This window comes from Convolutriloba macropyga, chromosome 2 (genome assembly GCF_964194025.1).
Source record: "Convolutriloba macropyga chromosome 2, txConMacr16.3, whole genome shotgun sequence".
Taxonomy (NCBI): domain Eukaryota; kingdom Metazoa; phylum Xenacoelomorpha; order Acoela; family Convolutidae; genus Convolutriloba; species Convolutriloba macropyga.
The window spans coordinates 70,908,118-70,980,206 of NC_134469.1; the positions used below are offsets into that span (position 1 = coordinate 70,908,118).

The window sequence follows — 72,089 nt, forward strand, 5'->3', positions numbered from 1 at the left end:
TACAAATGAAACAAAAACTCATTAGAGGGCCGATGATACCTGTCTTTAAAAGACAAGACAAACAACAAAATCGAATAAAAAAACCAAATATTATTTCTTATGATCTAAGCTCAATGTATGTCTTTTTTTCTTAAAAAACTTCATGAAAAAGTCAAAATAGCATCAAATGAAAAGTAAACTCAACCATATGACTTTCAGTCCACCAGCAAAAACATGGGTCCTGCCTTTATTGAGAATGATAACAAAGACAGAAAACAAATGACAAAATTAGGAGATACGCTCACAAATTGTGAAAACAAATTAAATTCAAAGTAATGAAAGCAATTAGCTATTAACTCAAACCATTCATTGGCTTCGTTAAAATTCTTCATACAAAAAAATCCAGCCCTATCATTTTTCAGCAGGTCATACTTCTACAAAAAAATGGAAAAAAAGGCAAAAATCAAAAATTCATTTCAATTTTACGAGAAATGTATCGAACTATGAAAAATAATTTAAAACTCAAACTATGAAAAGTAGTTTAAAAAATTGAATATAATCAATTGCGCTTTGTTGAGAGCCACAAATGTGATATACGACTCGTTTTTAATGTGCAATTACCGTGATGATCGGACAAGAGATCAAAAAAACATCAAAAAATGGAAAATGTCAAAAGAATAATAAAAATTTCACGAAAACTTGTGGTGTCATCGCCAAAAAACCATTGTTTATTTACAAAAGCATCGAAGACTACAATATGATAGTTATTCAATTTAAAAAAGCGACCTCTTTTTGCTAAGACTACGCTGAAAAGTTGCTGAGATAAGATTGATATTGGCAAATCTCAAATTAATCAATCTAACTTATTAGGTTTTTTTGTAGCTCAAGTAATAACGAATCAGGTATTTGATAATTTCGGCTCAACTCAATATTAAGATCACAAACAGAACATCAAACGCTGACAAAACTCAAGAATAATGTAAAAAATTACGAATCGTTCGTCAGAGCCAAAAACTGTAAGCTTTATTTATAAATTACAATACCGTTTGGCTGGACATTATTGGAACGTAAAATGACCTCTTATTAATTGAACGTCACAAAAGAAAAAAAACTTCTTTTGATTGGGATGGAAAAAAACAAAAAAAAAATCAAAATAGGCAGTCCCAATATACAATCAGAATCTTTTTTCATTGCACTAAACAACGATGAGACCAAAACCGGCCCTTCTATCGCTGCGCGGCCTTTAAATACCTCATTTAGTCTTAAAAAAAACGGGTGACGCTTTCTTTGGCAACGAAAATCTTAACATGTCAAACGAAAATCATTTTCCAGCAGGTATTACTTCTATAAGAAGTAGAAATACAGGCAAAAATCAAAAATTCAATTCAAATTTGCGAGAAAAGGGTATCGAACAATGGAAAATAAGTCTCAAGAACTATGAAATTTTTTAAAAAACTGAATATATTCAATTGCACTTTTTCAGAGCAAACAAAAATCCAGTGAGTTGGGCGAACTGCTCCTAAATGGTCAACACTAGAGCAGACAATTTAATTTGATTTTTACTTACTTTTGTTATGCGGAAAGTGAAGTAAAAAGAAACGAGAAAATTTTTCTTGAAGTTTCAAGGACAAAATAGAAAACTTAACCGAATAAGGTCGGGTGAATTGTTCCAACGAACGGCGAGTGGTTGGCTCCGTCAGTAGCTAGCCATGGTTCAATTTTTAATAACTGCCCTCCAAAACATAAGTATATGTCTCCAAAACAGTTTCTATGAATCGCATACTTAGAGACTAGTGAGCTGAAAGGCTATAAGAGAACTTAATGTCCACTGGGCGCTACCACTTTTTTTCCTGTTCTGAAGACGAAAGTCAAGTGGATCAGACGAAAGATCGATCTAGCGAAAAACTGCATAAAAAAGACAAACACGATTAATATATTTGCTACAAATTGCTTTTGAGAGCAATAAACAATGATTTACCAAAAATGCCTGCTAAGTCAATTATAAAAAAACTTTCTACTATAATTATCGCTAATTCAATGTTTATGAGGATAAAGATGATGACACAACGCCACATAACAGCAGCTGAAGTGCGGCATCAACAAAGATATATATATATATATATATATATATATATCTTTGTTGATGCCGCACTTCAGCTGCTGTTATGTGGCGTTGTGTCATCATCTTTATCCTCATAAACATTGAATTAGCGATAATTATAGAAAGTTTTTTTATAATTGACTTAGCAGGCATTTTTGGTAAATCATTGTTTATTGCTCTCAAAAGCAATTTGTAGCAAATATATTAATCGTGTTTGTCTTTTTTATGCAATTTTTCGCTAGATCGATCTTTCGTCTGATCCACTTGACTTTCGTCTTCAGAACAGGAAAAAAAGTGGTAGCGCCCAGTGGACATTAAGTTCTCTTATAGCCTTTCAGCTCACTAGTCTCTAAGTATGCGATTCATAGAAAATGTTTTGGAGACATATACTTATGTTTTGGATGGCAGTTATTAAAAATTGAACCATGGCTAGCTACTGACGGAGCCAACCACTCGCCGTTCGTTAGAACAATTCAACCGACATTATTCGGTTAAGTTTTCTATTTTGTCCTTGAAACTTCAAGAAAAATTTTCTCGTTTCTTTTTACTTCACTTTCCGCATAACAAAAATAAGTAAAAATCAAATTAAATTGTCTGCTCTAGTGTTGACCATTTAGGAGCAGTTCGCCCAACTCACTGGATTTTTGTTTGCTCTGAAAAAGTGCAATTGAATATATTCAGTTTTTAAAAAATTTTCATAGTTCTTGAGACTTATTTTCCATTGTTCGATACCCTTTTCTCGCAAATTTGAATTGAATTTTGAAATACATGCGCTTAGAATATGACAAATTTTCCGAAAATTTGAAAATAATTTAAATTTCGTCCAAAGCCATTAAAAATATTGATCACACTGCCATTAACTCTAGAAATTGTGCAAATGCTCATTAACAAACCTTGGAGGAGAACCCAAGGCCCCTGGTGCCGGAAAAAAACCAAAACCATAAAATTGCTTGAATTTGTGATATTGAATTTTTGAAAAACATTCCATTACATCTCTAAACTATGCAGTAACATATTATCAAACACTAAAGGTCGTTCCATGACTCTTGAGACTGGAGAAACCTATTAAACAACAAAAAATGCACAACTTAAAAAAATTTGCAAGTTTCATTCAAAGAGGCTGAAAATGTTGAGGCTGAAAATACCTCAAAAACGACAAAAACTTTCAAAAAAACTTGAAAAAAGCAAGTTTTATCAAAAAATTGCTAATATTTTTCTATTAAAATTTTGAAAAACTAATCAATGGCCAAAACATAATTGTCAGTATTTTATTATCAAACCCCCAAGGAGATTTTCTGGCCCCTGGCTTCGGAAAGACCAGAATCAGGAAAAAATGTCAAAATTGCACGGTTTTGTCAAAAAAGCTAAATCTTGTGATGTTAAACTCTTGAAAAAATCCCTTACTCCTACAAAAAATACAGTAACGTATTGTCAAACCCTATAGGAGATTCCTGGGCTCTTGAGACTGGAGAGGCCTAAAAATGGCAAAAATTTTCAGAAAATTGAAAAAATGCAAGTTTTACACAAAAATTGCGATATTTGTGATAATTTGCGATATTTGTGATCTTAAAAGATTTGTGATATTAAAAAATTTAAACTTATTCTATGGCCGTCAATTTTTTTCAGTAACTTATTATCAAACCCTTAAGGAGGTGTTCTGGCCCCTGGGTCAGGAAAAACCTGAATAATGAAAATGTCAAAAACTGAAATTGCACGTTTTGTCAGAAAAAGCTAAAACTCGTGATGTTAAAATGTTGAAACAATCCATTACCAGTAGAAACTATGCAGTAACCTATTATTAAAACCTATAGGAGGTTCCTTGATACCTCGGGCTGATGGAATTCAAAAAATGTCAAAAATATTCAATATGCAATAAAAATTGTGCCAAATAGTATAAATTTGCCTATTTTTAGCGAACGGTTGTTCGTCAGTAGCCAGGGACAGGGGGGCACCGAGTGCTGATGGGGGCAACAGTTGTGTGGGGGTAACAGCGCGGGGGGTAGGGGGCAATAGTTGAGGGAGTGGCAACAGTGGACGGGTCTTCAACCCTCAAGACCGGCCTTCAGACCATAAGTATAAGTCTTCCAAAACAGTTTGAGCTGCAACAGAGCTGAATGGCTCTAAGAGCACCTAATGCCTGCGAGCGCTACCTGTTTATCCCGTTTTTGAGGACGAAAAGTCAAAAAGACAAAAAATCGGTCAAGCGAGAAATCGCATTAAAAAAAGACCGACAGGACTAATATAATTGCTACAAACTTCGTTTGAGAGCAATTAAACAATTAAAATATTTAAACTTTGATTACATTGCGTTCAGTGAAATCCAATTAAAGAACAGCTCAATAAAGACAAATACTTTTTGATATTTCAAGTTTAGGCAAAAAATTGAAAAGGAAACTCTGAACAGTATTGAGAACGCTAATAATCAAATAGTGCCGAAAATGTTCCTTTTTGTCCTTAAGTATTTCTTTTTGAAAACGTTTGACAAAGTATCAAAGGTTCACGACAAATTGACTTCAAAATTTCTCTCAAAAAAAAACTTTTTGCGAGTACTTAGTGACCTATTTAGAACCCAACTCAGCTACGAGAGATCTCAAGGCAACTCAGATAGCCAAGAGAAATGCGATCCTTTTCCTGTTTACAGAGCACAGGACAATAAGCCCTGGATATGTGCAATTCCAGTTGATTCATTGAAACTCAAAACCAGATATTCTTTCAACAAACTTGTGTTCAAACACCACATGTCCTAAACTTCGATCTTCGTCGTTATTAGTAGCAAGTATCAAAGCATTTGTCGCAAAGATTAAATTACACTGCTGCTCAAAAAGATCTTTGCAGTAGATCTCACCTTTTAACAAACGAGACAAGTAACATTCCACAAAACCCAGAGCTACCGTCACCTGATATTCGATCTACATTTTAGATTCTATAAGCGGAAATTCTTCATTTGCTTGAAAATAATGTTTCAATTCTTAAATTTTATTTCAAGAACGAAGCTGATAACTTTCCTTCTTTGAAAAAAAGTGTGACTGAATTTGTATTCCCTATTTTAGTATGAATGAGCGTTGTTGGTACAAATTTGAATTCGGATACTGTCAAGTAGGATTGTGCTGACAGTGAAAATAGTTATCACTGAAACAATTGAAAGTTCGAAAATCTGGTAATGTTTTTCAACTTAAAAATTTGGGTCAAAAAATGAAAAGAGAGTTCAAGAAGAAATCTATTCTATTGCAATTAATAATGAATGCTCTAATAGTATAAAATTAGGTTAATTACAAGAAATGAGAAATTGCAAATAGATATTTACAGTTAAAGCACAATGTGAGATGACAATTAACAAATGGTGGTTATCAATAGGAACACCAATAAAAGATAATCTACACATTAAGTCATGTGTTGCTGTCTAGCTAGTTCAGTTACTGCAGTTGTATCAGGTATTTGATCATCATTGTATCTTATTCATGAGAGGCACAATTCTGGCAAACGTTGGTCTCTGTGTGGGGTCTTCATTCTGCATCATACGCATCAGTTTACACAGGTACTTCAGGGCATTCTCATCGAAAGCGTCAGGTTTCGGAAGATCAAGCCTCAATCGAGAGTACACAATCTAAATTTCACAATTCACATCACAACACAAATAGCCGTGACTGTTGTCATCTTTGTCAAGATAATATGGGACCTTTTGCGTTTAGCCCCCCCCCCATTGCAGAGCACTTGTCATTAAATAGTAAATCTTTATGTAAAAACATTGCATGTGCGTCTGGGGGTCGCAAATAATATGGGGGGGATCGTGGCACACGGAAAATGTCTTAAAATATAAACATATCCGACTAATGTCGTGCGAATTGCTCTCAAACAACTGGCGAGTGGTTAAATTGAAAGGGCGAGGGGTCACAATTTATGTCTCTCAAACTACTTCGGTGAATCACATACCAAAATACATAGATACTAGCGAGCCGTAAAGGTCTAAGAGAAATTAGGACCCTCCGTGCTTACCCATTTATCCAATTTTAAGGACGAAAAGTCAAGTGTCAGACGAAAAATTATTCAAGCGAAAAATTGCATAAAAACAAGACCACATGACTAATGTAATTGCTTCAACAAACTTCGTTTGAGAGCAGTTAATAAATGCCAACTTGTAGCACAGAATGCTTGTACCACTAAGCAGGCTTACTGAAAACTCAGTACACGCACTGTCGTTTCATTACAATAATTGAGAAAGGATCTCGAGGAAATCAAAATTTAGGACAGCAATTTTGGCTGGATAAATAAGAGCCACTCAAACATTCGTTTTCACAATTCTGAGAGAATACGCGGGGGCGGGCTCAAGCTCTGAAGAACTCCCATCACACTCCAAAAGAGTTTCGGTAAACCGCAAAGTTGGGGTATTGTAGGCCGAAAGGTTCTAAGAACCCTTAATGCCCTCCGGGCGATACGTTTATCCAGTTTGGGAGGAAACTTGAGAGTGAGTGGGCTCTAAACTGACATCCCAAACATGATCTTGTCTTCTCAGTAGCTTCAGTGATTTGTACACCGAGAATAGAAAAGCTCAAAAAAACAGCTCAGTAACTTGGGAGTCCTCCGGGCTTTACCTGTTAAACCTATTTTTGAGTAGAAAAGGTCAAGTGTTGCGGCAACAAAGCGATCAGCCAATAAGTAGTTCAAAAAATTACATAAAGAGACCAGCACGTTTCAGAATAATTAATGAGTCAGAACAGTTCGCAAAGTCACCGCACAGCTTTGAAAAAACTGACTAACGTCGGATGAATAGCTCTTGAGCTTTTTTTAAGTGATGCCGGGGTCAAGCTGGACCTTTTTGAGGGGTCAAAACTTCTGAAAATTATCTTTTCATATTGAATAACACCAGCAAATTCCAATTCCTATACAATATGAGTTAGGTGATCCTTTAATATAAAAGCTTCATGTTCGAAGAAAAAGCTATGCAAAGCTGAAGGTCAGTCGCTTCTTTCTCTCTCTCTCTCTCGCTCTCTCTCTCTCTCTCTCTCTCGTTAAAACATCTGTGTTACGAAGTCAAAATGAACAACTTTATAACTTCGACTGCTCTTTTAAAGGATAAACTATTGAGTTCTAACTTTGACCCAGAAAAGAGTTTCTCGCCACGATATGTGAAAATTTAAAAACCAAGGACGCGCAATTAATTCGACTGCAAAATGAGATTGAATACCTCCGTGAAAAAGTGAATGACGTCGAAAGATTTACTTCGAAAGATGCAATCATTTTTCGAAATTTACCTTTGTCAAACACGGACGTTACCACGGATGTCATCGAGCTCATAAGAAATCTGCTAAATGTGGAAATTACATCAGGGGACCTAGTGGACTGTTATGAACTAGGACGGATAGTGCACATCAACGAGACGCCCTAATCATAGCTAAGTTTCTTTCTGTCAAAAAAAATCAAATTTGGGGACGAAAAAAATTTGCTGGCTTTGTAAATCCTTTGAACGGGAAAAATGCGCAGATGGAGGAGAGGCTTACGAAAGCTGAAAAAGTTTTATTAGATTGCGCTTTTGAAAAAAGTCTCAGAACGCAGACAAATAACAGTCAACCACAAGCTTTGATAAAAACGGTGAGAAATTACTACCAATTAAACTAAATTATAAGCAAGATGTTGATGATCACTTGAAAAAAGGAAAGTGTATACTCAGGACTGAGAAAACACCAATTCAACGCAAACATTTTATCCCAAAAAAGCTATTTAGGTTTCCTGGGAACTATAAATCATTGGACGACCACCGCCTACACCAGCACGAAAACGAACACCATTAAGTCCTGTATCAGATAAGGATATTATTCAACAATTTCGCCTGATGTCAGATGACCGTGACAAAGTAATGGATTACGTTAAAGGGCTTTTGAGTTCATCGAAAGACAACAGCAAAACAATTCAGCGAAATGAATTTCAATACGATTTCTGATACTCATGTTGATGGCGAGGGATGAGAGATGCCCTTTTTGAGACAAACCCTTTTTGCCCCAAAATTTTTTGTTCTAGCTTTGATAGTAAAGATGAAAACCTATAACGGGGTATATATGGAGGAGAACGAGCTTGAAAAAGTAAAAGACGCTTCTTTATTTTTTTTGAATATAAGATCGTTGCGATGTCATCATGACCAGTTGAACGCTTTCATAGAAGGTTTCTCAACCAAACCATTAGTAATTGCACTCTGAGACATGGTTAACAGATAACGACCCAACTTCATTTTATAAAATCAATGGTTTTTCTAAAATAGTAACAAATAATAGAAGCGGCCAAAGGTGGGGGATGGGCATTTTTTGTTAATGAAAATGTTGACTTTACTGTTAAACATCTCGGTGATCAAATTGAAGGCTTAACAATTACATTTAATTTAAAACATGAGCTACAAAATGTAACGGTTATTTACCGCTCACCAAGATTTGCAATCTCGAGTTTTTTAGATCTTTGTGAACATTATATGACTACTATTCATCATCTCAAAGGAGATCACATTGTCTGCGGAGATTTCAACATTGACTTTTTCGGCTCACACAAAAGCAGATTTTTTAATCTGCTAAAGTCTTTCAATTTAAATCTTCAGAACCATTTTGCAACTCGCGTATCCAAAAACAGTGAAAAATGTATTGATTATATTTTCAGTGATAAGTTTTTTTACTCGCAACACGGTCAGAACTGATATCTCAAACCATTATGTTCTTTTGATCAGAGCTAATAACAGTACTGAGAAGAATTGTGTAGCGGAAATTTTGTACAGAAAACTTAATAAATTGGCGGAAATTGAAAAAGGTTTTAGCTATTTGTTTCCTTTAAATCATGAAAAAAATGGAAATAAAACAATGTAGATGGACAGATCAAAGAATTAACAGAAATTATTCGTGTTTGTATTGAAAAATTTGCACCTTTAAGAACCTTAAGAATTAACGGTAAATCTCAATGGATGACCAATCAAGTGAAAAACATGATCAAAAAGAAAAACAATGGTTTCAAAAATTGGTTGGAAAATCCCTCAGAAGAATACCATAAAAAGTATTGGCAACAACGCAACCCTGCAACCAAAGCTATCAAAAATACACGTCTGTGCTATTATGATATTCTTCCTAAGAAGAAAGACAAAACGAACAAAAGCCTTTTTTCTGCGTTCAGTGAATTTTGCACTGACAAAAAATCAGTCGAATCGAACTCAATCCCGAGATTTTCAATGATTATTTTGCTGGCATAGGCAAAAACCTGGCTTCGAGTGTCGATGAAACTGATATTTGTTTTGGTAGGGAAATTGTCGATAGCTCTGTTAAGTCACCTTTTACTGAAGAAGTCTCAGCTTCTATTAGATCACTGAAAAACAAAGCATCGTCTGGTCATCATGGCATTAGTAACAAAATTGTGAAAACTTCCATCTCAGTCTTTACAAATACACTAACAAAATTGTTTAATCAACGTATTAACCATGGTTACTTTACTTCCGATTGGAAATTGGCGAAAATAAAACCGTTGTTCAAAAATGGTTCAACGATTGACCAGAGCTGCTACCCGACCCATGAGTCTCTTGAGCTCGTTATCGAAAGTAATTGAAAAAAATTTATTCAATAGGATGTTGCATTTCATTAAAAAGTTTTAAATAATCAATGAAAATCTATTTGGATTTCAACAAGGAAAATCGAGCTAAAAAGCTTTGATTACTACTGAATTTTTAAGGAATTCGGTAGACCAAAGTTTAAAAGGGTTCGCATGTTTCATTGATCTAAAAAAAGCAATCTATACCATATGCCATAAAACAATGATAAAAACTCAAAAAATACGTTTTCCGAGGGAATTTTTTAAACTTAAGAGTTTTCATTGGTCTACCGAATTCCGAAATTTATACAAACTATGACAAGAACGTCGAACAGGTTATCATTTACTTGGATTTTGCGAAAGCTTTTGACAATGTAGAACATGCAATCTAGCTTAAAAAGCTATCGTTGTACGGTCTTGACAAAGATTTCTTGCAGCTTGTGTTCTCTTACTTAACCGGAAAAACAGCGTGTTAACATCAATGGAATATTGTCAGATGAAGTTACGATTACCAGTGGCGTTCCTCAAGGTAGTGTTCTTGGACCTCTGCTATTTTTAATTTACATCGATGATATGTCATCACTACCGGAAAGTTCCAGCTGTTTTTGTTTTGCAGATGATACCAAATTGTCATGTGCCACCTCTGACTTTTTTACTGACTGTCAGAGAGACCTCAATAAACTTGTAGACTGGTCTTCAGAAAATTCTTTGAAATTTAACGCAGAGAAATGTGTTTATAATCATATCTCAGCAGCACACAAATGGGATTTCAAGATAGACCAGATTTCTTTACAGAAAGTGCACAATACAACCGATTTAGGTGTTGAAATTTGTAGAAATTTAAAGTGGAGTAGGCATATACGTAATAAGCTAACGAAAGCTCAAAGAAGTTTCAATTGTCTCAGACACAATGTGCCATATAGCCTACCAAACAAAGTCAAGCAAAATTTGTACACATCATGCGTTTTATCTATTCTCATATACGCCTCTGTAGCGTGGTTTCCCGATATTGGTCACTTGAGATTATTAGAAAAATTCTACTGGAAAGGATTGTGCTGGTGTTATGGAAAACGCAATTACATTTCAGCCCTACAGTTCAGACAACATACCCATCTGTTATCAGCTTATTGAGCGAGATCTTCGATTTTTTATTTGCATTATATTAGGGAGAATTTGTATTAGGTTTGAGGATTTTTTCACGCTCAAGATCAATTCCAGGATTTTAAGAAGCGAACACTCTAATCACCTTGTCATCAACCCAACAATAAAGCAACTACCATCGAAGTCCTATTTCAAAAGGGTACAGGTTTATGTAAATGATTTTAACGAGACGGGACCTTTCAATATTTTGAAACCACCAGCGGACCACAAACACCTCCAGAGAGAGTTCTTCGTAAACCTTCGGGACTCTCAGTTTAATTTAATTTACACATGCACTTGGTCCATTAGATGCCGATGTACTTTCTGCCGATCTTAATTTTGTAAAATATAATTTTTTTGTATCAATACCATATTCATAGAAATTCAACAAACGATATGTTGAATCCCCTTATATTGGTAAATTGAAGTCTTTCACTACTACGACTACTTTCTCGAGAATCGCCACCAGTGCGTTGAATACAATAACTCTGTCTCACAAAAAGTGAAGTTAAACTATGGCGTTCCGCAAGGGTCAGTAATGGGTCCACTATTTTTCCTGTTAAACGTTAATGATCTCCCGAAAGTTTGTTATAAACAAAAACAGTCTGTTTGCAAATGATACTACAATTTACTCTGCTGCAAAGCAGAACGCTAGTTTTTTTCTATAATGAAGTTAAGGAAGCAAAGATGGTTTGAAGAGCATAAAATGACAAGTAATGGCAAAACAAGCAGCTTCACTAATTTCGAAAACGCGAAAAACACAGATTTTGTAGGTAAAAATGTACAAAATGTAAACGAAGTTACGTACTTAGGCATCATGATAGACCACAAACTGAATTACAAATCTCATGTCGAAAAAATACCCAAACAGATTAGCAAGTTTTGTGGAGTTTTGTACAAAGCAAGATACCAATTTACAAAAAATCAGTTACTACTTTTCTATGAAATCTAGGCCCAGTCTGTAATAACTTATGGACTTATTGTATATGGTTGTACAACTAAAACAAACCTGAACGAAATTTTCAATCTGCAAGAAAGACATTTTCGAGCAACTTTTTTAAACGGAAATTTGATTCCGTTCAATCAATAATGAGCAAATTCAAATTGCTCAACATATTTGAACTGTATGTATCCAAAGTTTTTCGAGAACTTTTTTTGCAACTGGCAGACAAATCTGTTCATAAATTACTTAATAAAAAAGAACTTCTTGCTAGACGAGTAAATCTGAATACAACTAAGGGAATTTTACCAAGCAAACGATATCATAAAGTAAAAGGAAAAAAAATCTTTACAACGAAAGTTCAGATTGGCTCACAATTATGCCGCTGAAAACAGCCTAATCCCAAGAAATATTGGTAAAATGAACCGCCATCAATTAAATTTTTTTACAAAAAATTTTACTTTCCTTTACATTTTTGAAAATCAAACTTTAATTGATATGTTTTTTTGACATGCGTTAGATCTCCTTCAATATACTTCTGCGCTACCACTCGATGAGACATGAGTCTCTTTGTGATGCCCGCCAGGCAGTAACATTTATTATTTTACATATTTATGGCTGTTCTGGTTAAATTCAAACTCAATACCACTAAGCAGGCTTACTGAAGACTCACTACACGCACTGTCGTTTCATTGCAATAATTGAGAAAGGATCTCGAGGAAATCGAAATTTAGGACAGCAAGTTTTGGCTGGATAATTGAAAGGAACTTCACTCAAATATTTGTTTTAACAATTCTGAGAGTACGCGGGGGCGGGGTCAAGCTCTGAAGAACCCGCTTCACACTCCAAAAGAGCTTCTGTAAACCGCATACTTGGGGTATCGTAGGCCGAAAGGTTCTAAGAACCCTTAAAGCCCTCCGGTCGATACCCGTTTATCCCGTTTGGGAGGAGAGTTATGAGTGAGTGGGCTCTAAACTGACGTCCCAAACATGATCTTGTCTTCTCAGTAGCTTCAGTGATTAGTACACCGAGAATAGAAAAGCTCAAAAATACAGTTCAGTAACTTGGGAGTCCTCCGGGCTTTACCTGTTAAACCTATTTTTGAGTACGAAAGGCTTCATGTTCGAAGTCAATTGTCAAAAGCAGAAAGAAATCTCGTTTGAAAACAACGAAGTAGAAGTTAAGTCGTGAATGCAGATCATTTGTTGTAAAAAATCTGTAGAAAAGAAGCAATACTCCTCTTCGAGTAATAAAAAGCCCGCGAGGACCACAACAATTGCTGGAAACTTTGCCTACCAGAAATAAAATAAGCATCACATTTGGATTCAGCTTTGGAAAAATTAGATGGTCATACATATCCGTAGTTGACTGCCATGGAGCGGGGCCCTTACGGCCTGAACGGTGTGCAGCGGAAGGGATGGGGGGGTGGGGAGGGCTGATTGGGGGTCAACTTTTAAGAACCGCTCTTCACACCGTAAGTATGTCTCCAAAAACAGTTTCTGTGAATCGCATACTTGGAGACTAGTGAGCTGAAATGTTCTAAGAGAACTTAATGCCCACTGGGCGCTACCTGTTTATCCCGTTTTTGAAGTCAAATGGGTCAGACAAAAAATCGGTCAAGCGAAAACTCGCATAAAAAAGACCAACAGGAGTAATATAATTGCTGCAAACTTCGTTTGAGAGCAATTAATCAGACTCTAGACATGATCAGCATACCCCTCCAAGAGATTGATGGTACGAAAACCAATGCGATATAACTCAAAGCCTGAAAAAAACTCGGAAGCTTCAAAGGTTTTTACTGGCTTCTGAAAGCCTGCATTCAAAGCCTTTCGAGAACAAGGAGAGTGTTCAAGGAAATTATTTTGTAAGAGTTGAGCAAATAAGAGACGTAATTTAAGTGAATAAAAATTGAATCGTTCCGACTATATTATTGAATGAGCAGATTATTCAAACCTAAAATATTCTTCGAGTTGTTTTAAGTTTACCTTAATCACCTAAATGATTCCTCCAAAATGTAAAGACAAAAATATTGAAAACGAATTTCTTAACCTCTCCAAAAGGCAAGATTACAGAGGAGGTCAAACTGATTGAAATCTCTATTAAACTAAAGGATCAAAAGTCTAATTTCGATGTTAAATTTCCACTCACGATGCTTCCGCTCTTCTTAAAGAAGTTACTTTATCACAATAGATTCTTCATAATTTTTTATGAGCTTTGAATCGTATCGGACCATAAGCAATTCTATCCCCATCAAGTGAACTCGACGCCAACAAAGGGCTTTGATGAAAATTCCAGCTCTCTCTGATAGACACTATGAAATATGACTTGAGAGCAAAACTTTGTATTCATTCTAACTTATTGTAACATGGGCCGTCAGCGAATTGTTAAGATGAAAACATAGCTGGAAGATTGCCGGAAAATAGCAGCAATAGCGTTGTAGATCAGCAGTTTCAAAAAGATAGTAAAATAAACAGACCAAGCATAGCCGGCAGATTGCCAGATTAGCTGCGAAAGAATAGACTTGCGTGCCGTATAATAGAGATAGAAACAGATACAGATATAAGTTGAAAAAATTATAAAAAGCTATGTAAAAAACCTCCATCGCTAAATTAACAAAGCTTGTTACAATTGATTCTGCAGAAAATTTTTAATTAGGGACCTTTATTACACATATGGGTTCCGTTGACAGAAAACTAATTCAAATTAAAGTCAAGTTTTGAAGTGCATAAGTCATTTTACTGAGTGAGGTAAGTCACATATGATCAAAATCTAATCACGCAAAAACGTTGACCAAAGAGTGAAAAATGGAATCACGGGCGCAAATTTCAGCTTTCCTGTGTGAATAAATGTAAAACGAAGAGCGTCGGACGACGAAACAAAAAACATAGCAGGACAAGTCCTGACGTACAAATCAAAGAATTTTCATTGACTAAACAAAAAACCAGACCTAGAATGGACTATGAGTGAAATGGGAAACCATATTAAATAAATATTATGTCAACAAACGAAAAAAAAAACAGAAAATCAATATCCAAATGTCAAAAAACCGCTAGCGAGAAATGGAAATCTGGTTCAAACGAAAATTTAGGCCTATAATGAACTACTAATGGATTGGGACAACCATTCAGAAAAAAAAACCGATCCAGAAAATCGAAAAAAAAAACATTAAAAATCAAAGTGAAATTGCCACATGTGGACAAAAAATCACTAGTGAGACAGCAAATTTTTGTTCAAACACCGTTTTCTCGCTCTACTTTAAAATAAGCGCGGCAAAATTTAAAGCCGCAAAACCACTCGCTTTTTCTCTCCCTTTCCTGTTGCGGCGTGACCAGAATCACTGCAATTTGACTTCGAAAATCATGAAAATGCGCGAACAAATCTCAAAAACAAACAGCGCCCAACTAAAAAAAAACAAGAGCACCGCAAAACAGCTCCGCTCGGCTTACAGCTTCGCAGCTCTGAAAAAAAAACATCTTTGCTTAACAATCTGTTTAGCTTCTTGCTGCTTCTATTAGCTGCTCTCAAATACCCTTCAATTAGAAGAACACGCACCCATTTGACCTATCCCTTTGAATTAGAGTAAAGAAAAGTCAATTTCAGAGTGAGGAAGTCATTTTTGAGTGTCGTAGGTCATGAGTGACGAAAAATTTAATCACGCTAATGAACAAAAAAAAACACTCTCCACTAACAGCAAAAAAATGACGTTGACAAGATAAAAAGAACATAGCAGGACAAGGCCCGAATTACAATACAAAGAAATGAACAGAACTACTTTATCTGACCTCAATTGAATTAACTAATGTTCTAACAAAAATATCTTTGCAGCAACATCAACCTAAGAGAGTCAACAAAGCCCCTGACCCTATATGCACAAAAATGAAAAAAAAAACAATTAGGAAATTTCTTTTACAGATTTTCTGTTTTGAAAATCCGTCAAAAAACAATTTTTGAACCTATTGACTTTTGCATCCTTAGAATGAGTACATAAACTTGTGGGAATCAATCTCAGACAAAACAAAAAGACGCAAAACTGGAAAATGATAAAAAAATCAAAAACTGTGAAAACCAGATGCGCAAAAACAATCGAACCTCACAACTACAAGCCCAAAGTGTCACAGCATATCAAAAAAATAGAACTTATAAACATTTTATCAGTCCTAATGGCTGAAAAAAATAAAATAGAACTGCAAACGAAGGCAAGATTCGCAAATTCATCTTAACCTTTACAAAACAAATGGTATCTCATTGAACAACGTTAGCTAAACGCTGGAGCCAAAAATTGTACGAAACTAAACCGCACTAGAAAATGAATAGGAAATTATTGAGACTAAACAGAGACCAAGAAAAACAAAAAACTTATGACACAAAATTATGATCACTTATGATCACTTTTCGAAAAGCAGGCGTTTAAAATCATAAAAACGATTGCTGTGAGCTTCAGCGACAAATTAGAATAACCTATTGCTCATTAAAAAAAACTCTGCCATAAGATTAAGTGATGAAACAAATACTAAAAAACATAAAAATTCACTAAAAATTTTTGAAAACGAAAAGCATACAAGCAAAAAAACAGCTCAGAATAAACAATTAATTCGATTATTTTAAGCATTTGTAGCAACCAATGAGAACTGTCTGGACCTATGAGACCTGTACCTAATAAGTTAAATAATAAGATAACAGAAAGTACCACAAAAACTAATTCAAAAAATCATTAGAACAAATAGTGTCAAAGTCTTGAAAACTAGTAGCCATAAACTTAAACAATTTATCCGATTCGCAAATTGATTTTAACCTTTACAAAACAAATAGTATATCATTGAACAACGTTAGCTAAACTCTGGAGCCAAAAATTGTACGAAACTAAACCGCACTAGAAAATGAATAGGAAATTATTGAGACTAAACAGAGACCAAGAAAAACAAAAAACTATGACACAAAATTAATCACTTTTCGAAAAGCAGGCGTTTAAAATCATAAAAACGATTGCTGTGAGCTTGAGCGACAAATTAGAATAACCTATTGCTCATTAAAAAAAACTCTGCCATAAGCTTAAGTGATGAAACAAATACTAAAAAACATAAAAATTCACTAAAAATTTTTTGAAAACGAAAAGCATACATGCAAAAAAACAGCTCAGAATAAACAATTAATTCGATTATTTTAAGCATTCGTAGCAACCAATGAGAACTGCCTTTAAAACTCGGAGAACTTCAAAAATTCGATAAAATTTCTCGGAAAGAATGAAAATCGAAGTCATAGAAGAAAGAATTAGCTTTGAACAGAAAAAATCAAATCGAGTAAAATATTTCATATTAGGGACCTATGAGACCTGTACCTAATAAGTTAAATAATAAGATAACAGAAAGTACCACAAAAACTAATTCAAAAAATCATTAGAACAAATAGTGTCAAAGTCTTGAAAACTAGTAGCCATAAACTTAAACAATTTATCAGATTCGCAAATTGATTTTAACCTTTACAAAACAAATGGTATATCATTGAACAACGTTAGCTAAACGCTGGAGCCAAAAATTGTACGAAACTAAACCGCACTAGAAAATGAATAGGAAATTATTGAGACTAAACAGAGACCAAGAAAAACAAAAAATTTATGACACAAAATTAATCACTTTTCGAAAAGCAGGCGTTTAAAATCATAAAAACGATTGCTGTGAGCTTGAGCGACAACTTAGAATAACCTATATCTCATTTAAAAAAACTCTGCCATAGGATTAAGTGATGAAACAAATACTAAAAAACATAAAAATTCATTAAAAATTTTGAAAACGAAAAGCATACAAGCAAAAAAAAAGCAGCTCAGAATAAACAATTAATTCGATTACTTTAAGCATTCGTAGCAACCAATGAGAACTGTCTTTAAAACTCGGAAAACTTCGATAAAATTTCTCGGAAAGAACGAAAATCGAAGTCATAGAAGAAAGAATTAGCTTTGAACAGAAAAAATCAAATCGAGTAAAATAATTCATATTAGGGACCTATGAGACCTGTACCTAATAAGTTAAATAATAAGATAACAGAAAGTACCACAAAAACTAATCCAAAAAATCATTAGAACAAATAGTGTCAAAGTCTTGAAAACTAGTAGCCATAAACTCAAACACTTTATCAGGTTCATATATGCCTCATTAACTACCAATGATACTGCCATTAATGATGTTAGGTGATAAGAGAACAGAAATAATATTAAAAAATGGGGCAAAAATCAAGTTTTCAATAATATTTTATGAGAACAAATAGTGTCAAAGTAAAAAAGGTGCTGTCCGTCGATGAATTCAATCAACTGCTAGTAAGCGCCATTAGAAAATATGTATCATTTTAATAGGCTTCAAGAGAAGAAACACTGAAAATAGTAGTCAAATTGCCCCACGTAAAAATTCGCTTTCAAAAACTTAAATTTGTTTGAATACCAACTTCTCACTCCACTTTAAAGGCACTTGCAAACAAAATCGCGCTTCAAAGATACTCACCTTTTCACTGCCTTTACGCCAACGTGATTAAAAATACCACTCTAATTTGGCTTCTCACAGACGTCAAAAAGCCGAAAAAAGCGTGAAGAGATCTTTGAAAAAGACAGCACACCAATACAATCCAAATACTTTGGCTTGTAAAAAACCAAGAGAAGGCCAATAAGACCCTCAGGTATCGCTTCGCGGCTATTAATAATCTGACAAAATATTGCAACACAACCAATTCAAAAATACTCGCTGCATCTCGGCAAACATTCTGTGGCTCGCTAACCGCTACAAAATTATGTTTGTCATTATACTAACTTTGAATCCAATATGGAATCTGTTCATGTCTGCAAAGGGTATCTGCCCAGTGAGAAGCTCCCACAGGATTACTCCGAAACTCCACATCTGAGCAGCGTGGAAGCTGATAGGATTAGTATTGGTATTTGCTCCCCCGCTATTAGGTCCACCTGGTGAGGAGGCTGTAGCCGATTTGACCGGCTTGTGTAATGGATCCAACAATTCGGGTGAACACCACTCCGGATTGTACTCTCGGTTAGGGATCTCGAAGGACAACTTCGTCTCACTGATGTTCAGTTTGGCCACAAGTTCGTCAGTAATCTGAAACAGTGACTGCGACATCGAGAGGGTATTGAACGAACTTTCCTCGATATTGGTTACAACAACCCGTCTCTTCCACTCATAGGCGAACTTGCTCTTAATCTATGAATTATAACCGACTAATATCAGGCAAATTCTCAGACGACTGGCGAGCGGTTGCTCTTGTCAGTAGCTGCTGCGGTTTTGGGAGGATAGCTTCAGCTTAAATAAAGGGTCAAACTCTAAGAACCGCCACTCACGCCATGAAGTTATGTCTCCTAAACAGTTTCGTTGAATCGCATAATTAGAGACTAATAAGCTGTAATGCTCTGAGAGAACTTAATATCCTCCCGGCAGAATAACGGAAACCATTCAACGATTTATGAAAAATGACCTCTATATTTACCTCACCTAAATCAGAAATATAAAAAAGGACAAACAATAACACATAGCCGGCAAATTGCCGCAAAATACCCGCCGTTGACGCACATCATCAAGAAGATGAACTGGACAGAATTTTTTCCAAAGTTTCAAAAAGCGTTCCTATTCGGTGTGCAGTTTCAGTTAAATTCTAAAACTATACTTAGTTCAGCTTCTAAACTGAAAGCTATTAAGCTTAATACTAATGCCAGCTAGAAATGGCTCCAATGAACTTTGATAACCTAATGCACAATCACTTAATGACAGGGCTTTATCGGTTTATCCCGATTCTTTCAATTTTGCTCCTTTGACATTGACCGTTTCCACTACATTGCGCAATCCCATGCGTGAAAGAAATCCAATCAGTTGAAGCAATGAGTGAGGTAAGACACGTGAAAATCACGGCTCATGTAAAACGAAAAACGTGACCAAAAGGTAGAGCGCATTTATCCCGTCACATTTAATTTTGCTCTTTGGACATTGACCGTATTCACCACATTGCAAAATTCAATGCGTGAAAGAATTTACAGTCCATTCCATTGAAACAGTGAGTGAAGTACGTCAGAAGTCAAACGTGAATATCGGGACTTATGTAAAAACTACCTGACCAAAAGGTAAGGCGAAAAAAGGAGATTGCCTAAAAATAGCCGTTGAGAGGCTGACGGCGGGTATTAACAATAAGACAAAAGATAACATAAGAACGGCTAAAAACAAAATCTGCAAAAATATCTGCTTCAATCCCAAGTTGCGCCACCCAAACCACTATTGCCAAAACAACTCAAAATACAAATAGTCTCAATTCAATAACTGACCACCCTTTGCTATAAACAAATCAATGAATCGCAATATAGAGAGAAAACAGTGGAAGGAAAGAAAAATTTAAATTTAATTGTTCGATATATAAGTTCAAATGCTATCTCTCGATTGTTATTCTGAGAACTTTTAAATAAATGCTTCTGCTGATCAGTGCACTACGCAAATCTAGTCAGAGAAACGCTAAACAACAAACATACCCTGCAGATTGCCTGAAAATAGCAGCCATTGACTCCCATATCCCCGATTGGGATTGAAAGAACACAAAAAAGGAAAACTGATTGATGTAAACAAATCTATTAAAGTGCCAACTATTTTGACTTCATTTTGTTGACATTCGCCTGTTACTTAATCAGAGGGTACAGGGACTAGTCTCAATACCAATAATCATTAGAGATGGTAACTAAGAACAAACTTCAAGTAGCAGGTATCTAAAATTGGGCTTTAAGGATATACCCCTTTTTGTATTTTTCATTCCGTGTTCTAATCGAGATTCTGTTCATTTTACACTGCTTTGGCAACTACCGTTTAAATGCCCTTTGAGCAGATTGAGCGAACAATAAAACTAGCCTAGAGAAGTCAAAAAGATTTCACGCACAATGTCGCAAAAGCCGCAAAATCGAGTAAAAGAAAACAAAATGAATGTTCAACTAAGTTAAAAAAGGAGTGCAATAAGACCCTGCTCAGAAAATGGGGTTGATTTCTGATAAAAAAGGAAAAACAAAATTGGAAGGAAAATACAAAATTATATTCCTCCAGTGAAAATTGCGATGTATAAAACCTTGAACTGCCAAGTCTTAGTAGCAAAACCTATAGAATAGTTCTGCTTTCAAAAGTGAACCAGAAAAACTGTTGCCGAATGCTTAATTTAAAAGAAATAAGCAAAAACTTGAAACAAAGACGAGTAGGCAAAAACTTGATTAAAATTAACCCATTTTTTTTTCTAACAAACACAAGTCAAAATTAATGTTTGTACAAATGAACCACCTAAACAGCTTAAATAACTACGTTCAACAAAAAGCTCTTCAGATAACATTACAAAGACTACTAAAAATTATCCAACAGGGCAAAAAGACAAAAGCAGCTCAAAATCGCCTGAAAGTCTGATATTTTTATTAGATGATCAGAAAGGCCTCCAAACGCACTAATACCAGTTCAGTTGATTCAGAAAAACAGCGTTATCGGATGAAATCAGAGTTAAACCGCTTTGAAAAACAGCTAAAGCCAAACTACTTTTCAATAAAAGTAAAACGAAATTAAATCTCTGACGGTAAATTAAAAATTATTTTCTAGCGATCAAAAAAATGAAAACAGAGTTCCCAGGTTCGAGATATCAAGAAGTCTAAATATTTTTTAAATTGAACTCAAATTTAAATTTTTTTAGGAGTTTCAAAGACTTAGCTTCAAAAAAATAATCAAAAATTAATAAAAACGAAATTAATACCTCTGAATATGCAAAATAGACTTTTTCTAGTAATTGAAATCCAAGAACAAACTAAACAAACAGAGGAAAAATTGGACAAAAACTGCCAAAATAGGATTTTAATGAAGAGGATATCGTAAGACAAAAATACTTCGTTAAAACAAGGCATTCAATGTCTGAATTACCAAAAAGACGTTTCCCAATGCACTAACTTTTGCAAAAAAAGTCGGCTTCAAGGCCTAAAAAGGACCCAAAAATTATTTTAAAAAGCCAAAAAATAACTAAAAAAAAAAGAGAATTATGTGTCAATTTTGAACTTGAAACGCATTATTAGGCTCTCAAAACCACTGGTATGAATTTCAGAGTTTTGCATATTAATAAAGCATAGCATTGAACAAAAGTAATTTCAACAAAAAACATACCCGGCAGATTGCCGGAAAATAGCCGCCGTTGATTCCAATAAGCATGATTGGGATTGAAATAACAGAAGATATTGAAAAAAAAAGATTTTTGTACAAAAACATTTTTTAAGTCCGATTTATTTTTGATGGCATTTCGTAGTTGAATATACTTCTGTTTCTTAGAGAGAGGCTACAGGGGCTACTATCAATAACAATAAGCATTAGAGATGGTAAATAAGACTTATAGGAACGACGTTCAAATAGCGGGCATCTAAAATTGGGCTTTATGGGTTTATCCCGTTTCTATTTCTGACATCCATTTTTGTACTAACTCTATTCATTTTGAATTGCTTTGCTGAGCAACTGATGTTCAAAATCACTTTTAGCAGAATGAGAGAAGAGAGAAACTAGCCTAGAGAAGTCAAAAAGATTTCACGCAAAATGTTGAAAAGGCGGCAAAATGAGGTAAAGCGAAACATTTTTTATTCGACGAAGTAAAAAAAAATAGGAGCGCTATAATAGCCGGCTGAGAAGATGAGGGCGGCTATTAAAAACAAATTACAAGCAAAAAACTTGGCCGATTGGATGAAAACACGCCTAAAAACGGTTATGTATTTCCACTATTATGTCAAAAACACATTTCAAAGTCCAAAAGTCAATCAGTGAACGCAGCGCATGATAAAAATTTCTCTCGCTCAGAAGTAATTAATTCCCACGGCAAATTTACTCACTTTTGCTCTCAGGTCAAAACAGCGTCTGAACGAAGTACTTCCGGTAAAAAAACCTTAAGAAAACCAATCCTCCTCTTCGAGTCGTAAAAAACCAAGAGCACTGCAATATAGCACCGCTCAGTTTACAACTTTGCAGCTATAAAAAAGTTCAGTTCTCTTGAATAGCGACTAATTAATTCAGCGGAAGCCAGAATTATGGGCTGTCAAATCCTGTTAAAATTATAAGGCTGTCAAACCGCTTGATGTCTTGCTAACAACTAATCAACATCCATCAACTCGTCAAGTCTCGCAAAGATCCAAATAAGGTCACAAAAAAGTCCTTTTCAATTCACCAATTAGCTCAGCTCTTTTCCGGGACGTTTACACAAACCAAGTGAACGGTGGCAACTTGGACTTCACTGTGTCCTTTCCCTTTTCCCGCCACAAAAATAGCTTAAGCAGACGAATCGCAAAATGTGACTACCGCCTGCGTTAAAGGCTCTCATGCAGATACAGAAAGAGAACTGCGCGATACTTACGATAACACTCTTCGATGTGAGCTGGAATCCAATATGTTCTGTGCCATCGCCTCGACTGCAGAGAAATTCCATGCCACTGGCTATGTTAGCTGCCATTCTCGCCATCTGAGATGCCTCCAATTTAACATCGCTCATGCTATGCAGCACTTCATACAACGTGCCCAGCTGCGGCGTCAATTCAGAGAGCAGAAACATGTAGTCTGGAGTGTTGATCCAACTGAATACACCGTGGATGTTGGCATGTGAGAACACTCTAAAAACACAAAGTACATTGCACTGATTAACTCCAGATGTCATTGAAATAAAGATAACCAAATTTTTAGACCACAGAATGCACTAAGATGGCCACTAGTGTTAACACCGCTCGTTAATTGTCAAACACAATTGAGACTGATTCAAGGAACGAAATTAAACATAGCCGGCAGATTGCCGGAAAACAGCCGCGATAGACCCTTGCGGCCTTTGATGAATTAAAGAAAATAAGACAGACAGATCGACCACCAATATCCTTCAATAGACCACTAGACTCGAAATAACCTTTAAATAGAGTGATATACAATCACTTGATCTTATCTCTTTGAATTAAAGAAAAAAAGTCAATTTGAGAGGGAGGAAGTCATTTTTGAGAGTGAGGTAAGTCACGTGTGACCAAAAAAATTAATCACGTGAATGAACAAAAAAACTGGCTCCACTAAGAATGAAAAATGACGTCACCCAAGCATTTTAGTCAAAACCACGAGAACGAATGAAAAAAAAATTTTCAAAAATTTTACGTCATAGGATCATAACAAAAATCTTGACGAAATAAAAAAAACATAGCACGACAAGTCCTGCAGTCCTGACGTACAATTCAAAGAATTTTCATGGACTAAACAGAAAAATAGACCTAGAACGGACTATGAATGGATTAGGAAAACAATTTAGAAAAAAATCCGATCCAAAAAATTGAAAAAAAACAGTAGAAATCAAAGTGAAATTGCCGCATGTGAACAAAAAAACCACTAGCAAGAAATCCAATTTTTGTTCAAACACCGGTTTCTCACTCTACTTTAAATTTCAGCAAAAAAAAATTCACGCCACAAAACCACTCGCTTTTTCGCTCCACTTCCTGTTTCGGCGTGATCAAAAATCATGAAAATGTGTGAACAGATCTTAAAAAAAGACAGCACCCCAATACAATTCAAATTCTTTGAATTGTAAAAAAACCACTATGTCCCAATAATAGCCGCTATCGCTTCGCGGCTATTAACAAGATAAACTGACAGTTAATTTTTGCTAGAAAAAATTTTACAAAAACAATTGCATTCAACAGCAGATCTCAATCCTGATTCTTAAATTTTAGGCTTCACGAGCTCCCCACGTCAGATTGATATTAGAACTAATTAGGGAGTTTACCCGGAGTTAACCTGTCAATACGATCTCTAATTAAGAACACAATTTAGCAGTATTTACATGCCTCGCACGCACGCAAGCAAACACAGACATTTTACGATAAATTCGACGAGCATGAATAAGATTTAATTCATTTTGATGCTTTTCGTGCGCATTCGTTTCTTGCAGAACTTCATCGATCAGTTTAAAATATTAACTTCATAGAATCTTTCGAGTAATTTTGCCAGTTTTTTAAATTTTGTCCGGTTAGACATCCAACGGGTAATTTAAGAAACACTTCCAATTCCGGTAAAAAAAATTCTGGTTTTTCACTAGAATGAACTAAATTTGAACTGAAAAACACATTTCCCATTCATTTGCAGGAAGATATCGACAAAACGATAATTCAGACATTGAAGTTCTTAAGGAAACAAAGCTTTATGGTTATCCAGCTTGGTTCAACATTATCTATTTAGAGTTTGCTTTCTCAAATAGGATTTACTAAGTGCACTAAAAAGAGATAACAACGTGAACCGATAGTCTTATTTAAAATCGAGGAAGGCAACAGATAAGAAAGAGACACAAGTAAAGGATCACTAACCAATTCCAACGAAATAAGGAGTCTAATAAACTTCAGCTTTTGATAATAATCAAAACATATGCGGCAAAAATAAACGCGCAAAGAAACAGAAAAGAATGAGACAAAGGAAAACTCGTTTTTTTTCGGAATATAAAGATGTAAAATGTAGTACTTTCAGGATCAGAGTAAAAAATAATACAACAAAAAGAAAACACCTAGCTGTCAGATTGCCAGAAAATAGCCGCAATAGCTCTGTAGATCTGCAGTCTCAAAAAGAATATAAAAAGACCAAAAAAGATACATTCTCTTCATTAAGAGCTGAGATGTTATTTTCTATTAAGAAACTGCCGAAGTTATTGCTGTTTCTATCAGCTTCTCGAAATAACCTTCAAATAGAGTGATATACAATCACTTGATCTTATCTCTTTGAATTAAAGAAAAAAAAGTCAATTTGAGAGGGAGGAAGTCATTTTTGAGAGTGAGGTAAGTCACGTGTGACCAAAAAAATTAATCACGTGAATGAACAAAAAAACTGGCTCCACTAAGAATGAAAAATGACGTCACCCAAGCATTTTAGTCAAAACCACGAGAACGAATGAAAAAAAAATTTTCAAAAATTTTACGTCATAGGATCATAACAAAAATCTTGACGAAATAAAAAAAACATAGCACGACAAGTCCTGCAGTCCTGACGTACAATTCAAAGAATTTTCATGGACTAAACAGAAAAATAGACCTAGAACGGACTATGAATGGATTAGGAAAACAATTTAGAAAAAAATCCGATCCAAAAAATTGAAAAAAAAACAGTAGAAATCAAAGTGAAATTGCCGCATGTGAACAAAAAAACCACTAGCAAGAAATCCAATTTTTGTTCAAACACCGGTTTCTCACTCTACTTTAAATTTCAGCAAAAAAATTCACGCCACAAAACCACTCGCTTTTTCGCTCCACTTCCTGTTTCGGCGTGATCAAAAATCATGAAAATGTGTGAACAGATCTTAAAAAAAGACAGCACCCCAAAACAATTCAAATTCTTTGAATTGTAAAAAAACCACTATGTCCCAATAATAGCCGCTATCGCTTCGCGGCTATTAACAAGATAAACTGACAGTTAATTTTTGCTAGAAAAAATTTTACAAAAACAATTGCATTCAACAGCAGATCTCAATCCTGATTCTTAAATTTTAGGCTTCACGAGCTCCCCACGTCAGATTGATATTAGAACTAATTAGGGAGTTTACCCGGAGTTAACCTGTCAATACGATCTCTAATTAAGAACACAATTTAGCAGTATTTACATGCCCCGCACGCACGCAAGCAAACACAGACATTTTACGATAAATTCGACGAGCATGAATAAGATTTAATTCATTTTGATGCTTTTCGTGCGCATTCGTTTCTTGCAGAACTTCATCGATCAGTTTAAAATATTAACTTCATAGAATCTTTCGAGTAATTTTGCCAGTTTTTTAAATTTTGTCCGGTTAGACATCCAACGGGTAATTTAAGAAACACTTCCAATTCCGGTAAAAAAAATTCTGGTTTTTCACTAGAATGAACTAAATTTGAACTGAAAAACACATTTCCCATTCATTTGCAGGAAGATATCGACAAAACGATAATTCAGACATTGAAGTTCTTAAGGAAACAAAGCTTTATGGTTATCCAGCTTGGTTCAACATTATCTATTTAGAGTTTGCTTTCTCAAATAGGATTTACTAAGTGCACTAAAAAGAGATAACAACGTGAACCGATAGTCTTATTTAAAATCGAGGAAGGCAACAGATAAGAAAGAGACACAAGTAAAGGATCACTAACAAATTCCAACGAAATAAGGAGTCTAATAAACTTCAGCTTTTGATAATAATCAAAACATATGCGGCAAAAATAAACGCGCAAAGAAACAGAAAAGAATGAGACAAAGGAAAACTCGTTTTTTTTTTCGGAATATAAAGATGTAAAATGTAGTACTTTCAGGATCAGAGTAAAAAATAATACAACAAAAAGAAAACACCTAGCTGTCAGATTGCCAGAAAATAGCCGCAATAGCTCTGTAGATCTGCAGTCTCAAAAAGAATATAAAAAGACCAAAAAAGATACATTCTCTTCATTAAGAGCTGAGATGTTATTTTCTATTAAGAAACTGCCGAAGTTATTGCTGTTTCTATCAGCTTCTCGAAATAACCTTCAAATAGAGTGATATACAATCACTTGATCTTATCTCTTTGAATTAAAGAAAAGAAAAGTCAATTTCAGAGGGAGGAAGTCATTTTTGAGAGTGAAGTAAGTCACGTGTGACCAAAAAAAATTAATCACGTGAATGAACAAAAAAACTGGCTCCACTAAGAATGAAAAATGACGTCACCCAAGCATTTTAGTCAAAACCACGACAACGAATGAAAAAAAAAATTCAAAAATTTTACGTCATAGGATCATAACAAAAATCTTGACGAAAAAAAAAACCATAGCACGACAAGTCCTGAAGTCCTGACGTACAATTCAAAGAATTGTCATGGACTAAACAGAAAAATAGACTTAGAACGGACTATGAATGGATTAGGAAAACAATTTAAAAAAATCCGATCCAAAAAATTGAAAAAAACCAGTAGAAATCAAAGTGAAATTGCCGCATGTGAACAAAAAAACCACTAGCAAGAAATCGAATTTTTGTTAAAACACCGTTTTCTCACTCTACTTTAATTTTAAGCAAAAAAATTTCACGCCAAAAAACCACTCGCTTTTTCGCTCCACTTCCTGTATCGGCGTGATCAAAAATCATGAAAATGTGTGAACAGCACCCCAATACAATTCAAATTCTTTGAATTGTAAAAAAACCACTATGTCCCAATAATAGCCGCTATCGCTTCGCGGCTATTAACAAGATAAACTGACAGTTAATTTTTGCTAGAAAAAATTTTACCAAAAAAAAAACAATTGCATTCAACAGCAGATCTGAATCCTAATTCTTAAATTTTAGGCTTCACGAGCTCCCCATTCCAGATTGATATTAGAACTAATTAGGGAGTTTACCGGGAGTTAACCCGTCAATTAGATCTCTAATTAAGAACACAATTTAGCAGTATTTACATACCCCGCACTCACGCAAGCAAACACAGACATTTTACGATAAATTCGACGAGCATGACTAAGATTTAATTCATTTTGATGCTATTTGTGCGCATTCGTTTCTTGCAGAACCTCATCGATCAGTTTTAAATATTAACTTCATAGAATCTTTTGAGTAATTTTGCCAGTTCTTTAAATTTTGTCCGGTTAGACATCCAACGGGTAATTTAAGAAACACTTCCAATTCCGGTAAAAAAATTCTGGTTTTTCACTAGAATGAACTAAATTTGAACTGAGAAACACATTTCCCATTCATTTGCAGGAAGATATCAACAAAACGACAATTTCTTGAGAAAAAACAACGATTTCGTCAATTAAAAACCTAAATTTTCACAAACTAAAATGAAATTCTGAATTCAAATTTTATCCAATTCACAATCGATAATTCAGACATTGCAGTTCTTCAGGAAACAAAGCTTTATGATTATCCAGCTTGGTTCAACATTATCTATTTAGAGTTTGCTTTCTCAAATAGGATTTACTAAGTGCACTAAAAAAAAAGAGATAACAACGTGAACCGATAGTCTTATTTAAAATCGAGGAAGGCAACAGATAAGAAAAAGACACAAGTAAAGGATCACTAATAAATTCCAACGAAAACGAAATGAGGAGTCTAATAACTTCAGTTTTCGATAATAATCAAAACAAATGCGGCAAAAATAAACGCGCAAAGAAATAGAAAAGAATGAGACAAAGGAAAACTCCAATTTCTTCGGAATATAAAGATGTAAAATGTAGTACTTTCAGGATCAGAGTAAAAAATAATACAACAAAAGGAAAACACCTAGCTGTCAGATTGCCTAAAAATAGCCACAATAGCTCTGTAGATCTGCACTCTCAAAAAGAAAATAAAAAGACCAAAAAAATACATTCTTTTCAATAAGAGCTGAGATGCTATTTTTTTATTAAGAAACTGCCGAAGTTATTGCTGTTTCTATCAGCTTCTCGAAATAACCTTCAAATAGAGTGATATACAATCACTTGATCTAATCTCTTTGAATTAAAGAAAAGAAAAGTCAATTTCAGAGGGAGGAAGTCATTTTTGAGAGTGAGGTAAGTCACGTGTGACCAAAAAAATTAATCACGTGAATGAACAAAAAAACTGGCTCCACTAAGAATGAAAAATGACGTCACCCAAGCATTTTAGTCAAAACCACGAGAACGAATGAAAAAAAAATTTTCAAAAATTTTACGTCATGATCATAACAAAAATCTTGACGAAATAAAAAACATAGCACGACAAGTCCTGAAGTCCTGACGTTAAATTCAAAGGATTTTCATGGACTAAACAGAAAAATAAACCTAGAACGGACTATGAATGGATTAGGAAAACAATTTAGAAAAAAATCCGATCCAAAAATTTGAAAAAAACCAGTAGAAATCAAAGTGAAATTGCCGCATGTGAACAAAAAAACCACTAGCAAGAAATCGAATTTTTGTTAAAACACCGTTTTCTCACTCTACTTTAATTTTAAGCAAAAAAATTTCACGCCACAAAACCACTCGCTTTTTCGCTCCACTTCATGTATCGGCGTGATCAAAAATCATGAAAATGTGTGAACAGATCTTAAAAAAAGACAGCACCCCAATACAATTCAAATTCTTTGAATTGTAAAAAAAAACACTATGTCCCAATAATAGCCGCTATCGCTTCGCGGCTATTAACAAGCTAAACTGACAGTTAATTTTTGCTAGAAAAAATTTTACAAAAAAAACAATTGCTTTCAACAGCAGATCTGAATCCTAATTCTTAAATTTTAGGCTTCACGAGCTCCCCATTCCAGATTGATATTAGAACTAATTAGGGAGTTTACCGGGAGTTAAACCGTCAATACGATCTCTAATTAAGAACACAATTTAGCAGTATTTACATGCCCCGCACGCACGCAAGCAAACACAGACATTTTACGATAAATTCGACGAGCATGACTAAGATTTAATTCATTTTGATGCTATTTGTGCGCATTCGTTTCTTGCAGAACCTCATCGATCAGTTTTAAATATTAACTTCATAGAATCTTTTGAGTAATTTTGCCAGTTCTTTAAATTTTGTCCGGTTAGACATCCAACGGGTAATTTAAGAAACACTTCCAATTCCGGTAAAAAAATTCTGGTTTTTCACTAGAATGAACTAAATTTGAACTGAGAAACACATTTCCCATTCATTTGCAGGAAGATATCAACAAAACGACAATTTCTTGAGAAAAAACAACGATTTCGTCAATTAAAAACCTAAATTTTCACAAACAAAAATGAAATTCTGAATTCAAATTTTATCCAATTCACAATCGATAATTCAGACATTGCAGTTCTTCAGGAAATAAAGCTTTATGATTATCCAGCTTGGTTCAACATTATCTATTTAGAGTTTGCTTTCTCAAATAGGATTTACTAAGTGCACTAAAAAAAGAGATAACAACGTGAACCGATAGTCTTATTTAAAATCGAGGAAGGCAACAGATAAGAAAAAGACACAAGTAAAGGATCACTAATAAATTCCAACGAAATGAGGAGTCTAATAACTTCAGTTTTCGATAATAATCAAAACATATGCGGCAAAAATAAACGCGCAAAGAAATAGAAAAGAATGAGACAAAGGAAAACTCCAATTTCTTCGGAATATAAAAATGTAAAATGTAGTACTTTCAGGATCAGAGTAAAAAATAATACAACAAAAAGAAAACACCTAGCTGTCAGATTGCCAAAAAATAGCCGCAATAGCTCTGTAGATCTGCACTCTCAAAAAGAAAATAAAAAGACCAAAAAAATACATTCTTTTCATTAAGAGCTGAGATCCTATTTTTTTATTAGGAAACTGCCGAACTTATTGCTGTTTCTATCAGCTTCTCGAAATAACCTTCAAATAGAGTGATATACAATCACTTGATCTTATCTCTTTGAATTAAAGAAAAAAGTCAATTTGAGAGGGAGGAAGTCATTTTTGAGAGTGAGGTAAGTCACGTGTGACCAAAAAAATTAATCACGTGAATGAACAAAAAACTGGCTCCACTAAGAATGAAAAATGAGTCACCCAAGCATTTTAGTCAAAATCACGAGAACGAATGAACAAAAAACAGATTTTCAAAAATTTTACGTCATGATCATAACAAAAATCTTGACGAAATAAAAAACATAGCACGACAAGTCCTGACGTAAAATTCAAAGAATTTTCATGGACTAAACAGAAAAATAGACCTAGAACGGACTATGAATGGATTAGGAAAACAATTTAGAAAAAAATCCGATCCAAAAAATTGAAAAAAAAACAGTAGAAATCAAAGTGAAATTGCCGCATGTGAACAAAAAAACCACTAGCAAGACATCGAATTTTTGTTCAAACACCGTTTTCTCACTCTACTTTAAATTTAAGCAAAAAAAATTCACGCCACAAAACCACTCGCTTTTTCGCTCCACTTCCTGTTTCGGCGTGATCAAAAATCATAAAAATGTGTGAACAGATCTTAAAAAAAGACAGCACCCCAATACAATTCAAATTCTCTGAATTGTAAAAAAACCACTATTGCCAAATAATAGCCGCTATCGCTTCGCGGCTATTAACAAGATAAACTGACAGTTAATTTTTGCTAGAAAAAATTTTACAAAAAAAAACAATTGCATTCAACAGCAGATCTCAATCCTGATTCTTAAATTGTAGGCTTCACGAGCTCCCCACGTCAGATTGATATCAGAACAAATTAGGGAGTTTACCCGGAGTTAACCCGTCAATACGATCTCTAATTAAGAACACAATTTAGCAGTATTGACATGCCCCGCACGCACGCAAGCAAACACAGACATTTTACGATAAATTCGACGAGCATGACTAAGATTTAATTCATTTTGATGCTATTTGTGCAAATTCGTTTCTTGCAGAACCTCATCGATCAGTTTTAACTATTAACTTCATAGAATCTTTTGAGTAATTGCCAGTTCTTTAAATTTTGTCCGGTTAGACATCCAACGGGTAATTTAAGAAACACTTCCAATTCCGGTAAAAAAAATTCTGGTTTTTCACTAGAATGAACTAAATTTGAACTGAGAAACACATTTCCCATTCATTTGCAGGAAGATATCAACAAAACGACAATTTCTTGAGAAAAAACAACGATTTCGTCAATTAAAAACCTAAATTTTCACAAACAAAAATGAAATTCTGGATTCAAATTTTATCCAATTCACAATCGATAATTCAGACATTGCAGTTCTTCAGTAAACAAAGCTTTATGATTATCCAGCTTGGTTCAACATTATCTATTTAGAATTTGCTTTCTCAAATAGGATTTACTAAGTGCACTAAAAAAAAGAGATAACAACGTGAACCGATAGTCTTATTTAAAATCGAGGAAGGCAACAGATAAGAAAAAGACACAAGTAAAGGATCACTAATAAATTCCAACGAAATGAGGAGTCTAATAACTTCAGCTTTCGATAATAATCAAAACATATGCGGCAAAAATAAACGCGCAAAGAAATAGAAAAGAATGAGACAAAGGAAAACTCCGTTTTCTTCGGAATATAAGGATGTAAAATGTAGTACTTTCAGGATCAGAGTAAAAAATAATACAACAAAAAGAAAACACCTAGCTGTCAGATTGCCAAAAAATAGCCGCAATAGCTCTGTAGATCTGCAGTCTCAAAAAGAAAATAAAAAGACCAAAAAATACATTCTTTTCATTAAGAGCTGAGATGCTATTTTTTTATTAGGAAACTGCCGAACTTATTGCTCCGCTCTCGAAATAACCTTCAAATAGAGTGATATACAATCACTTGATCTTATCTCTTTGAATTAAAGAAAAAAAAGTCAATTTGAGAGGGAGGAAGTCATTTTTGAGAGTGAGGTAAGTCACGTGTGACCAAAAAAATTAATCACGTGAATGAACAAAAAACTGGCTCCACTAAGAATGAAAAATGACGTCACCCAAGCATTTTAGTCAAAATCACGAGAACGAATGAACAAAAAACAGATTTTCAAAAATTTTACGTCATGATCATAACAAAAATCTTGACGAAATAAAAAACAGAGCACGACAAGTCCTGACGTAAAATTCAAAGAATTTTCATGGACTAAACAGAAAAATAGACCTAGAACGGACTATGAATGGATTAGGAAAACAATTTAGAAAAAAATCCGATCCAAAAAATTGAAAAAAAAAAACAGTAGAAATCAAAGTGAAATTGCCGCATGTGAACAAAAAAACCACTAGCAAGAAATCCAATTTTTGTTCAAACACCGGTTTCTCACTCTACTTTAAATTTAAGCAAAAAAAATTCACGCCACAAAACCACTCGCTTTTTCGCTCCACTTCCTGTTTCGGCGTGATCAAAAATCATGAAAATGTGTGAACAGATCGTAAAAAAAGACAGCACCTCAATACAATTCAAATTCTTTGAATTGTAAAAAAACCACTATGTCCCAATAATAGCCGCTATCGCTTCGCGGCTATTAACAAGATAAACTGACAGTTAATTTTTGCTAGAAAAAATTTTTACAAAAACAATTGCATTCAACAGCAGATCTCAATCCTGATTCTTAAATTGTAGGCTTCACGAGCTCCCCACGTCATATTGATATCAGAACTAATTAGGGAGTTTACCCGGAGTTAACCCGTCAATACGATCTCTAATTAAGAACACAATTTAGCAGTATTTACATGCCCCGCACGCACGCAAGCAAACACAGACATTTTACGATAAATTAGACGAGCATGACTAAGATTTAATTCATTTTGATGCTATTTGTGCGCATTCGTTTCTTGCAGAACCTCATCGATCAGTTTTAAATAATAACTTCATAGAATCTTTTGAGTAATTTTGCCAGTTCTTTAAATTTTGTCCGGTTAGACATCCAACGGGTAATTTAAGAAACACTTCCAATTCCGGTAAAAAAAATTCTGGTTTTTCACTAGAATGAACTAAATTTGAACTGAGAAACACATTTCCCATTCATTTGCAGGAAGATATCAACAAAACGACAATTTCTTGAGAAAAAACAACGATTTCGTCAATTAAAAACCTAAATTTTCACAAACAAAAATGAAATTCTGAATTCAAATTTTATCCAATTCACAATCGATAATTCAGACATTGCAGTTCTTCAGGAAACAAAGCTTTATGATTATCCAGCTTGGTTCAACATTATCTATTTAGAGTTTGCTTTCTCAAATAGGATTTACTAAGTGCACTAAAAAAAGAGATAACAACGTGAACCGATAGTCTTATTTAAAATCGAGGAAGGCAACAGATAAGAAAAAGAGACAAGTAAAGGATCACTAATAAATTCCAACGAAATGAGGAGTCTAATAACTTCAGTTTTCGATAATAATCAAAACATATGCGGCAAAAATAAACGCGCAAAGAAATAGAAAAGAATGAGACAAAGGAAAACTCCAATTTCTTCGGAATATAAAGATGTAAAATGTAGTACTTTCAGGATCCGAGTAAACAATAATACAACAAAAAGAAAACACCTAGCTGTCAGATTGCCAAAAAATAGCCGCAATAGCTCTGTAGATCTGCACTCTCAAAAAGAAAATAAAAAGACCAAAAAAATACATTCTTTTCATTAAGAGCTGAGATCCTATTTTTTTATTAGGAAACTGCCGAACTTATTGCTGTTTCTATCAGCTTCTCGAAATAACCTTCAAATAGAGTGATATACAATCACTTGATCTTATCTCTTTGAATTAAAGAAAAAAGTCAATTTGAGAGGGAGGAAGTCATTTTTGAGAGTGAGGTAAGTCACGTGTGACCAAAAAAATTAATCACGTGAATGAACAAAAAACTGGCTCCACTAAGAATGAAAAATGACGTCACCCAAGCATTTTAGTCAAAATCACGAGAACGAATGAACAAAAAACAGATTTTCAAAAATTTTACGTCATGATCATAACAAAAATCTTGACGAAATAAAAAACAGAGCACAAGTCCTGACGTAAAATTCAAAGAATTTTCATGGACTAAACAGAAAAATAGACCTAGAACGGACTATGAATGGATTAGGAAAACAATTTAGAAAAAAATCCGATCCAAAAAATTGAAAAAAAAACAGTAGAAATCAAAGTGAAATTGCCGCATGTGAACAAAAAAACCACTAGCAAGAAATCCAATTTTTGTTCAAACACCGGTTTCTCACTCTACTTTAAATTTAAGCAAAAAAAATTCACGCCACAAAACCACTCGCTTTTTCGCTCCACTTCCTGTTTCGGCGTGATCAAAAATCATGAAAATGTGTGAACAGATCGTAAAAAAAGACAGCACCTCAATACAATTCAAATTCTTTGAATTGTATAAAAACCACTATGTCCCAATAATAGCCGCTATCGCTTCGCGGCTATTAACAAGATAAACTGACAGTTAATTTTTGCTAGAAAAAATTTTTACAAAAACAATTGCATTCAACAGCAGATCTCAATCCTGATTCTTAAATTGTAGGCTTCACGAGCTCCCCACGTCATATTGATATCAGAACTAATTAGGGAGTTTACCCGGAGTTAACCCGTCAATACGATCTCTAATTAAGAACACAATTTAGCAGTATTTACATGCCCCGCACGCACGCAAGCAAACACAGACATTTTACGATAAATTAGACGAGCATGACTAAGATTTAATTCATTTTGATGCTATTTGTGCGCATTCGTTTCTTGCAGAACCTCATCGATCAGTTTTAAATATTAACTTCATAGAATCTTTTGAGTAATTTTGCCAGTTCTTTAAATTTTGTCCGGTTAGACATCCAACGGGTAATTTAAGAAACACTTCCAATTCCGGTAAAAAAATTCTGGTTTTTCACTAGAATGAACTAAATTTGAACTGAGAAACACATTTCCCATTCATTTGCAGGAAGATATCAACAAAACGACAATTTCTTGAGAAAAAACAACGATTTCGTCAATTAAAAACCTAAATTTTCACAAACAAAAATGAAATTCTGAATTCAAATTTTATCCAATTCACAATCGATAATTCAGACATTGCAGTTCTTCAGGAAACAAAGCTTTATGATTATCCAGCTTGGTTCAACATTATCTATTTAGAGTTTGCTTTCTCAAATAGGATTTACTAAGTGCACTAAAAAAAGAGATAACAACGTGAACCGATAGTCTTATTTAAAATCGAGGAAGGCAACAGATAAGAAAAAGAGACAAGTAAAGGATCACTAATAAATTCCAACGAAATGAGGAGTCTAATAACTTCAGTTTTCGATAATAATCAAAACATATGCGGCAAAAATAAACGCGCAAAGAAATAGAAAAGAATGAGACAAAGGAAAACTCCAATTTCTTCGGAATATAAAGATGTAAAATGTAGTACTTTCAGGATCCGAGTAAACAATAATACAACAAAAAGAAAACACCTAGCTGTCAGATTGCCAAAAAATAGCCGCAATAGCTCTGTAGATCTGCACTCTTAAAAAGAAAATAAAAAGACCAAAAAAATACATTCTTTTCATTAAGAGCTGAGATGCTATTTTTTTATTAGGAAACTGCCGAACTTATTGCTGTTTCTATCAGCTTCTCGAAATAACCTTCAAATAGAGTGATATACAATCACTTGATCTTATCTCTCTGAATTAAAGAAAAAAAAGTCAATTTGAGAGGGAGGAAGTCATTTTTGAGAGTGAGGTAAGTCACGTGAGACCAAAAAAATTAATCACGTGAATGAACAAAAAACTGGCTCCACTAAGAATGAAAAATGACGTCACCCAAGCATTTTAGTCAAAATCACGAGAACGAATGAACAAACAGATTTTCAAAAATTTTACGTCATGATCATAACAAAAATCTTGACGAAATAAAAAACATAGCACGACAAGTCCTGACGAAAAATTCAAAGAATTTTCATGGACTAAACAGAAAAATAGACCTAGAACAGACTATGAATGGATTAGGAAAACAATTTAGAAAAAAATCCGATCCAAAAAAATGAAAAAAAAACAGTAGAAATCAAAGTGAAATTGCCGCATGTGAACAAAAAAACCTCTAGCAAGACATCGAATTTTTGTTCAAACACCGTTTTCTCACTCTACTTTAAATTTAAGCAAAAAAATTTCACGCCACAAAACCACTCGCTTTTTCGCTCCACTTCCTGTTTCGGCGTGATCAAAAATCATGAAAATGTGTGAACAGATCTTAAAAAAAGACAGCACCCCAATACAATTCAAATTCTTTGAATTGTAAAAAAACCACTATTGCCAAATAATAGCCGCTATGGCTTCGCGGCTATTAACAAGATAAACTCACAGTTAATTTTTGCTAGAAAAAATTTTACAAAAAAAACAATTGCATTCAACAGCAGATCTCAATCCTGATTCTTAAATTGTAGGCTTCACGAGCTCCCCACGTCAGATTGATATCAGAACTAATTAGGGAGTTTACCCGGAGTTAACCCGTCAATACGATCTCTAATTAAGAACACAATTTAGCAGTATTTACATGCCCCGCACGCACGCAAGCAAACACAGATATTTTACGATAAATTAGACGAGCATGACTAAGATTTAATTCATTTTGATGCTATTTGTGCGCATTCGTTTCTTGCAGAACCTCATCGATCAGTTTTAAATATTAACTTCATAGAATCTTTTGAGTAATTTTGCCAGTTCTTTAAATTTTGTCCGGTTAGACATCCAACGGGTAATTTAAGAAACACTTCCAATTCCGGTAAAAAAATTCTGGTGTTTCACTAGAATGAACTAAATTTGAACTGAGAAACACATTTCCCATTCATTTGCAGGAAGATATCAACAAAACGACAATTTCTTGAGAAAAAACAACGATTTCGTCAATTAAAAACCTAAATTTTCACAAACAAAAATGAAATTCTGGATTCAAATTTTATCCAATTCACAATCGATAATTCAGACATTGCAGTTCTTCAGGAAACAAAGCTTTATGATTATCCAGCTTGGTTCAACATTATCTATTTAGAGTTTGCTTTCTCAAATAAGATTTACTAAGTGCACTAAAAAAAGAGATAACAACGTGAACCGATAGTCTTATTTAAAATCGAGGAAGGCAACAGATAAGAAAAAGACACAAGTAAAGGATCACTAATAAATTCCAACGAAATGAGGAGTCTAATAACTTCAGCTTTCGATAATAATCAAAACATATGCGGCAAAAATAAACGCGCAAAGAAATAGAAAAGAATGAGACAAAGGAAAACTCCGTTTTCTTCGGAATATAAGGATGTAAAATGTAGTACTTTCAGGATCAGAGTAAAAAATAATACAACAAAAAGAAAACACCTAGCTGTCAGATTGCCAAAAAATAGCCGCAATAGCTCTGTAGATCTGCAGTCTCAAAAAGAAAATAAAAAGACCAAAAAATACATTCTTTTCATTAAGAGCTGAGATGCTATTTTTTATTAGGAAACTGCCGAACTTATTGCTGTTTCTATCAGCTTCTCGAAATAACCTTCAAATAGAGTGATATACAATCACTTGATCTTATCTCTTTGAATTAAAGAAAAGAAAAGTCAATTTGAGAGGGAGGAAGTCATTTTTTAGAGTGAGGTAAGTCACGCGTGACCAAAAAAATTAATCACGTGAATGAACAAAAAACTGGCTCCACTAAGAATGAAAATGACGTCACCCAAGCATTTTAGTCAAAATCACGAGAACTAATGAACAAAAAACAGATTTTCAAAAATTTTACGTCATGATCATAACAAAAATCTTGACGAAATAAAAAACATAGCACGACAAGTCCTGAAGTCCTGACGTTAAATTCAAAGAATTTTCATGGACTAAACAGAAAAATAGACCTAGAACGGACTATGAATGGATTAGGAAAACAATTTAGAAAAAAATCCGATCCAAAAAATCGAAAAAAAAAACAGTAGAAATCAAAGTGAAATTGCCGCATGTGAACAAAAAAACCACTAGCAAGAAATCGAATTTTTGTTCAAACACCGTTTTCTCACTCTACTTTAAATTTAAGCAAAAAAATTTCACGCCACAAAACCACTCGCTTTTTCGCTCCACTTCCTGTTTCGGCGTGATCAAAATCATGAAAATGTGTGAACAGATCTTAAAAAAAGACAGCACCCCAATACAATTCAAATTCTTTGAATTGTAAAAAAAACCACTATTGCCAAATAATAGCCGCTATCGCTTCGCGGCTATTAACAAGATAAACTGACAGTTAATTTTTGCTAGAAAAAATTTTACAAAAAAACAATTGCATTCAACAGCAGATCTCAATCCTGATTCTTAAATTGTAGGCTTCACGAGCTCCCCACGTCAGATTGATATCAGAACTAATTAGGGAGTTTACCGGAGTTAACCCGTCAATACGATCTCTAATTAATGTGTGATTAATCAAAAATCATGAAAATGTGTGAACAGATCTTAAAAAAAGACAATGTGTAATTAATGTGTAATTAATCAAAAATCATGAAAATGTGTGAACAGATCTAAAAAAAGACAGCGCCCCAATACAATTCAAGTTCTTTGAATAGTAAAAACCAGGGCCAGTAATAGACTCAGCTATCGCTTCGGAGCTATTAGAAAAACAGGCCAAGTAATAATACAATTCACAGAAGACATAAAAATATGTTTTCAGTATTTAACCAACATTTTTTAAATTCAGGTTTGCCTCGCAGAAAAGCATAGTGGTCTTTCAAAAATGAAATTTATTGACACGCAAAAAGAACAACAGAAGCAAAAAATAAAAATACACCCCAGTTGTCCTATATTCTACACTCATAAAAAAGATAGTAAAATTTAACCATTCCAAACCTCTTCGATACCCTGATGTCAAAACCATAACAAATAAGCTGCTCGAAACCATTACATAGGTTCACTCATAATTTTATAGACGGTCAACGTAATGTCTTTAAATGAAACTAAGGGACCAGATAAAGAATACGGCGAATACTATCAAACAATTATTTCAGAAAATTACTTGCAGTCCAATGATCGATTCAAACAATAACCTTTTGGCGCCATTAGAACAAATGCAGTAGAAAATCAAAAGAGAAAAAGCAAAAAATGCATTCAATTTTTTCACTTGAATTTTTTTCAAAATCCAAAATTGTTCAAACAAAACTTCTCTCTCCACTTTTCATACAAATTGAAAAAGTTTTAAACAAAACATTCTTTTGCTCACTTCACTATTCTGTCGTTAGCAAAAACACTGCTTCAATTTCACCTCTCATTTATGTTAAACAGTCAAAAGAATTTCTCTAAAAATATGACTCTCTAATATAACCTAAATCCTCTCGATGACACAAAACACGATGGAGACTAATAAGAGCTTCGCTATTGGGTCAAACGGTTAATAAAACATAAAACTGCAAATATTAACATAAATGGGAAAAACGTGTAACATTGGTCAAAAACTACGCTGAAAGTGATAAAATATACGGCAAAATCACGGATGTTCGTTCCCAAAACAGTTTAACTTGGATAACTCCTCGAAAAAGACGAAAATAGAAGAATTCTTTTCAATTTCTTTTCAAAACTCGACGACCATTCTATTGACACCACGCATGTTTTATACGTCAATTATATCGATCGGTCACAATTGACTGAAAAAAATTAGCAGTTAGTCCCCCCTCCCCAAATAAGTTGGATCAGGAAAATTTGTCCCCAAAATAACGTCACACAAATAAAAGTAATGAAGCAAGAGTGAATTAGCAGCAAGAAATAATCTCAAGCTCTTTTGTTCACCATTCAGTAGTAAAAAAATGCACAACGAAAAAAACTGGGACAAATTAAGATTGCAAAGAATTTCTGTCGACAAAACGAACAGTACGCACTGAATTGTAAAGAAATAGTCTTGCATAATTACTCGTAAGAAGACCTATAGAAAACAGTGAAAACAAATTTTCAGAAACAAAACTCCCAAAACACATAAATCTAAATCAAGTCTATTTTATCACTATAAAAGTGATGACAGATTGAGAAGCTAGCCGCAAAAGGTTTGTAAGATCTACAGTTGCAAAACGATAATAACATACCGAAAAAGAGTCTCTTCAATTCTCTTCAATTTATTAATTGCTGACGTTATACGATTATTGCTGGTTTTTACGATTAAGAGTGAAAGAATTTCACGCTGCAATACAACTTGCTTTTTCGCTCCAGTTCCTGTTTTGGCCCGACCAAAATCATCACTTGAATTTGACATCAAAAATCATGAAAATGTGTGTGTGTGTGTGAACAGATAAAAAGGTCCCCAATAATATTCAAATTCTTCGAATCGTAAAAACCAGGGGATTAATACCTCATTGCTGCTTCCATTAGCTGCTCTCAAACAACCTTCCATTTTATATTTTAGCCTTTAAAGAAAATTTATCTTTGAGAGGTATGTTAATCACATGCGACTAAAAATTTAATCACGCAATGAAAACAACTCGCTCCAATGGAAGTGAAAAATAAAGTCACGCACGAAATTCAGTCGAAATCGCTTGCTTGAATGAACAAGATTTGAAGTGATAGTGACGTCATTTGGTTGTAACAAAACTCTTGACGACGAAATAAAAAACATATCAGGACAAGTCCTGGCCTACAATTGAAAGAAGATTCGTCGACTAAACAAAAAACTAGACTCAGAAGGGACTATGAGAGTGGCTTGCCAAAACCATATAAAAAATCAATTACACAACAAAAAATCAACTAACGTCGGAGGAATTGCTCTCAAACGACCGGCCAGCGGTTGGCTTTGTCAGTACCTAGCCACTCTTTAGTGAGGTTAGCTTTACCTAGATTGAAGGGGCGTGAGCTTAGGGTAATAGACGATGACATCACGCCACATAACAGCCGCTGAAGTGCGGCATCAAACAAAAGAGTTAAGGAGAGAGAGAGAGAGAGAGATAAAACTTGAAGGAGAAAGAGAAGGAAAGAAACGCCAACCAACACAGAGAGAGAGAGGGAACTAGGAATTTTTTCCATGATGAGATTCGACACTACAACCTCAAGTTTTCTAGCCTTGTTAGTAACTAAATCATATAAAAAAAAACTGAAAGTGCAAAATTCAGAAGAAAAGTTTACACATATCGCAGTGAAGAAAAATTTCGACTCTGGATTTTTGTCATGTAGCCCATCTGCTAAACTTAAAAAGCTTCGTTGGCCAGTAATGATCGTTAAACTCAGAAAAGGACAAAAATATTCAAAAATTATAATAACAACAGCAAAATTCAACAAAATCTTGCGAAAACTCGTGTTAGTATTATCCTAAGAACATCATTCCTTTGTCTCAAGAGACTATCCAGTATCCTTATTTCAAGCCTCAAACAGTTTTGCTGGCCCATAAAGATCCATCACTTGGAACATGATAATAATTTTTCAAAATTTTTTTTTCAAATTGAATTTTGTCGAAAAATTGCAAAAATTCGAGTCATTAACGTAAGGATAACCATTCCATTAACTCTGGAAACTAAGCAGCAGCTTACTATCAAACCTCGAAGAGGGTTCATGGTGCACGAAAAAAAATCAGAAAATATTTTAAAAAACTTGAAAAAATGCATAAGATTTAAAAAAATTGCTCGAATTCGTGATATTAATATGTTGAAAAACAAAATATTGCATCTGGAAACTATGCAGTAACCTATTACCAAAACCTAGAGGTTTCTTGCCCCTTGAGGCCAGAAAAACCTAAAAAAGGAAGCAATTTCAAAAAGCATGAAGATTGCCAAAAATTTTTCAACAAAATGCTAAAACTAGTGATGCTAAAATCTTTGAAGCACTCCAATGCAGCGACAAACTATACAGTAAATTATTATTAAACACTAGAGGAGGTTCCTTCGCTCTTGAGGCTAGATAAACCTATAAAATGACAAAAATTTTCAAAAAACTAGAAAAAAAGTTTTATAAAAAAAATCGATAAAATTTGTGATATCAAAAAGTTGAAAACTATTCCAAGGCCAATAAAAGTTTTTCAGTAACATATCATGTAAACCTATAGGAGCTTTCCTGCATCCTGGGGCTGGAAAAACTTCGATAATGACAATAAATTTTGAAAGAGGGGGGGAGAGGGGAGGTCACCGGGGTGTTGATGGGTTTGGCAACAGTCGAGAAGCAACAGCGCGGTGGGGGGGGGGGGGGGGTAATAGTGAGGTGAGGGGGGTCAACAATGGGTGCGGGGAGGGGGTCTTCAACCTCTAAGATCGGTGGTTCGTCAGTTTCCAGTATCCACGGGGGGGGGTCTTCAACCTCTAAGAACCGCCCTTCACACCATAAGTATAAGCCTCCAATGCAGTTTGAGCTGAAACAGATCTGAAAGGCTCTAAGAGCACTTAATGCCCGCTGGGCGCTACCTATTTTTCCCGTTTTTGAGGACGAAAAGTCAAAAGCGTCAGACGAAAAATCGGTCAAGCGAAAAATCGCATAACATAGCCGGCAGATTGCCGGAAAATAGCCGCGACAGACGCTCGTGGCCCTCCATGAATTGAAACACCTAGAGAAATAAGATAGACAGATCGACCACCAGTCCTTCAATAGACCACTAGACTTTTCGGGTTAGCTTCGGACTGTCAATTTTTGACACATACGTTCTATAAGGAAAACGCCCTTAAAGAGCTATTACAAATTGATATTCGAAATCAAAAAATCAAGACTAATAATCACAAATTAGGGCATATAATATTGGCACTACTTAGATGCACACTATTAACTAGTAAATCTTCATAAAAAATTAAAGTTCCATAAGTGAGTTCAGAAGTCATATTTTTGAGTGAGGCAAGTCACGCAATTGACCTAAAAGCAGAAACGACGTCACGTACACAAATTTTAACTGCAAAGCAATAGAAGTCACTGAAGTCAATTCCAAGAAGTCAATTCCAAGAAGTCAGGTCGTAAGAATCATCGATGGAGACGACGAATTAAAAAAAACCACGATGTCCCCAATAATAGCCGCTATCGCTTCGCGGCTATTAAAAAAAAGACTGACAGGACTAATATAATTGCTACAAACTTCGTTTGAGAGCAATTAAAAATATCAGACGAAAATCGCCAATACAGTAAAAAAATGAAATTAGATTGACGCGAGCAAATTTTTGTCCAAACACCGTTTTCTCACTCTTTTTTGAATTAAGAGTTAAAGAATTTCACGCTGCAATACCACTTGCTTTTGCGCTCCAATTCCTGTTTTGGCCCGACCAAAATCATCACTTGAATTTGACATTAAAAAAATCATGAAAATATGTGTGTGTGTGAACAGATAAAAAGCCCCCCACCACAAAGGAATGAAATTAAATTGATGTATATATGCTTGGCTCAATTCTTGTTTTTTAAGTTTGTTAAAAAGTATGTTTAAACATATTTGGTGAGGTTGAACTAACTTGAGTTTCTTGCATTCAGCGTCGAAGTCCCGCGACACGCGCTTTGGGTCTGCAGTCACAGGCCTGACCACCCGAGTGGCTACCACTTTTGTCCCACCCGGGATGACTCCATGCAACAACTCTCTCCACAAGTGACTCACCATTCCCTGTGGGGCTGCATGCAAATTCTGTACCTCGTCCAATGAGATTTTGTCACTAGAGATGCCGAAACGTCGCATTGTTCCATCTCCTAAAATAGCAGGAATGGTATAGCACAAATATTAATTACATGGTGTGAAAAATAGGCTTATTACCAACAAGTTCAGAATGCCCTTAAGATTTATTATACATTGTCATTACTCTCTTCAAAAAAAAATGCGTTGGAAAATTGCTTGATGTAACTTTAAGCGCGCCTCATTTAAGAGAGTTTACCAAGCTCCGGATGGTCCAGTACTGTTAATTTGTCCCTTTAATTCATTGGCTTTACAACTTACTTGTATTACTTATATTACTTATAGCTGATTAAGATTTATTGGAATAAAAACAGGAATAACTCAGTGTCGCGATTTTGACCTGATTGACGTGCCAATTTCAATTCAATATGAAATCCGATTAAATCTGTTTGAAACAATTATTAAAACTCACCGCAAGCTTTGGCCTCGTCTATGCAATCATCTGAAGCCATCAGTGACAATACCCGTCAATAATGTTTAGGACGAAAATTTCTAATAGAGCTAGTAGGACATATGACAGCAGTCATTGAATAACTTAGCAGAGGTGAATCAACAGCAGAAATGAACTACAGTTAAGTGATTCAGACTAATAAGTTATGCAAATTAAACTACGAGAGCATACAAAGAGAGACTTACGAGGTCTGACAGTTCTAATGCGAGTGGAGACTTCTTCGAATGCTGTTTCGAATGGTATCCTCGTCACTTGCTGTCCAGTATTCTCAGCCGCTTCTCTCAACTCCCTAGCCAGCACGCCTGTTGACTTGCCCTTGGCAACATCCAGGGGAGTCATGTTCTGTCTGTTGCACAGGGACACATTGGCACCCAGATTGATCAGCTCCAGGGCTGCCTCTTTGAAGCCCCAAAAAGATGCATAATGTAGAGGAGTGTTGCCGTGTCTATTCATTGCATTCACCTAAACAGAGAACTAATATCTACCTGCAAATTTTTACATGAATTCATTTCAAGCCAAACTGCAACTGCCTTTATGGACATTCATTGCAAATGTGTTATTATAATGCTTATAATTATATAGTGAAAATTAAAATACAGCAAGTTGCGTTAGGTGTGAATAGAAAACATTCCCCCACTATGAGTTTTCCAGCTATAGACGTAAAAAGTAACCAAAAAGATCCGTGGCATAATCAAATATCCGACTAACGCCGACAAACTTCTCAGGTGACGTCAATAATAGTTTAAAAAGTCGCTTCAGAGAGACAAGAACGATGTTTATTACTTGAAGAAAAAATTATGTGGAACATACCCTAAACGCAATAATTAGATCTACGAGTTTACAGCAAAACGCTAGGTATAGACGATGCCTTCCCCAGTAACGAAAAACCGAGAAAAACGCTTCATTTAATGCTCTGAGGTCTCAAAAATAAATCTCAAAGCAACTGCAATCAAAAATTAATGTTGCTCCATATCATATGACACAATAAACATGGCTCGAACACTCACTTCACTTATGGGCCGAAACGACGAGACATTCTTTCTGCCAGCTTTATCAACTTTCAACAGCCTTTTAATCACGTGCGTGTGCCCATTCTGAGCAGCACAATGGAGCGGTGTGTCCTCTCCCATATTGACAACATCAGTTCTCGCACAATGCGGCGAAGACAACAACAGGTCAACTAAGGTCATGTGTCCGTGCCATGATGCCCAATGTAAGGGCGTGAACAAGTGCTGATCAATAGCCCCATTCGGATCCACCTCCGTGTTGTCGAGCCATTCCCGCAAGAACATTAGGTCTCCGTCCCTACAGGCCTGGAAGGCCGCCTCTTGCGTCATAACTCCTGAAAATTGCATCAGAAGTATTGCCTGAGAATTATGCAATGAGCGGATTGTAATATTCGTGAGCCAACTACCATATGCTCAACAAAAAATCAAATCGATACGAAACCGTCTGGGCAAACCGTCTGAGGAAACCTCAGCTATAAATTGAATTTTCAAACCAATCTATCGAAAGATAAATTGTCGAACTTATTTCTATTGGTAAAATTAAGCTTAGCTGTAGAGAAAGGTACCATACAAAACAGTTACAATTAATATTTACAGGTACCATACTAAACCGAAAAAAATCCTATCGACAAAGAAAAAAAACGCACTCAGCTATACACCGTTCAATCTCCCGTATATATAATACAAAAATGTTCCAAAGCGATAAAAAAAATATAGCAGAATGAAAAAATGAGTCGCAATATTTATGAATTCGCAATGTTATATTGTTTTGATCTTTGTTATTTTCAACACCAAAATTGGCAAGAGACGATCAGCATCACATTAGCGCATACAGCCTTCTAAAAGATGTTACCTCTGTGAATTGAAGAAAAAATTGGTTAACTTTCAGTGACTGATCTCTGTCAAAGATACCGTTTTCAAAAATATGATTTCTTCAATGGTCACTCAAAAGTGATCTTCGATAGACGACTTTCTTAATTTAACTAATAGATCAAGTCCAAAACTTAATTACACTTACACATTTGAACATCCTGTTAGCATATATGTGCAGGCAACAAAACATTAACAAAAGGACGGCTCAGATTGACACAAAAAATGTTGGCTTTCCAATTCTCCAGACAATTAGATGGCGGTAACAGCCATCCTGCAATGTGGAAATTTGACCTCTAATTCACTACGCGAAATAAAAATAGGCAGAACTCGTACACAAGTTTGCAACAGCACTCAGATTTTGCAATTACGACTTGAAAAGGACCCTCGCGTGTCCACGTTCTCACAAGTAGTTTGGCTCCTTAACTCAACTGTATTTAAGATAAATAAAACATAGCAGGACGTCCTGAGTTACAATTCAAAGAAAAAGAACAAAATAAGACGTCAAAAAAAGCCAATGACTATATGCGCAGAAATAAATAAAACATCAAAACAATTACCTAATTTAGAATAATATTGGTATTAGAAAAATAGACATTAAGAACCACTGATAATAACAACACTTCAAAAATATTGACTCTACGCACATACCATTAATCACCACAAACCATGAAAATTTAGAAGCAATATAAAAACTTTTAGCAGTTCTAATTATTGAAAAAAGGGACCGTAGAACTACCAATGAAGGCAACATTCACAAATTCACTTGAAAATTTTGAAAATAAACGGTATGTCAGTCAATGAAAACCGTCAGCTATAAGTTGGAGCCAACCTCATGGAGCCAAACTTATGAGGCCTGTCCCTAATGAGATTAAATGATAAGACGACAAAAGGTACAACAAATACTCGGAAAAACTCAAAAATTAAAAATTTGAGCACAAAGAGATTTAGTCAGAAAAAGCATTGGATGCCCGTTGAAGAAATCATGCAACTGCTAGTAATCGCATTTAGATTATAACTTTAATATGCTGATAGCTCTCAAGAGAAGAAAAACTGAACAAAGTCAAACCGACGCACGCGAAAAAAAAATTCCCTCAAAAACAGAGAACTTGTTCAAACACCAACTTCTCCTTTGACAAGGCAGACTGAAAAATAGAGCATCAAAACTACTAATTTTTCGCTCCCTTTACTACTTCAGCGTGATTAAATTCACCGCTTAAAATTGACTTCCCACAGTTGAAAAGGCCGAAAAAAGTCTGAACAGATCTTAAAACCAGCGCACGAATACAAACCGAATACTTTGTATTGTAAAACAACTGATATCACTTTAGAACAGAAGTGTCAATATTAGCAAAATAAAGCTACAGAAGTGGGCATCAGATATGATATGCATATTCGTGAATGCAAGCAAACTTTTAAGGATTGGCTTTAACAAAAAACAAAAATGATGTTCACCAGCACCATAAAATACAAAATTTTTCGACACTTCAAGTATGTAGTATTTCGTCTTTTGCCACCACTCTTTCTGCACTCATAGATGGGTATGATAGTTTTGGTACTATTGAGACTAAGCAAGAAGTCCTCAAGAACAACAAAAACAATCAAGCCTCAAAAAAAATAACTTTTGATGACAGGATAAGACAGGATCAAAACAAACAACTGATATCTATGGACTCTAACAAAAATTCTTTTGACTTATTTCTCATTAGCAACCTATAATGACAATAATTTCAATGAAATCCGTCACTAATGATATTCAATGATACAACAAAAAATCAAACAAACTTCCGCAAATAAACACGCTAAAACTTTTAGAAGGCAAATAGTGTAAAACTCAGAGAAGGCAATAGTTGCCAGCTGATAAAGTTACTGCAAGCAGTTTAATCCTCATTGGCAATCGATGAGACCTGTCATTAATGAGATTGAGGGATAAGACAGCAATACTTAAAAATACTAGCAAAATTTAAAAAATAACTAATAGTCTTTAAAAAGGGACAGCGCACAAGTCAAAGAAAGCAATAGCTATAAACTTAAAAGACTTTTTGCATTAACTAAAGCTTTCGTGAAAAAATGAAACCTGTCAAAATTTAGACTCAGATAAAAGATAAAGTTAATAAAAACTCGCTAAACTGAAAAAAAAACCTATAAAATTTCTTGTAAACAATTAGTGTCAAAGAAAGCATCAGCTTTGACCAGAAACAATAACCTCAACTAAAAACCCCCTATTAGATATCCATGAGGCCAGTCTTTAATGAGAATAAAAGATAAGACAACAAAATTTACAAAAGTGCAACAAAAACTCAAAAATTAACTCAACTTCTGAGTAGTGTCAATTTCACGAAAAACTAATAAATTTTTATTTAAAACCAACATTAATGTTCGTTTGCGCCACATTAACAGCCAATCAGACCTGTCATTGATGATACTAAGTGATATGGCGAGAGAAAAAATTATAAGAACTGGGCAAAATTAAATATTCACTTACATTTTATGGCAAAATCGACCTCCGGAAACGGCTCGGAGTAGAAAACTGACTACAATAACTAACAAAATTAACCTTCTAATAACTTATGATAATGAATTTGAAACAAGAACAGGCAAATTTACAACAGAGAAGTAGCTTACAAGAAAAACTGATGAAGAATCTGACAAAAAAAAATACTAAAAATTTCGGCTCCAAAAAAACTACTGTCAAATAACTTTCGGCACAGTTAGCTCTCTTTCTAAACAACAAAAAAAGGCAAAGAACGAAAAAAAGAACCCAAAAAATTAAGAAAATTTTATTTTTGATTTCAGTGAAAAGCGCCGTCACTGAGTTCAATGGCACCTTTTAGGAGGAAAATAGCAGTAAACAAAAGATCCAACAAGGAAAACTATATCGAGAAGCTTAAAATGATCAACAATATTAGAAAATCCACTCAAATTCAGTAGGAGTTATTATCGAAAACCAACCAAAATTACCAACAGAAAATTTGAACCAAAGAACTCCAAATGTTGTAGAAGTTTGCTGAATACAAAAACTGCTAAGAAAAGCGTTTAACAAGGCAAACTGGTAAAAAATAGTTCACAATTTAATCGAAAACCTCATTGCTTGATTCAGATGCTCGAAAAACTTTTGAAATCACTATTGCAAAATTGGGTACTTCAAGCAGTTTAATCCTCATTGGCAATCGATGAGACCTGTCATTAATGAGATTGAGGGATAAGACAGCAATACTTAAAAATACTAGCAAAATTTAAAAAATAACTAATAGTCTTTAAAAAGGGACAGCGCACAAGTCAAAGAAAGCAATAGCTATAAACTTAAAAGACTTTTTGCATTAACTAAAGCTTTCGTGAAAAAATGAAACCTGTCAAAATTTAGACTCAGATAAAAGATAAAGTTAATAAAAACTCGCTAAACTGAAAAAAAAACCTATAAAATTTCTTGTAAACAATTAGTGTCAAAGAAAGCATCAGCTTTGACCAGAAACAATAACCTCAACTAAAAACCCCCTATTAGATATCCATGAGGCCAGTCTTTAATGAGAATAAAAGATAAGACAACAAAATTTACAAAAGTGCAACAAAAACTCAAAAATTAACTCAACTTCTGAGTAGTGTCAATTTCACGAAAAACTAATAAATTTTTATTTAAAACCAACATTAATGTTCGTTTGCGCCACATTAACAGCCAATCAGACCTGTCATTGATGATACTAAGTGATATGGCGAGAGAAAAAATTATAAGAACTGGGCAAAATTAAATATTCACTTACATTTTATGGCAAAATCGACCTCCGGAAACGGCTCGGAGTAGAAAACTGACTACAATAACTAACAAAATTAACCTTCTAATAACTTATGATAATGAATTTGAAACAAGAACAGGCAAATTTACAACAGAGAAGTAGCTTACAAGAAAAACTGATGAAGAATCTGACAAAAAAAAATACTAAAAATTTCGGCTCCAAAAAAACTACTGTCAAATAACTTTCGGCACAGTTAGCTCTCTTTCTAAACAACAAAAAAAGGCAAAGAACGAAAAAAAGAACCCAAAAAATTAAGAAAATTTTATTTTTGATTTCAGTGAAAAGCGCCGTCACTGAGTTCAATGGCACCTTTTAGGAGGAAAATAGCAGTAAACAAAAGATCCAACAAGGAAAACTATATCGAGAAGCTTAAAATGATCAACAATATTAGAAAATCCACTCAAATTCAGTAGGAGTTATTATCGAAAACCAACCAAAATTACCAACAGAAAATTTGAACCAAAGAACTCCAAATGTTGTAGAAGTTTGCTGGATACAAAAACTGCTAAGAAAAGCGTTTAACAAGGCAAACTGGTAAAAAATAGTTCACAATTTAATCGAAAACCTCATTGCTTGATTCAGATGCTCGAAAAACTTTTGAAATCACTATTGCAAAATTGGGTACTTCAAGCAGTTTAATCCTCATTGGCAATCGATGAGACCTGTCATTAATGAGATTGAGGGATAAGACAGCAATACTTAAAAATACTAGCAAAATTTAAAAAATAACTAATAGTCTTTAAAAAGGGACAGCGCACAAGTCAAAGAAAGCAATAGCTATAAACTTAAAAGACTTTTTGCATTAACTAAAGCTTTCGTGAAAAAATGAAACCTGTCAAAATTTAGACTCAGATAAAAGATAAAGTTAATAAAAACTCGCTAAACTGAAAAAAAATCTATAAAATTTCTTGTAAACAATTAGTGTCAAAGAAAGCATCAGCTTTGACCAGAAACAATAACCTCAACTAAAAACCCCCTATTAGATATCCATGAGGCCAGTCTTTAATGAGAATAAACGATAAGACAACAAAATTTACAAAAGTGCAACAAAAACTCAAAAATTAACTCAACTTCTGAGAAGTAGTGTCAATTTCACGAAAAACTAATAAATTTTTATTTAAAACCAACATTAATGTTCGTTTGCGCCACATTAACAGCCAATCAGACCTGTCATTGATGATACTAAGTGATATGGCGAGAGAAAAAATTATAAGAACTGGGCAAAATTAAATATTCACTTACATTTTATGGCAAAATCGACCTCCGGAAAAGGCTCGTAGTAGAAAACTGACTACAATAACTAACAAAATTAACCTTCTAATAACTTATGATAATGAATTTGAAACAAGAACAGGCAAATTTACAACAGAGAAGTAGCTTACAAGAAAAACTGATGAAGAATCTGACAAAAAAATTACTAAAAATTTCGGCTCCAAAAAAACTACTGTCAAATAACTTTCGACACAGTTAGCTCTCTTTCTAAACAACAAAAAAAGGCAAAGAACGAAAAAAAGAACCCAAAAAATTAAGAAAATTTTATTTTTGATTTCAGTGAAAAGCGCCGTCACTGAGTTCAATGGCACCTTTTAGGAGGAAAATAGCAGTAAACAAAAGATCCAACAAGGAAAACTATATCGAGAAGCTTAAAATGATCAACAATATTAGAAAATCCACTCAAATTCAGTAGGAGTTATTATCGAAAACCAACCAAAATTACCAACAGAAAATTTGAACCAAAGAACTCCAAATGTTGTAGAAGTTTGCAGAATACAAAAACTGCTAAGAAAAGCGTTTAACAAGGCAAACTGGTAAAAAATAGTTCACAATTTAATCGAAAACCTCATTGCTTGATTCAGATGCTCGAAAAACTTTTGAAATCACTATTGCAAAATTGGATAAACGATTCAAACATCTTAGAAAAAAATGGAGTTTAAATAAACTAAACAACTGCATTGAAAATGCCGCACCTGATCAAAAATTTGCCCGTTTAACGACAATTTTTTCATAATTTCACACCTACTTTTCTCGCTCTCATAAATTTAGCATGAACAGAAAACCACTCCCAGTTCACCATTTTATTGAAGCTCCACCAATACTCCTCTTCGAGTTGTAAAAAGAGCATATCAATGCAACTCAAATAGTTTGGATTGTAATAAACTGAAGATTAAAGTTGAGATAAAAACAAAACAATATAAGAAAATTTTCTTTCGTCAACAGCTTAAAACTACTAGAATTTATGCTGAAGCTCCAGAGTTGAAGCCCTAGGAATTGCATTGGTTTACCCAATAGCGGAACAAATAACTATCATGCTTAACTATTACCGTATTAATCAACACTCGAAATAAAAAAGTAACAGAACACCTGATACTGCGAAATAAACAATGAAGGCGGAATTTCGACTCGATGGTCTTACAATTAATCAGTATTAAAGATCAGCTACATAACCTATAAAACCAGCCTTTATATTTTGTTAAAAAATTGAAGCCGATCATTTCTTTTCGTTATTTAGCGGAGACATTAGACATAATAGCGAGCTCCATTTAATTTAAAATTTAAACGCAAAATTAATAAAACTACCATCTACACGCGCAAGTGCAGTTGGTGTTCACAAAATTGTATCAATGTAGCAACAAAATCTGTAGACGTTGCTACATTAGCTCTATCTGAAGAAAGAAAACACAATTGACCAGAGACGAGTTTCGCACTAACTCCAATTGACCTCTTCATAAAACAAGTCTCATTGCTGAAAACTTCCGAAATAGCACAAAAAATATTGCACACCTGATTTTTCGTCTTTACTCGAAACAAAATTTGTTTCGTAAAAAATGCCAAATTTGACAAAAATGCTTTTATGAAGTTTGCTTTGGAGGAAAGGAAAAATAATTGAAGGACAATGCTAAAAAACTTTAACATTTGAGCAAATTTATCCACCAAAGGCTATATTGTTATTTACCATCATATATTTGGCAAATAAATTTTATTACTGCTTCGGTCCAGGCATTTACCTTGCCAGCATAACTTTATTAAACAGCAAAAATGCAAAGAACGAAAAACAAGAACCGGAAAAATTTAATGTTTTTTTCATTTCAGTGAAAAGTGCCATCTCTGACTACAATGGCACCTGTAGGAGAAAAATAGCAGAACACAAGATCGAACAAGAAAAACTATAGCGAGAAGCTGAAAATGAGCAAAACTATTGAAAACCAACTCAAAATCAATAACAATTATATCCAAAACCAACCAAAATCACAAATTGCAAAATTGAACCATAGAAATCTTCAAATAATGCAGAAGTTTGAAGAATGCAAAAACTGCTAGGAAAAGCGTTTAACAAGGCAAAATGGTAAAAATAGTTCACAATTTAATCGAAAACATCATTGCTTGATTCAGATGCTCAAAAAAACTTTGGAAAGCACTATTGCAAAATTGGGTAAACGATTCAAACATATTTGAAAGAAAAAAAATGGAGTTTAAATAAACTGAATAACTGCAATGAAAATGCCGCATGTGATCAAAATTTGCCCATTTAACGACTATACTTTCAAACATTCAAGCCTACTTTTCTCGCTCTCATAAATTTAGCATGAAAAGAAAACCACTCCCTGTTCACAATTTTATTAAAGCTCCACCAATACTCCTCTTCGAGTTGTAAAAAGACAGCACATCAATGCAACTCAAATAGTTTGGATTGTAATAAAACTGAAGAGTAAAGTTGAGATAAAAACAAAACAATATAACAAAATTATCTTTCGTCAACAGCTTAGAACTCCTAGAATTTCTGCTGAAGCTCCAGAGCTGAAGCCCCAGGAATTGCATTGGTTTACCCAATAGCGGAAAAAACAACTATGCTTAACTATTACCGTATTAACCAACACTCGAAATAAAAAAGTAACAGAACACCTGATACTGCGAAATAAACAATGAAGGCGGAATTTCGACTCGATGGTCTTACAATTAATCAGTATTAAAGATCAGCTACATAACCTATAAAACCAGCCTTTATATTTTGTTAAAAAATTGAAGCCGATCAGTTCTTTTCGTTATTTAGCGGAGACATTAGACATAATAGCGAGCTCCATTTAATTTAAAATTTAAACGCAAAATTAATAAAACTAGCATCTACACGCGCAAGTGCAGTTGGTGTTCACAAAATTGTATCAATGTAGCAACAAAATCTGTAGACGTTGCTACATTAGCTCTATCTGAAGAAAGAAAACACAATTGACCAGAGACGAGTTTCGCACTAACTCCAATTGACCTCTTCATAAAACAAGTCTCATTGCTGAAAACTTCCGAAATAGCACAAAATATTGCACACCTGATTTTTCTTCTTTACTCGAAACAAAATTTGTTTCGTAAAAAATGCCAAATTTGACAAAAATGCTTTTAAGAAGTTTGCTTTGGAAGAAAGGAAAAATAATTGAAGGACAATGCTAAAAAATTTTAACATTTGAGCAAATTTATCCACCAAAGGCTAAATTGTTATTTACCATCATATATTTGGCAAATAAATTTTATTACTGCTTCGGTCCAGGCATTTACCTAGCCAGCATAACTTTATTAAACAACAAAATTGAAAGAACGAAAAATAAGAACCGGAAAAATTTAATGTTTTTTTCATTTCAGTGAAAAGTGCCATCTTCCGACTACAATGGCACCTGTAGGAGAAAAATAGCAGAACACAAGATCGAACAAAAAAACTATAGCGAGAAGCTTAAAATGAAAAATGAGCAAAATTAATGGAAAAAACCAACTCAAAATCAATAGCAATTATATCCAAAACCAACCAAAATCACAAATTGCAAATTTGAACCACAGGATTGAAGAAGTTTGAAGAATGCAAAAACTGCTAAGAAAAGCGTTTAACAAGGCAAAATGGTAAAAATAGTTCACAATTTAATCGAAAACCTCATTGCTTGATTCAGGTGCTCAAAAAAACTTTTGAAAGCACTATTGCAAAATTGGGTAAACGATTCAAACATATTTGAAAGAAAAAAATGGAGTTTAAATAAACTGAAGAACTGCAATGAAAATGCCGCATGTGATCAAAATTTGCCCATTTAACGACTATATTTTCAAACATTCAAGCCTACTTTTCTCGCTCTCATAAATTTAGCATGAACAGAAAACTACTCCCTGTTCACAATTTTATTAAAGCTCCACCAATACTCCTCTTCGAGTTGTAAAAAGACAGCACACCAATGCAACTCAAATAGTTTGGATTGTAATAAAACTGAAGAGTAAAGTTGAGATAAAAACAAAACAATATAACAAAATTATCTTTCGTCAACAGCTTAGAACTCCTAGAATTTCTGCTGAAGCTCCAGAGCTGAAGCCCCAGGAATTGCATTGGTTTACCCAATAGCGGAAAAAACAACTATGCTTAACTATTACCGTATTAACCAACACTCGAAATAAAAAAGTAACAGAACACCTGATACTGCGAAATAAACAATGAAGGCGGAATTTCGACTCGATGGTCTTACAATTAATCAGTATTAAAGATCAGCTACATAACCTATAAAACCAGCCTTTATATTTTGTTAAAAATTGAAGCCGATCAGTTCTTTTCGTTATTTAGCGGAGACATTAGACATAATAGCGAGCTCCATTTAATTTAAAATTTAAACGCAAAATTAATAAAACTACCATCTACACGCGCAAGTGCAGTTGGTGTTCACAAAATTGTATCAATGTAGCAACAAAATCTGTAGACGTTGCTACATTAGCTCTATCTGAAGAAAGAAAACACAATTGACCAGAGACGAGTTTCGCACTAACTCCAATTGACCTCTTCATAAAACAAGTCTCATTGCTGAAAACTTCCGAAATAGCACAAAAAATATTGCACACCTGATTTTTCGTCTTTACTCGAAACAAAATTTGTTTCGTAAAAAATGCCAAATTTGACAAAAATGCTTTTATGAAGTTTGCTTTGGAGGAAAGGAAAAATAATTGAAGGACAATGCTAAAAAACTTTAACATTTGAGCAAATTTATCCACCAAAGGCTATATTGTTATTTACCATCATATATTTGGCAAATAAATTTTATTACTGCTTCGGTCCAGGCATTTACCTAGCCAGCATAACTTTATTAAACAACAAAATTGAAAGAACGAAAAATAAGAACCGGAAAAATTTAATGTTTTTTTCATTTCAGTGAAAAGTGCCATCTTCCGACTACAATGGCACCTGTAGGAGAAAAATAGCAGAACACAAGATCGAACAAAAAAAACTATAGCGAGAAGCTTAAAATGAAAAATGAGCAAAATTAATGGAAAAAACCAACTCAAAATCAATAGCAATTATATCCAAAACCAACCAAAATCACAAATTGCAAATTTGAACCACAGGATTGAAGAAGTTTGAAGAATGCAAAAACTGCTAAGAAAAGCGTTTAACAAGGCAAAATGGTAAAAATAGTTCACAATTTAATCGAAAACCTCATTGCTTGATTCAGGTGCTCAAAAAAACTTTTGAAAGCACTATTGCAAAATTGGGTAAACGATTCAAACATATTTGAAAGAAAAAAATGGAGTTTAAATAAACTGAAGAACTGCAATGAAAATGCCGCATGTGATCAAAATTTGCCCATTTAACGACTATATTTTCAAACATTCAAGCCTACTTTTCTCGCTCTCATAAATTTAGCATGAACAGAAAACTACTCCCTGTTCACAATTTTATTAAAGCTCCACCAATACTCCTCTTCGAGTTGTAAAAAGACAGCACACCAATGCAACTCAAATAGTTTGGATTGTAATAAAACTGAGGATTAAAGTTGAGATAAAAACAAAACAATATAACAAAATTATCTTTCGTCAACAGCTTAAAACTACTAGAATTTCTGCTGAAGCTCCAGAGTTCAAGCCCCAGGAATTGCATTGGTTTACCCAATAGCGGAAAAAACAACTATTATGCTTAACTTTTACCGTATTAACCAACACTTGAAACAAAAAAGTAACAGAACACTTGATACTGCGAAATAAACAATGAAGGCGGAATTTCGACTCGATGGTCTTACAATTAATCAGTATTAAAGATCAGCTACATAACCTATAAAACCAGCCTTGAAATTTTGTTAAAAATTGAAGCCGATCAGTTCATTTCGTTATTTAGCGGAGACATTAGACATAATAGCGAGCTCCATTTAATTTAAAAGTTAAACGCAAAATTAATAAAACTAGCATCTACACGCGCAAGTGCAGTTGGTGTTCACAAAATTGTATCAATGTAGCAACAAAATCTGTAGACGTTGCTACATTAGCTCTATCTGAAGAAAGAAAACACAATTGACCAGAGACGAGTTTCGCACTAACTCAAATTGACCTCTTCATAAAACAAGTCTCATTGCTGAAAACTTCCGAAATAGCACAAAATAATGCACACCTGATTTTTCTGTACTCGAAACAAAATTTGTTTCGTAAAAAATGCCAAATTTGACAAAAATGCTTTTATGAAGTTTGCTTTGGAGGAAAGGAAAAATAATTGAAGGATAATGCTAAAAAATTTTAACATTTGAGCAAATTTATCCACCAAAGGCTAAATTGTTATTTACCATCATATATTTGGCAAATAAATTTTCTTACTGCTTCGGTCCAGGCATTTACCTAGCCAGCATAATTTTATTAAACAACAAAAATGCAAAGAACGAAAAATAAGAACCGGAAAAATTTAATGTTTTTTTCATTTCAGTGAAAAGTGCCATCTCTGACTACAATGGCACCTGTAGGGGAGAAAAGTAGCAGAACACAAGATCGTACAAGAAAAACTATAGCGAGAAGCTTAAAATGAGCAAAATTATTGGAAAAACCAACTCAAAATCAATAACAATTATATCCAAAACCAACCAAAATCACAAATTGCAAATTTGAACCACAGGATTCTTCAAATGTTGAAGAAGTTTGAAGAATGCAAAAACTGCTAAGAAAAGCGTTTAACAAGGCAAAATGGTAAAAAATAGTTCACAATTTAATCGAAAACATCATTGCTTGATTCAGGTGCTCAAAAAACTTCTGAAAGCACTATTGCAAAATTGGGTAAACGATTCAAATATATTTGAAAAAAATGGAGTTTAAATAAACTGAATAACTGCAATGAAAATGCCGCATGTGATCAAAATTTGCCCGTTTAAGGACAATTTTTTCATAATTTCACAACTACTTTTCTCGCTCTCATAAATTTAGCATGAACATAAAACCACTCCCAGTTCACAATTTTATTGAAGCTCCACCAATACTCCTCTTCGAGTTGTAAAAAGACAGCACATCAATGCAACTCAAATAGTTTGGATTGTAATAAAAATGAAGATTAAAGTTGAGATAAAAACAAAACAATATAACAAAATTATCTTTCAACAACAGCTTAAAAATACTCGAATTTCTGCTGAAGCTCCAAAGTTGAAGCCCTAGGAATTGCATTGGTTTACCCAATAGCGGAACAAATAACTATAATGCTTAACTATTGCCGTATTAACCAACACTCGAAATAAAAAAGTAGCAGAACACCTGATACTGCGAAATAAACAAGGAAGGCGGAATTTTGACTCGATGGTCTTACAATTAATCACTATTAAAAATCAGCTACATAACCTAAAAAATAAAAGTTTGCAGAATACAAGAACTGCTAAAAAAAGCGTTTAACAAGGCAAAGAGGTAAAAATAGTTCACAATTTAATCGAAAACATCATATTTGATTCAGATGCTCAAAAAACTTTTGAAAGCACTATTGCAAAATTGGGTAAACGATTCAAACATCTTAGAAAAAAATGGAGTTTAAATAAACTAAATAACTGCATTGAAAATGCCGCACCTGATCAAAAATTTGCCCGTTTAACGACAATTTTTTCATATTTTCACACCTACTTTTCTCGCTCTCATAAATTTAGCATGAATAGAAAACCACTCCCAGTTCACAATTTTATTGAAGCTCCACCAATACTTCTCTTCGAGTTGTAAAAAGAGAGCACATCAATGCAACTCAAATAGTTTGGATTGTAATAAAACTGAAGATTAAGGTTGAGATAAAAACAAAACAATATAACAAAATTATCTTTCGTCAACAGCTTAAAACTACTAGAATTTCTGCTGAAGCTCCAGAGTTGAAGCCCTAGGAATTGCATTGGTTTACCCAATAGCGGAACAAATAACTATAATGCTTAGCTAATGCCGTATTAACCAACACTCGAAATAAAAAAGTAGCAGAAAACCTGATACTGCGAAATAAACAATGAAGGCGGAATTTTGACTCGATGGTCTTACAATTAATCACTATTAAAAATCAGCTACATAACCTATAAAAAAGTTTGCAGAATACAACAACTGCTAGAAAAGCGTTTAACAAGGCAAAGAGGTAAAAATAGTTCACAATTTAATCGAAAACATCATTGTTTGATTCAGATGCTCAAAAAACTTTTGAAAGCACTATTGCGAAATTGGGTAAGCGATTCAGACATCTTAGAAAAAATAGAGTTTAAATAAACTAAATAACTGCATTGAAAATGCCGCACCTGATCAAAAACTTGCCCGTTTAACGACAATTTTTTCATACTTTCACACCTACTTTTCTCGCTCTCATAAATTTAGCATGAACAGAAAACCACTCCCAGTTCACAATTTTATTGAAGCTCCACCAATACTCCTCTTCGAGTTGTAAAAGGACAGCACATTAATGCAACTCAAATAGTTTGGATTGTAATAAAACTGAAGATTAAAGTTGAGATAAAAACAAAACAATATAACAAAATTATCTTTCGTCAACAGCTTAAAACTACTAGAATTTCTGCTGAAGCTCCAGAGTTGAGGCCCTAGGAATTGCATTGGTTTACCCAATAGCGGAACAAATAACTATAATGCTTAACTATTGCCGTATTAATCAACACTCGAAATAAAAAAGTAACAGAACACCTGATACTGCGAACTAAACAATGAAGCTGAATTTTGACTCGACGGTCTTACAATTAATCACTATTTAAAATCAGCTACTTAACCCATAAAACCAGCCTTTAAATTTTGTTAAAAAAATTGAGCCGATCAGTTACTTTCGTTATTTAGCGGAGACATTAGACATAATAGCGAGCTCCGTTTAATTTAAAAGTTAAACGAAAAATTAATAAAACTAGCATCTACACGCGCAAGTGCAGTTGGTGTTCACAAAATTGTATCAATGTAGCAACAAAATCTGTAGACGTTGCTACATTAGCTCTATCTGAAGAAAGAAAACACAATTGAGCAGAGACGAGTTTCTCACTAACTCCAATTGACCTCTTCATAAAACAAGTCTTATTGCTGAAAACTTCCGAAATAGCACAAAATATTGCACACCTGATTTTTCTTCTTACCTCAAAACAAAATTTGTTTCGTAAAAAAATGCTTTTATGAAGTTTGACGAAAGTTTTTCTTATGTTTTGCCTGGTCAGACAACAGGTGCCGCAAAAAAATAATAGCCGAAAATTACGCACAAAAGATCAGATGATAAAAAAATACAAACCAGTAAAAATGAAGCAGCATCCATCAATGTTGGTGTTAGAGAAAACTACTACCTTTTGCGTGTTACTGATACTGTCTGCTATTGTACAAAAATAAAACCCAATCAACAACTTTCCATTCAAGAAAGCAAGATGAAAAATTTCTGCAAAAAGATCAATTAAAATTGTATGCATTTAGCTAAATACTTTGTAATTTTTTTCAAAACCTCAGTATAGCTGCCTTAACTACTCATTCTAGCCTATTTGGTTTCAAAATGTAGATTGATCAGATTCAGACAAAAATTGAAGTTCAACAATGCTTGCTGCACTCTTAAACACGTTGAATCCAAACCGCTGTTATATTAATCAATGGGACAAATAAGGCATTCCACTTTACTTTAACAGCATATATCTGATAAACATTAATAACAATTAACTTTTCTATTGTCCAAAAAAAAATCGTCAAACCATCAAACTTGATGATTTTACCAAATTTGATTTTTTTTGGCTTCAAATCAGTTTTCATCTTGCTCTTCAAACTGCACTGCTATAAGCATGAGATCCAGCGACTATCCAGCACAATTCTACGCAACATAGACAACTGATGTTTTAGAATTTGCTTTCCAATAGTAGTTTTGTTGGAATTGAAAAACTTCCAGTTAAAATATCGAATTCAAGTTTTCGGTTTTACCGTGCTGCATTGCTTCCTAAATTAAAATGGTATCAAATGAGACCAATATTTTTTTCCATTAAAAATATTTGCAATTAGCTAGTGTCAAAAAATATTTAAATTTTCATGGTCTGAAAAAGTAGCCATTTTAATGCTGTATAGATGTTCGCCTAATTTTTCTGTCATTCCGCCTAGATGTATTGAAATATTGACGCTTAATTTGAATCGTTTCTCTCTATTAGGCGTTTTCGGTTGTTAGAAAAAATATTACCAGAACTGAATTTGTTATTCAGATGCACTGTTCTGATGCTCTTGGTAGCTTTTTTCTGCAAATAGAAACAAACCGAATAACGTCGGACAAACTGCTCTCGAACAAGAGGCCTCGCAAATTAATTCAGGGGCTGTAGCCTAGATAAATATCGAACATCTGACCTCCGGAGTTCTCAACAGTAGCATTTCCCCACTCGGCTACATGAAACTCCGATTTCCTATGCTACAGTTGCATTTATTTTAGCAACAACTTAACTTTGAATTGAGAGCAATTGAGATCACTCAAAACTGAAGACAAGCGAGAAATAGTCACTTAGAAGTCAAACAATACTTTGGAACAAAAGCGAAAAAAACGGTCAAGCAAAAATTTTACATAAGACAATCGTTTAGAATAATCGCTTCAAACTTCGTTCGAGGGCAACTAGTAAAATTATTTTTAAAAATTAATTAGGCATTCGGTAAATTTGTCAATCTATTTTGATTGAGACCACTGTCACAATCTCGCAAAACTATAAAAATTGTCAAAGCTCTCGCCTCACGACGTAGGTATATGCCTAAACTCTGACTCCCAAAATTATCAAAATCTTCAGAGTTTTGATCTCGTCAACTATGAGGCATAATAAATCACAATAGCTGTATATTTACAATTATCTATTCTTTAGCTCAAACGATTTGCCGCAACCGCTAATTTTTTCTGGATAACTAGATCACAGCTAGGCATGCTCGCATGGTGGAAACAAAAGGTACATATAATGAATTTAAATTCTTAAATCATTTTACTACCAGCCGACAGATGGACAACTGTAAAGTAAAAATAAAATGAATGCACATTTCGCTAATCAAAGTACAAAACTAATAAATATTGAGATGAAATTTAGATATTCTCTGAAGTAAGGTAGAAATGACCTCACGCTTTGGGTTAGCAGATGATGATATTGAAAGCCCACTTTGTTAGTCAGGACATTGTCAATGCTGGATTAGTAAAGAGAAATCATGTACAATAGCGCCAATAGCTGCGAGAGGTTCGGTGGTGGTGGTATCATTACAGCAGAAGCAAACTAAACTCCAAAGCACATCGATCCAAAGAATTCACTCGAAAAAAGCTTACTAATTTTAATTAATTCCAAGGCCATACTATTACTCAGACATTTGAACTCAACACTAATGAAATTATCATCAATTTCAGACGTTTTACAAATTCCCCAAGTACATGAACACGGCTACACCACTGCGGTTGAAGACTTATTGTAACGTATTTCCACCACTGTCCGGCGGTAAAAATCACCACATTATGAAAGACTATCAATTTGTTCAAGCCGGCCAATAGATATTGCTCATTGGGGAAAACAGATTTAAAATTACATGTTAACTTTATACAAAAACTAATTCCGCAAAACTTTCCAGTTATCCAATCCAGTAATGTTAATTTGTATTTGTCCAGAGTTCAATGATTGAATAATTATGGCTGTACTCATTGGAATTTTTTACTCCTTCCGAAACAGCACCGAAACAAATAATCGGGTCTTATCCAATATAGCCCACAACCCCCACCCCCCTCCCCCCCCCCATGCTTAGTGGTCATATAACGTAAGGCCCCCTCAAATTCTGAATTTACCAAAATGGAGGGCTAATATAAATTCGCGCGTGTGTGTTGGGGGGGGGGGGGGGGTACAATGGGAAAACCAAAATGATCTTCAGCACTGCGTTCTAACTATCAATAAGCAACAAAAATATCACTCTTTAGCCGTATGAGTGTTGACGGAACGAAAGACATCAAGACCTCTCTTATAAGCTGTTCCTTCCATGGAGGGTCTATGCGGGACTTCAAATTAAGAGGAGCATTCCCACACAACATGAATTTGTTCTGAGTACTTTCGGGGAAACAGTTTGAAAACGCGGAATTCATCTTCAACAATTTTTTTTTCAGACTTTATTGATAGCCAAACTTTTTTGAGCACAAAATAGTAGTAAGAGAGATCTAGCTTTTATATATTGCAGTATATCCTTGCTAAATTTGAAGCCCGCTTACCAATTCCTTTCAACATAATTCAACTTTTGCTGCGGTATTATGAAAAAAAAACAAAAAATTTGATAACTTTTTAGTGCGCTGTGTTGTGTGACAATTCCGTTTGTTTTAACTGTGAAACACGTGAAATAAGGCAAGAAGGAGAAAGAGAGAATGAAATAAAAAAAACAGACTGAGAAGAAAAGGCCAGAAATTTTTAGGCGGTAAAACTGCAAGATACACTCAGGTACGCCGACAACATTTAGAGTAACCATCATAAGTATAACTCAAATACTTTTTAGAGCACATTTAGAATTGTTTGCAATGGAACTTAAGCTACTAAAAGAGTTGAATTAGAGAGAAAGATAGAAAACAAGCTCTGGTAGAGTAGCGACATTAGATAGATGATTTACCAAAGTGAATTTATCTGAAAATAGCATGAGGTCAATTTGAATAAGGCTCTGTTAGAACAAGATCAATAAAATCAAAAATACTTTTCCATATACATCCAGTTCTATTCATTAGCGTGGACCTGTTTCGAACTCTTTTCCCCATTCGACGCTAATTCGCACTTTCAAAAATTTTTAAGGACTTGCTAGAATTATAATAAGCGAGGTCTTCTAGGATCACCTTCGTCACGTGGATATTACGCAGCACATTGTTCACGAAGTTGTAAAATGTGAAAATTAAAAATAATTTCAACTTTAATCTAAACCGAGCTCCAATAAATATGCTATTGCTTGCATAATTATAAATTGAGCTTCGCTGTCATAAAATTAAAAAAAAAGATAACAGACCAACGGCAGGAGAATTGTTTTTAAACAACTGGCGAGCGGTTGCCTTCGTCAGTAGCTAGCTGCAACTTAAGGAGAGTAGCTGCTTTAGCTTATTTGAAAGGGTGTAGGGGGGGGGGGGGGGTGAGCATGATGAGAGGGGGGTTGACTTATAAGAACCGCCTTTCAAATCATGAATTCATGTTTGCTTCTGTGAATCGCATACTTAGAGACTTGTGAGCCGCAAGGCTCTAGAAGGACTTAGTGCCCTCCAGGCTTTACTGTTTATCCCATTTTTCAAAAACGACAGAAATGTTGATAGTACGAAACATCGTACTAAAAAAGACCAGCAGGACAAACAATCGCTAAAAACTTCGTTTTGAGGGCAATGAATAAACTTGTTCAAGCATTTGTTTACCGCATGACCTATTTTTTTAACAATAGATCAGAAAAGGCCGAGTTCTGAAGAAAGACCAAGGTGACCTAAAACTTGTAGCAAAGTTTGATTGAGAGAAAGTCAAATAAATTGTACATGGGGAAAAGGAAAACAGATCCAGGCATGACCAATGCCAACAAAAAAGAGGGAACTGGTTAAAATTTAACTGGAAGCATCGGGTGATTTGCTATCGAAGAAAAGAAGAGACAGAATTGAGGATGTGTCTTCGTCAGGATATAGTGCACCTACATCCTGTTGTCTGCTGTTTACTCTGTCGCTTACTTCTGCCACGACCACGCGAGTGAGAGGCTGCTACCATTAGACGCACCACTTCCTTGAAGACCTCCTCAACATTTGTGCTGTACTTGGCAGACGTCTCCAAGAAGGGAAGGCCCCAGTCTTTGGCTACAGTTTCGGCGTAGTTTGTGGGAACTTCCCGCATCTGTTCTGCTAAATCTAGCTTGTTTCCCACCAACACTATGGGCACCTAAAATGACAAGAAACTATTTATAGAACAGAAGCAACATTTGTACTCCGTTTTAACAAATTCAATAATTTGATAGCTCCTGCGCCGTAATAATACCAAAAGCAGGTTTCAAGGGAAGGGGTTCTCGCCCTTGGGTGTATTATCAAGCACATCAGAACAACGAGAAATTTAAATTAAGCTACTTCAATTAAGATCGCCAGTTTTTAAACTTACTATTGAATCTAAGTTCCTCGTTGCGAGATGGTGATCGACAATTCATGTCAGCTGCTATAATTATTTAGATACACCCACCTAAGACATACTGATTACAAACATAATCAAGGCAAAATATATTTTGCAAACATCGAGCATTTAATAAAGATTTACTGGAAAAAAATTATTTTTCTCTGCCACTCCATACTCTTTGTAGCTGACACAAAATTGACAGATCATTGGCACAGATGCAGGAGAAACCAAAGTACAAATCAAAAACCACAAGGGGCCTTCATACGAGCTGTTGATATTGTTAACAAGAAGTACGTGTTATTTTACTTCACCAACTTAAGAAGACAGGTGCATCCGAAATCCACGCATCTACAGCGCTTCAAATTTGCATGAAACACGAATGCAGGCTTGACATGTAGTCTCGTCTGATAACATTTAATAGGGATCGGTTTATATTATAAGCTACTCAGCATTTTATACATGGCAAGTAAAGCAAAAGACTCATCAAAAATAGATTGATAAATTGTCCAACCAACAGCCATGAACTAGCTAACTCTTTCTTAACCAATTTCCTGTTTTATTTATAGAAATCTCGGACACGATTGCCATAACAGAAGTTAACATGACGATCTTCAACAAGAAATCGAGCCAAATTAGGTATGCATAGTCTCAAATGCAACGACTGGCCGACATCAATTAAGTTCCGTTTGGCCCAAAAAGCTTTGTTCCAAAATAACTAGTCTCATTAAGCATGAATGTCTAATAATAACAAACTGCTTTTCATATCCAAGGACACCTACACAACTGGTATTCGACAGGTCATCCAAAAGTCTGTAGATACCTGGTAAAAAGATGCCTTGAAGCAGTTTTAATTTGCTTAGCTAAAACACAGCGACACCTTGTACGCAACCCCAACCGCATACAGCCAATTTTCTAAAGTATTTTTTTATCCATTTCCATTATAATTTGTGCGTAGCTAGGTTCTCACATCACCGCATAAAAAATCATAGCTCAAACGCCAATAGGTTTAGGACTAGCATCTGTGTAAATATGCCACTAAAATAGTAACCACTAAAAGACTGGGGCCATTGAGGACTTAAACCGAACACTTTGGATCAAATTTGTAATGTTCAGAGCAAAAATAAGGACGTGTGCTTTTGCGTACCTAGTTTTGACTTTTCACTTGGTATTTTCAAAGACAACAAGAAGGCTCGTAACGATGTAAAAATCGGTTGTTAATTTTAGGGCGGAAGAAGATGCACAAAACAATAAGGACCTCCGATAGCTTTACAAATAACCAGAGACCAGAAGCTAGCATGTATTCCTTTGAACATTATTTAAAGTTGCCTCAGGGATTTGAAGCAAGGGTGGTTGCACCCGAATGAGGAAATAATTCCTGAGACGAACCATGGATGAGGATTAGTCATTGAGAAAACAACAAAGAGTCGGGTGAATTACAATAGAACGGTAAGAATAAGTGTGAAAAACAAGATATTTGGCCCAAATTTAGTAATTAATACACCGCTTTGCTAATTTTTTTTAGAAAACGCGTTCGTTCAAAATAAAAAAGAATGTTCCGATTTCTAAAGAAACTTGAAGCTTTTGAAAATACTGAACTCGGACCGCACAAGACAAAAAAATTAAATCTCGATGAAATTTTAAAATTTTGATTAAAGTAAACCATTCTCTCTCCACTTCCCAAATTTGTGTTAATCGAAGCAGTTTTCCACCTTTAATTTGCTGGTAAACAAAATTCAAAAATATAATACATCCACTAAAATGTAATGTAAACGACTAGAAAGTCTTATTGTCTAATATGAAAAAGCAACCAACATAAAAAACCGACTAACACGCAAGAGATCAGTTAATAATAAGGTGCTTGAAACCAAAAACATTTTAAAATTTAAATTCTACACTGCAAAACGTACACATCTGAATCCATTTGACATTTTGATATCCATTCCGGCCGCGACAGAAGAAAAGAAAATACAAATAGACAATCTTCTTTTTCTAAGTGTGACAAAGTTCTAATTTAGTCATTGGTTTCTAATTGGATAGATACACAAATATATTTTTACCGAGGTATACTTTAACAGAATTATATTTAAGCAGTGGTGACAAAAAATTTCAAAACTTGAAAAATAGAAGCTGCAAAAAAACTGCTAAAATTTGTGAAAAAGTTGTAACTAATCCATGGTCAACAAACAATTTTCAGTAACTCATTATCAAACCTTACCGGAGATTTTCTGCTAGGTTGAAAAACCTGAATAAATTACAATAATGACAAATAAACTGATAACAGCGATAATAAACTGACAATAAATGTTGAAAAAATTTAAAAATTGCAAGTTTTGTCAAAAAAAACGCTGAAATTAGTGGTGTTGAAATCAGGAAAAACAATTCATTACTTTTAGAAATTATACCTACTTTTGAACCCTAGAGGAGTTTTCTCGAGCCTTGAGGCTGGAGAAACATAAAAACCAACAAAAACTTGAAAAAAATGCAAATTTTATTTTAAATAAAGATAAAATTTGTCATATTAAAAAAAATAAAAACTATTTCATGGCAAATAAAATTGTTTCAGTATCTTATTATTAAACCCTTAAGGACGTTTTCTGGCCCCTGAGTCCGGAAAGAAGTGGATAAAAAATAAATGTCAAAAAATTGGAAAAATTTGCACGTTTTGTCAAAAAAAGGCTAAAATTCGTGATGTTAAAATGTTGAAACCATTCCACTATACCACTATAAACTATGCAGTAACCTAATATAAAACCCTAGAGTAGGTTTCTTGACACCTAGGGCTGAAAAAACACAAAAACTTCTGAAAAAACTTGTGAAAATTAGTATAAAATTGCGTGTTTTTAGCGATTGGTTGTTCGTCAGTAGCCACGGGAGACGGGGGTACACCGGGGGTCTGATGGGGAGGGGGTGGGCAAAAGTGGGGTGAGGGGGCAACAGCGCGGTGGGGGGGGGCGGGGATGAACAGTGGGGGTGTCGTCAACCTCTAAGAACCGCCCTTCACAACATAAGTAGAAGTCTCCAAAACAGTTTGAGCTGAAACAGAGCTTAAAGACTCTAAGAGCACTTAATGCCCGCTGGGCGCTACCTGTTTATCCCGTTTTTGAGGACGAAAAGTCAAAAGCGTCAGACGAAAAATCGGTCAAGCGAAAAATCGCATTAAAAAAAGACCGACAGGACTAATATAATTGCTACAAACTTCATTTGAGAGCAATTAATTACAATTTATAAGAATAGGTCGAGAAACAATGCAAAGTATTTTCTCAGATGAAACAAAAAGAACCAGAAATGGCTGAGAGTGAACAGTGATAAACATACCCGGCAGCTTGCCGGAAAATAGCCGCCGTTGATTCCAATAAGCATGATTGGGATTGAAATAACAGAAGATATTAAAAAAAAAAAGATTTTTGTACAAAAAAATTTTTTTTAATTCCGATTTATTTTGATGGCATTTCTTAGTTGAACATACTTCTGTTTCTTAGAGAGAGGCTACAGGGGCTCCTATCAATAACAACAAGCATTAGAGATTGTAAATAAGACTTATAGGAACGACGTTCAAATAGCAGGCATCTAAAATTGGGCTTTATGGGTTTATCCCGTTTCTATTTCTGACATCCATTTTTGTACTAACTCTGTTCATTTTGAATTGCTTTGCTGAGCAACTGATGTTCAAAATCACTTTTAGCAGAATGAGAGAAGAGAGAAACTAGCCTAGAGAAGTCAAAAAGATTTCACGCAAAATGTTGAAAAGGCGGCAAAATGAGGTAAAGCGAAACATTTTTTTATTCGACGAAGTAAAAAAAAAATAGGAGCGCTATAATAGCCGGCTGAGAAGATGAGGGCGGCTATTAACCATTTATAAATAAAACCATCAAAACACAAAAACAGTAGTAAATTGCCCTGAGTGAAGAAAACTCCACCGTAATTTTACCATATTTCATTTTACTTTAAAATTGGATAGAAAACATTTCAAACCACAAAGCTACTTGCTTTTTTGCTCCACTCCCTGTATCGGCAAGCAAGATTAAATATTGACTTAAAAAATCCGCAAAATGTGTGAACGGATCTTAAAAAAGACAGCACCCAAATGCAATTCAAACTCTGAATTGAAAAAGGAGAACGCCTAAATAATAGTTGTTTGAATAACTGAACTGACGGATAATATATCAAAACATTCGCTTTGTTTACTTATTTGATCAAATAAATCGATACACGTCATGTCATAAATTCACGAAAACAGCCCTATGTGTTAAAAAATGGTAGATACTGCAGAAATATGAAGATATTGACTGCAGATATAGAACTGTAGATTAACTGGCAGGTAGATATTGACAAAAACCGCAAATTTCTCAAGATCCTTCGCATACATAAAAACGACAGAAGAATTAGACTACGAAAAAAACATTGAAATTTGTCACGAAGTAAAAATGTGCCATTCAATTGCAATTAAACAAACTGAGCACATGGATATTGGCCCAATTTCGTTTAAATGGTCTCAAATAGAAAAGCTCAGAAACAATGCAAATTACCATAAAACGCCTATCATTCCGTAGTAAATAAACAATATCAAAACAACCTACAAGGCAATTTAATTGCTCTACTATCTAAAGGAGCTATTTTCAGGTTATCAATATATTTTAAATCAAAAACAGCCGCTTCAAAAGATAAGATCATTCGAGTTGTAAAAAGTGGACGAGAACATAGTCCCCATAGGGTTGTAGAGTAAACCAATACTAGCCGACTGGGATACTTGACTCATCTATTTGTTAATATTTCAAAACCTGGCTGACAGAAATTTTGCCTCGAGTTTGATATCTAGGTGCCAGTTGCTGCCAGATGCCCACAAATGATGGTTCCGGATGGCCAAAAAACAGAAATTTGTATGAAATACAGATGCTCGTAGATAGTTCATATTTTTGTTCAAAAATGAGTAATTCATATTTTTGTAAATTAATCAAAATTAGTAAAAGTGAAGTAGACAGTTTTGAAATTGGCCAGGTAAAAAGTTAACCGACGCGGCCGAAGCAGTCAGTGGCTGTCAACATTATTTGAGGATGAATCATGTCAATATTATCAGTTGCTTATGATTGTTAACCTGATTAGTTCCTTTAGCACGAAGTATCTGCTGATGAAGGTTGAGCACTTCTCTGAATGTTTGATGATTAATAATTGAGAAGACGAGAATAAATCCCTGTCCATTGCGAATGTAAAGATCTCGCATAGAGGCAAACTGTTCTGTGCCTGCTGTGTCCAGAATCTCAAGTGTAACCGGGTCCTCTCCAACGTACATTTGTTTACGGTAAAAATCCTAAACAATTTTAACATCACGTGTTAAGTTGAACATGACACTACTGGATTATCAGTTGGCAAGACAATATTTCATACTAACTCGAAAAAAATAACGGTAACTGACGTCTCAAAAATTCAAGACTTATTACTTAAACTGACAACGGATGTTTTTGTTGTTGGAAAAAAAGTTTCTTTGTCATTCAAGACCATCAATACATTTTACAACCCGGCATTGATTGAAAATTCGTTATAAAATATGTTCACTTTCTAGTGACCAGGGACAAATATAACTTCATTATAACAGCGTCACCGACATTTTATTCCAACTACATTTTCGCGAGAAGGGGGTTGGGTTGACAAATTTGCTGATACCTCAATCGTTGGGTCATATTTTTCCGTGAATGTTCCCTGGACAAATTGAATAGTAAGCGCTGACTTTCCAACACCTCCGCTGCCCATCACCACCACTTTATACTCCCCCATTGCTGGGAAGTATTGACAATTTATGACTGCGAGAAGAGACTCTAATCAGTGAATCGGAATTTCTGTTATATGAAGCATTCTCAAACTCAAATTGCAGAGATAAGCATGAGATCTGAAATGAGAAAACTGCTGCCATCTCACTTATGCCAATTAAAATCAAACAGCTATCAAAGTTTTGTTTGGACATGAACTACGAAGAGTATGATCAG

At 34.4% G+C, this 72,089-nt stretch overlaps 2 protein-coding genes across 2 annotated transcripts; both read right to left on the bottom strand.

The window, feature by feature from the left end:
- Positions 1 to 5,279: 5,279 nt before the first annotated feature.
- Positions 5,280 to 46,449, bottom strand: LOC142334672 (scaffold protein ILK-like). The gene is made up of 6 exons (XM_075382890.1): positions 46,119 to 46,449; positions 45,297 to 45,573; positions 44,449 to 44,677; positions 23,085 to 23,337; positions 18,500 to 18,799; positions 5,280 to 5,684 (listed from the first exon to the last, which is right to left on the bottom strand). The coding sequence occupies exons 1-6, from the start codon at positions 46,446 to 46,448 to the stop codon at positions 5,523 to 5,525; spliced, it is 1,551 nt and encodes a 516-aa protein (XP_075239005.1). The 5' UTR covers position 46,449; the 3' UTR covers positions 5,280 to 5,522.
- Positions 46,450 to 65,474: 19,025 nt separating this feature from the next.
- LOC142335434 (ras-related protein Rap-2a-like) lies at positions 65,475 to 71,992 on the bottom strand. Its single transcript, XM_075383916.1, has 3 exons — positions 71,770 to 71,992; positions 71,204 to 71,416; positions 65,475 to 65,886 (listed from the first exon to the last, which is right to left on the bottom strand). Exons 1-3 carry the CDS (start codon positions 71,878 to 71,880, stop codon positions 65,629 to 65,631), a joined length of 582 nt encoding a protein of 193 aa, XP_075240031.1. The 5' UTR covers positions 71,881 to 71,992; the 3' UTR covers positions 65,475 to 65,628.
- Positions 71,993 to 72,089: the final 97 nt, after the last annotated feature.

Bases quoted from the DNA above. Each gene is read 5' to 3' on its own strand.
- LOC142334672 (XM_075382890.1), bottom strand. From the start codon at position 46,448: ATGACGCAAGAGGCGGCCTTCCAGGCCTGTAGGGACGGAGACCTAATG. The intron at 44,678-45,296 runs GTAAGTCTCTCT...CTGCTATTTTAG, and splicing joins CATTAGAACTGTCAGACCTC to GAGATGGAACAATGCGACGT. The intron at 18,800-23,084 runs GTAAGTATCGCG...TCACTGTTTCAG, and splicing joins TCACATCGAAGAGTGTTATC to ATTACTGACGAACTTGTGGC.
- LOC142335434 (XM_075383916.1), bottom strand. From the start codon at position 71,880: ATGGGGGAGTATAAAGTGGTGGTGATGGGCAGCGGAGGTGTTGGAAAG. The intron at 71,417-71,769 runs GTATCAGCAAAT...AAAATTGTTTAG, and splicing joins AATATGACCCAACGATTGAG to GATTTTTACCGTAAACAAAT. The intron at 65,887-71,203 runs GTTAACAATCAT...TTGTCATTTTAG, and splicing joins GTGCTAAAGGAACTAATCAG to GTGCCCATAGTGTTGGTGGG.